Raw genomic sequence first — 72089 nt, 5'->3', positions numbered from 1 at the left:
TCCAACGATGTCCATCCCCCATTTCATGAACGGTCATGGGTATAGAACTGAATGTAAGGGTTCTGCCGGTTGGTGTACTAGTAGTGCATAGCGTTGGCACTTATCACATTTTTGTACGAAGTGTTTGGCATCTTGTTCCATGCGAGGCCAGTAATATCCTGTCCGTACCAACTTCAGCACAAAAGAATATGCGTCCGAGTGATTGCCGCATATCCCTTCGTGGACTTCTCTCATGACATAATTAGCTTCTGACGCTCCTAAGCATCGGGCAACAGGCTTTGGAAGGATATATATTTGGCCTCTCTTGAAGCTATAATGTGCAGCTTTGGCGCGTAACACCTGTGATGCTTTGGGGTCTTCGGGCAACTTCCCGTGCTCAAGATAATTGATTATTTCATTTCTCCAGTCCCAGACAAGACTAGTCGAACTTACCTCATAGAAACCATCTGTATCCAGGACTGAGCTCATTAGTTGTACTACCGTCCCGGATTTCGATCCCTTTATTTCTGTCAATGATCCTAAGTTTGCTAATGCATCCATTTCTGCGTTATCCTCCCTCGGGATATGAGTGATTGACCATTCCCGGAATCGCTCCAAAAGAGCCTGGACCTTTACCACGTATTGTTGCATACGTTCTTCTTTGGTATCAAAGATCCCGTATACCTGATTTACCACCAGCTGTGAGTCATATTTAATTTCGATAACCTCGGAATCAAGTTCCCGAGCCAATTCGATCCTATTAATCAAAGCTTTACACTCTGCTTCATTGTTAGTTAAAGGGATCGTTCTGATGACTTGCCTTAGGGTTTCTCCCGAAGGGATGATTAAGACTATTCCGAGTCCAGACCTTTTTCACCTTGGAAGCTCCGTTCGTAAATAAGGTCCGAACCCCCGATGTTGATTCTGACACCATTACTGCCTCCTTGGTTACCAGAGGCAGTAGTCCCGGACTGAAATCGGCCACGAAGTTAGCCAAGACTTGCTACTTGATTGTAGTCCTTGGTTTTTATTCTATGTCGAACTCACTCATTTCGACGACCCATTTTGCCAATCTTCCCGAGAGATCGGGTTTATGGAGGATGTTCCGCAAAGGGAAGTAGTCACCACACCTATCGGGTGACATTGGAAGTAGGGCCTCAGCTTCCGAGCGGCGACTACGAGAGCCAAGGCAGTTTTTCAAAATGTGGGTAGCGAGTTTCTGCTCCCGTTAAAATTTTGCTAACGTAAATTGCGTACCTTCGTCCTCCCGGACTAAAACCGCACGTGCCGCAACTTCTGAAATCGCGAGGTAGATGAGCAATGTTTCACCTTCTTTTCGTTTTGAAAGAAATGGAGGGCTCGATAAGTACTTCTTCAGATCCCTCAAAGCCTGCTGGCACTCCGGTGTCCATTCGAAATTACTCTTCTTTTTTAGCAGTGTGAAGAGGCGATGGCACTTTTTAGATGACCGGGAAATGAACCTGCTCAAAGCCATTAATCTTCTTGTGAGACTATAGACTTCCTTTACGTTCGATAATTGATCGGGATATCCTCTATGGCCTTGATTTTGTCGAGGTTTACCTCAATTCCCCTTTGTGAGACCAGAAATCCCAGAAACTTACCGGAATTGACCCCGAACGCGCACTTCTCGGGATTAAGTTTCATGTTATGCTTTCTCAGGATGTCGAATATTTCTTGCAAATGCTTAAGATGGTCACCTGTATTCAAAGACTTAACGAGCATATCGTTTATATAAACTTCCATAGTCTTTCTTATTTACTTTTTGAACATTTTATTTACAAGCCGTTGATAAGTGGCTCTGACGTTTTTCAACCCGAAGGGCATTACATTGTAACAATATGTACTGAAATTCGTTATAAATGAAGTTTTTTCTAATCTTCTGGGTTCATCTTGATTTGTTTGTACCCGGAATAAGCATCAAGGAAACTCATCAACTCATGTCTGGTCGTGGCATCAATCATTTGATCGATATTTGGCAGTGGGAACGAGTCTTTCGGGAACGCCTTATTAAGGTCTTTATAGTCTACACACATGCAAAATTTATTGTTCTTCATAGGAACTACTACTACATTGGCTAGCCAGTCCGGATTTCTTACCTCTCGGACCGAACCAATTTTAAGCAAGCAGGTTACCTTTTCTTTGACGAATTTATTCCTCGCCTCGACAATAAGGCATTTCTTCTTCCTTACTGGAGGTACGTTGGGATCCAAACTAAGCTTATGCATGGCTATTTCCGTCGGAAATCCTGTCATATCCTTGTGCGACCATGCAAAACAATCAGTATTAAATTTAAAGAATTCAATAAAACCAGACCTGAGCTCCGGGTGCAATCCTGTCCCCAAATGGAATTTTCTCTCTAGGAATTCCTCGAACAATGCTACTTGCTCCAGTTCCTTCGTCATAGACTTCGTTATGTCTGTCTCTTCTGTAACTTGGAAATATCTTAGCACTTAATACTGTTCTGACGACACTGCTTCCGGGCTAACTCCTTCTAGCTCGGGAGTAGGTGTCGGTTCCTGTAATTGCTATGCCGTGCATTCCTTCCCTTTGCTGCTGGAAATTGAGATTGCATTCATCTCCCTCGCTGCCGGTTGATCATCTCTTATCTTTTTGATTCCTTCGGGCGTTGGAAACTTCAGCAATTGGTGGTATATTGAGGGTACAACTTTCATCTCGTCGAACCATGGCCTTCCCAAGATGATGTTGTATCCCATGTCACCATCTACTACTTCGAAGAGAGTTGTTTTCATTACCCCTTTCAGCATTTGTGAGCAGCAAAATCTCTCCCCGGGTCGTCACGCTCGCAAGGTTGAATCCAGCGAGGAGCTTTGTTGTCGGGATAATACTTCCGATGAGATTAGCTTACTTCAATACTTTTCATTGTATGATATTGGCCGAATTTCCTGGATCCACTAGAACACGTTTAATCTTAAAATCTAAACACATTTAAAGAAATTACCAGTGCATCGTTGTGTGGTTACAGTAATCCATCTGTGTCCTCCTCCGTAAAAGTGATATTGTCTTCCCGGAGTCTTTTATTATGAGTTATTGATACTTTCATCTTCTTTGCTACCGAAAAGGTCACCCATTAATCTCATTCCCCCCAAAGATCATATTGATCGTCTTGCGTGAGGGTTCTTCTCCTGCTTTGAATTGGGGTGCGATTCATGGTTTCGATGTTGTTTGGTGCGATTTGAGGCCTTGAGCAAGTTTTATGTCGTGTTTTGGGACATGTTGGTATGATTGGACGGGGTCCCGGGGGCCTCGGGTGTGTTTCGGGTCATTCTTCCCATGTTTTTCTACTGCTGATGCTGGTTCTGGTATCCTTCATCGCGAACGCGAGAAGGAGATCGCGTTTGCGAATAAGGATTTGTGGGCTGGAGGAAATTACTCATCGCGAACGCGGAGAGGTTGACTGAGGAAACTACGCGAACGCGAAGGAGCAATCGCGAACGCGTAGAAGAAATGATGAGCTGGGCCTAAGGCTATTTGGCCTACGCGAACGTGTAGAGGGTAACGCAAACGCGGGGGGTCTGGGCAGCTGGCCTTCGCGAACGCGACCGGTATGACGCGAACGCGAAGAGGAAATTTGGGTCAGGAACTTTTGGCCTTCGCGAACGCGATCCTTTGGTCGCGAACGCGAAGAAGGGCAGACCTGGGCTGGGCAGAATGTTTTTAAGCGGGGTTTGAGTTTATTTCACCCATTTTTCACATGGCTTGGGGTGATTTTTGGAGCTTTTGAAGAGGGAATTTCATCATCAAGCATGAGGTAAGTGATTTCTACTAGTTGTGAGTTACATACAAACTCACAAGGATTTTTGGAGGTTTTGAAGAGGGAATTTCATCATCAAGCATGAGGTAAGTGATTTCTACTAGTTGTGAGTTACATACAAGGATTATACACGGATTTAGATATGAAAATTTGTAGCAATTTGAGATTTTGAAGAAAAATCTAGAATTTGGTATTTTGGATTTTAACCACAAATTTGGGCATGGAATTGAGAATAAATTATATATTTGAGTTTATAAGGTTATGGGTAATCATTATCTTCAAAAATTTTCTCAATCCGAGCACGTGAGCCTGAGGGTGATTTTATCGACTTTTCGAACGGAGTTGGAAATGGTTGCAAATCAAATTGTTATGAGTATTAGAGTATATTTTTATTGGTTTGCACATTGTTTGGCTAGTTTTTGAGCGTTGGGCATCAGTTTGATTTGTTTGAAGGGCTCGGAAGTCGGTTATGGAACTTCGGAGCGAGGTAAGTCTCCTTTCTAACCTTGTAAGAGGGAATTTACCCCATAGGTAAAATAAATCACCGTGTGCTCCTATTTGTGGGGGCTACGTACGCACGAGGTGACGAGAGTCCATGCGTAGCTACTATTATACCTAAGTTCGGGTAGTCTAGGACCCAAAAGCATGCTTTACTTGTAATATTTGAAATCTTGCTGTCAATTTAAAATGCTTAAATCATATCGAACTGTGTTAATAAATTTCTAAAAGGCTAGACATCATTGTCTTAATTTTTAAAAGAGGAATTGCCTTCCCCAAGGATAATTGCCCCTTGATGAATTCTTGATTGCTTATTTGAATGTGTTGTCTTTTGTGGAACGGGCCGAACACTTCGGTAGATTAAATAGATGCATCTATGGTTCGCGCCATTCGACCCTCTGACAGTGCACAGTTTATATATTTGTTGGATCGGACCGTACGACCTTGGCATAATTTGCGCATGCTTATATTGCTTGCCTTGAAATTTATAAATAATGATATTGCCTCTTCGGCCTGAGTTAAATTATTAAATAATGGGAGATAAATTTGGAGATTTCTTAATTATGAAAGAACTGCTTACTTACTTCAAAATGTTGAGCTTGCAACTGTTCATAAAATCCATACTTAATTATATCATTGCTAGCCCCTTCATAGCCCATAGTAAGTGTCGAAGTCGACCCCTCGTCATTACTTCTTCGGGGTTAGGCGGGATACTTACTGAGTACGCGTTGATTTACGTACTCATACTACACTTGCTGCACATTTTTGTGCATGTACACATAATTAGCGGTCTCGTGGGCGCAGAGGCGTGATTATGGTAGGGACTTAGGTGAGCTGCATTCTATACGACACACCGCAACCAGCAGAGTCTCCTTTAGAGTATTGTATTTTCTTTCCTGTCCAAGTTGTATTCCGGACAGTCATTGTATTTTGTTTTAAATTTCTAGAAAAGGCTCATGCACTTGTGACACCAGGTTCTGGGATGATTATGGGATGTTCACTATTGGAATTGGAAAATATTGTTACTTATTCTGTAAATTCATATTTTACTAGATAAATTGAAGTATATTTACGATTTTAAAAATAAATAATTATTAAAATGAGAATTTAATTAACTATTTAGTGTTGTCTTGCCTGACAGCGGTATTCGGCGCCATCACGACCTTTAACGGATTTTGGGTCGTGACAGTTAGCATTTACTTTTTCATTACTTATTTCAATTGCAATCTGATTTGTCGTTCAGTATCAAATTAAATCACGTATCCTTTAAACCATTTATAAATACAATTGTTATCCGATTTTGAGGTTAAACATCACAGAAGAAAAAGAAAATTCACTGCTCCAGTATTGATGTACTTAGCTTTGAGTATTATTAACAAAAAGAAAAAGAGTATTTCATCACTAACATTTTGGAGATGAGTCCAAAACCCACGTCCCCAGAGGCTTTTTAATTCAAGATGTATAATTTTAATGTCAATCGTCTTAGATTCCCTTGAGAGTTGATTCAGTGCTATAAAAAGCATTTTTGTTTTCCGAAGTGGTTTAAAAAATAAATTCTCCTAGATTTCAGTGGTTTAAAAGGTCATTTTATTTTAATATTAGGACAATTAAGAATATGTACGATGGAGCCAAGATCCAGGTTAGAACAGTGGGAGGAGACTCGGGATACTTTCCAATTGAGATGGGGTTGTACCATGATCGACTTAGTCCATTTTTATTTTCCCGGATGAATTGACGCGCCACATTTAAGGGGAGGTGCCATGGTGCATGTTATTTGCGGATAACATAGTATTGATTAATGAGACACATAGCAGAATTAATACTAGGCTGGAGGTTTGGAGACAGACACTGGAGTCTAAAGGTTTCAGGTTGAGCAGGACTAAAATATAATACTTGGAATGCAATTTCAGTGATGTAACTCAGGAGGCTGATGTGAAGGTGAGGCTTGATATACAAGTCATCCCCAATGGAGGAAGTTTCAAGTATTTTGGGTCTATAATCCAATTGGGAGATTGATGATAATGTAACACATCGTATTAGAGCAGGGTGGATGAAATGGAAGCTCGCATTCGATGCCTTGTGTGACAAGAAGGTGTCACTATGACTAAAAGATATGTCCTACAAGGTGGTAGCCAGACTGATTATGTTGTATAGGGCGGAGTGGTGGCCAATCAAGAAATCTCATGATCAAAAGTTGAAAGTAGCGAAAATGAGGATACTGAGATGAATGTGTGGACATACTAGGAGAGACAAGATTAGGAATTAAAATATTCGAGACAAAGTGGGAGTTACCTTCGGAGTAGATAAGATACGAGAAGCGAGACTGAGATGGTTCGGACATGTGAAGAGGAGATGCATGGATGCCCTAGTAAGGAGGTGTGAGATGTTGGCCTTGGTGGGTCCAAGGAGAGGTAAAGATAGGTATAAGAAGTATTAGAGAGAGGTAATTAGGCAGGACAATGTCATAACTTCAACTTAGCGAGGACATGACCCTTGATAGAAAGGTGTGGACGGCAAGAATTAGGGTAGAAGATTAGTAGTGAGTCAAGCGTATCTCTTTGCCATATCAGTAGTTCTAGTATTAGTCGTATTTTCTTATCCTTAGATTTTTAATACTATCTGTTGTTTGTCCTACTTCGGTTATTTTATCTTGTTGTTATTATTGCCTCTTTTTCATGGTTCACTATTGTATTTCTTTTAATCATTGCTGTGACTATATTTTGCTTGAACCGAGGTTCTATCAGAAATAACCTCCACCTTCGCAAGGTAGGGGTAAGGTTGCGTGCACACTACCCTCGCCAGAACCTAGGGGTGTCAATGGTTCGGTTCGATCAGTTATTTTATAAAATTTGTACCATACCATTTTTTCAGTTATTCTACTATGTATAACCAAAATTAGACTTTCCGAAACCGTCCCAATCATGTAGGTTTTTATTCGGTATCGGTACGATTCGGTTAATTTTCGGTTATTTTTTTAGTTTTATGTAAAAGTCACTAGTAGAAGTAGAATACAATAATCTGCATACTTTTATAGGGCTTCACAAAACTCTCTGGACATTATTATTATTGAAAGGGTGATGAATTAAGAAAACATGAAAGATGGCCAGAGTATAGATCCATCAACTATTCTATAGCAGTGTAAAAGAAACCAAGCAAAGATAAAGAAAATATAAATCACACGAGTGAAAAGATATGAACCAAGCTGGGACTCAAGAATATAGTCTATACAAGATTAAATATTCAAAAAGTAAATCTAAATCATACGAAAGGAAACCTATTCAATACATTGTAGTTTGCTACTCATAATTGTTAGAATACCTTGTGTCTTGCTAGTGAATATGTTGAAAATAATTTAATTTCAATAGGAGTAGCATAATAGGTTTGGGAATTAGGATTTTGTGTTTACTTGTTGGCTTGTAACCGTTTTCATAAGTCCACGGCCCAAGAAAAAATTTAATGCTTTATTATTTTTAAACATAATATGTAAATATATTTTTCACATCTAAATTTATTCGGTACAATTCAGTATTTTTTGGGTTTATTTTCATAAAATAAAAAACCTTCCCTAATTAGCAGTACTGTTATAGATTTATATTAAAACCTACGATTTTATTAAAAGAAACCTGAAAATCAGTTCGGTCGGTTTAGTTGGTTTTTAAATATCCATTAACACCCCTACCAGAACCCACTTGAGAGATTACACTGGATTTATTATTATTATTATTATTATTATTATTATTATTATTATTATTATTATTATTATTATTATTATTATTTAGACTAACGGGGAAAAATACAAAAGAGAAAAAAGAAAATTGTAAATTAGGTTAATTTCATACATTGTAACTAAACTTTATATAAACACATTAAATTATTTTGGCCAATTACCTTTTGTCTCATCAATGTCAATAAATTTTAATTAGTCTTTTGAATTATGTGTTAATTGCTTAGAAAATATAGCTAACAAGAAAATCAAATTTCCGATACATTAACATTATTCTTTTTGGTAGACCATTGTTAAATACTAATGCAAAATATTGTAAGGAGATTATTGTATAGGGTGAAATATAAAATGACACATGGTCGTTTAAAGGAAGGGCATGTGGAACCCAAGACATGGATGGCCGAAGATCGAACGTAGCCATTCCGCTTGTCACCGGAAAGGATAACGTTCATAAAGGTGTGTTAAATGCTCTGCGTCCGGTAGCATTTAATAGGAAATATTCTGCAGCATTAAGAGCGACGGTCCGTTACAGAGAATTTGACATTTATGTTCACCGTTACGTCTTCATCAATGACCCTCATAATTGACATTAAAGGAGGAGACGATCCTAGGACCCCTTTCCCTAGACATAGCTATAAATAGTGAGCTCAATTATTATTGTAAAGGACACTAGTTTTGTGACTAAACTTATGCTACATTCTAAACAAAGCTGAATACAATTTTACTTTCTTGCTTTTTGATCTCATCATTGCTGTTCCCGAAAATCTTGTTCCCGGAACTGTCAATCTGTTGTTTCATCTACATTTCAAGGCTAAATATTGTACATTTCTTCAATTATTGCATTATTTCAGGATCAAATTAGTTCACCTGTCTAGAAACCACGTATAAATTCAACTGTACCGTTTTACGGGTAAACAGTTTGGCGCCCACCGTGGGGCCAAGATAGCCGTGCAATTAAATTAATCCTTGCCTTTTTTACTAACGCGATTTGATTATTTTGTTTTAGAAAAAAAAGCATAAAAAAATGGCAGATAACACTGTTAACAACACGCACAATCCAGAAACCGAGGGGATCAACCTCATTTCGAGGATTCAATCAGTGATACACGCAATGAGGAAAATGACGCCACACCGGTGCATGACAGGCAGAAACCTCGACAGGTTCCATAGACAACTCTCGATGACGCCGATGAGGAGCATGTCGTGGATGCGGTGAGGATCCTGCGAGAACAACATGTAATCATTCTAGTCCATCTCACGCGACATAGTCAGGTTATGACGGAACTAAAGCATGCACTATCGGGGGTTTCAAATAATGCAAACAGACGAGATCCAATTCCTCTTGATGCTCTCGCAAACCAAATGACGCAGAGAATCGACAACAACACTCCCAGAGGCGAAGTTGGCTCCAACGGGACCGGGGGGAGCATATCCGGTCTCAACAACGAGAACGGTCCATTCAAGAATGAACTTTTCGATTTATGAGGGAAGTAAACGCCTGCATGGACTAAATCTCGGGCGCGCCACTAATATTGAAAGGCCAGGATTCGAAGAAGTATACTCAATTGCCGTACAAGCCAAGTGCGGCACTAGAACTAATCCCGAAACGGTTCAAAATGCCTGAAGTACCAAAGTATGACGGGACTTCAGATCCAGATGATCATATTACCACCTACACAATGACGGTAAAGGAAATGATTTAGCTCCTCACGAAATTGAATCTGTGTTGCTAAAGAAATTTGGGGAAACTCTCACGAGGGGAGCCCTAACGTGGTATTCATTATTACTCGAGCATTTCATAGATTCCTTTGAGATGCTCGCGGATTCTTTCATCAAGGCTCATACCGGGGGTAAGAAAAGTACAATCCCAGAAGGCTCACATATTCAGGATCGCACAGGGAGAATCCGAGTTATTATGAGAGTTCGTTACCCGATTCTGGAAAGAAAGAATGTTGCTCCCGGCTGTCCCGGATGAATGGGCAGATAAAGAATTCACTAAAGGATTGAACCTGAGAAGCTCAAATGCTTCTCGGAAGCTGAAGGAGAGCTTGCTTGAGTTTCAAGCAACAACTTGGGCAGATGCCCATAGCCAGTACGAGTCAAAGATAAGGATCGAAGATGACCAGTTTGGTTCCACGTCATCGGTCAAAGGATGGGAGAAGAGCATATAAAAATCAAAGGATGACTACGACGCGGACATACGGACTTCGAGGAGCCGGTTCTTTCCCTACGAGCAGACGAAAGGCCGTGGCAGAAACTTCCGGGAAGCAAACAAGTTCATCGCTGATAGAGGAACCGATCGTGGTCGAAACAATAGATCCTCCAGGATAAAGAGACGTCGGGGGTCTCAAAATCCTTCTTACCCCAAGTTATTGGAATATAACTTTAACGTCAGTATAGTGGAGTTGGTGTCAGCCATGAGAAATATTAAAGATGCACGATTTATTTCATATCTCATGCTTGATGAGTTTGTATGTAACTCACAACTAGTAGAAATTACTTACCTCATGCTTGATGATGAAATTCCCTCTTCAAAAACTCCAAAATTCACCCCAAGCCGTGTGAAAAATGGGTGAAATGAACTCAAACCCCGCTTAAAAACATTCTGCCCAGCCCAGGTCCGCCCTTCTTCGCGTTCGCGACCAAAGGATCGCGTTCGCGAAGGCCAAAAGTTCCTGACCCAAATTTCCTCTTCGCGTTCGCGTCATACCGGTAGCGTTCGCGAAGGCCAGCTGCCCAGACCCCCCGCGTTTGCGTTACCCTCTACACGTTCGCGTAGGCCAAATAGCCTTAAGCCCAGCTCATCATTTCTTCTACGCGTTCGCGATTGCCCCTTCGCGTTCGCGTACTTTCCTCAGTCAACCTCTCCGCGTTCGCGATGAGTAATTTCCTGCAGCCCACAAATCCTTATTCGCGAACGCGATCTCCTTCTCGCGTTCGCGATGAAGGATACCAGAACCAGTATCAGCAGTAGAAAAACATGGGAAGAATGACCCGAAACACACCCGAGGCCCCCGGGCCCCCGTCCAATCATACCAACATGTCCCAAAACATGACATAAACTTGCTCAAGGCCTCAAATCGCATCAAACAACATCGAAACCATGAATCGCACCCCAATTCAAACTTAATAAACTTTGAAACTTTAACTTCTACAATCGATGTCGAAACCTACAAATCACGTCCAATTGTCCTCAAACTTTGCACACAAGTCACATTTGACATTACGGACCTACTCCAACTTCCGAAATCTGATTCTGACCCCAATATCAAAAAGTCCACTTCCGGTCAAACTTATCAAAAACTTTCAATTTTCTAGCTTTATCCAAATGACTCCAAAATGACCTACGGACCTCCGAATCCACTTCCGGATGCGCTCCCAATACCAGAATCACCATACAGAGCTATTCCCAGACTCGGAATCCCAAACGTACATTCTTGAGTGAAGAATTGTCACCTCAGAGAATTCTTGAGTGACCGAGCTAAGAACAATTATGGCCGTAACAGAGACGACGCGGAACCTTCCAAAGCAGGAGAAGAACCCTCACGCAAGACGATCAATATGATTTTCGGGGGGAATGAGATTAATGGGTGACCTTTTCGGTAGCAAAGAAGATGAAAGTATCAATAACTCATAATAAAAGACTCCGGGAAGACAATATCACTTTTACGGAGGAGGACACAGATGGATTACTATTACCACACAACGACGCACTGGTAATTTCTTTAAATGTGTTAGATTTTAAGATTAAACGTGTTCTGGTGGATCCAGGAAATTCGGCTAATATCATACAATGAAAAGTATTGAAGTATGCTAAACTCACCGAAAGTATTATCCCGACAACAAAGCTCCTCGCTGGATTCAACCTTGCGAGCGTGATGACCCGGGGAGAGATTTTACTACTCACAAATGCTGAAAGGGGTAATGAAAACAACTCTCTTCGAAGTAGTAGATGGTGACATGGGATACAACATCATCTTGGGAAGGCCATGGTTCGACGAGATGAAAGTTGTACCCTCAATATACCACCAATTGCTGAAGTTTCCAACGCCCGAAAGAATCAAGAAGATAAGAGGTGATCAACCGGCAGCGAGGGAGATGAATGAAATCTCAATTTCCAGCAGCAAAGGGAAGGAATGCATGGCATAGAAATTACAGGAACCGACACCTACTCCCGAGCTAGAAGGAGTTAGCCCGGAAGCAGAGTCGTCAGAACAGTATTAGGTGCTAAGATATTTCCAAGTTCCAGAAGATACAGACACAACGAAGTCTACGACGAAGGAATTGGAGCAAGTTGCATTGTTCGAGGAATTCCTAGAGAGAAAATTCCATTTGGGGACAGGACTGCACCCGGAGCTCAGGTCTGGTTTTATTGAATTCTTTAAATTTAATACTGATTGTTTTGCATGGTCGCATGAGGATATGACAGGATTTTCGACGGAAATAGCCATGCATAAGCTTAGTTTGGATCCCAATGTACCTCCAGTAAGGAAGAAGAAATGCCTTATTGTCGAGGCGAGGAATAAATTCGTCAAAGAAGAGGTAACCTGCTTGCTTAAAATCGGTTCGGTCCGAGAGGTAAGAAATCCGGACTGGCTAGCCAATGTAGTAGTAGTTCCTATGAAGAACAATAAATTTTGCATGTGTGTAGACTATAAAGACCTTAATAAGGCATTCCCGAAAGACTCGTTCCCACTGCCAAATATCGATCAAATGATTGATGCCACGACCAGACATGAGTTGATGAGTTTCCTTGATGCTTATTTCGGGTACAAACAAATCAAGATGAACCCAGAAGATTAGAAAAAATCTTCATTTATAACGAATTTCAGTACATATTGTTACAATGTAATGCCCTTCGGGTTGAAAAACGTCGGAGCCACTTATCAACGGCTTGTAAATAAAATGTTCAAAAAGTAAATAAGAAAGACTATGGAAGTTTATATAAACGATATGCTCGTTAAGTCTTTGAATACAGGTGACCATCTTAAGCATTTACAAGAAATATTCGTCATCCTGAGGAAGCATAACATGAAACTTAATCCCGAGAAGTGCGCGTTCGGGGTCAATTCCGGTAAGTTTCTGGGATTTCTGGTCTCACAAAGGGGAATTGAAGTAAACCCCGACAAAATCAAGGCCATAGAGGATATCTCGATCAATCATCGAACGTAAAGGAAGTCCATAGGCTCACAAGAAGATTAACGTCTTTGAGCAGGTTCATTTCCCGGTCATCGAAAACATGTCATCGCCTCTTCACACTGCTAAAAAAGAAGAGTAATTTCGAATGGACACCGGAGTGCCAGCAGGCTCTGAGGGATCTGAAGAAGTACTTATCGAGCCCTCTATTGCTTTCAAAATGAAAAGAAGGTGAAACATTACTCATCTACCTCGCGATTTCAGAAGTTACGGTACGTGCGGTTTTAGTCTGGGAGGACGAAGGTACGCAATTTACGTTAGCAAAATTTTAACGGGAGCAGAAACGCGCTACCCACATTTTGAAAAACTGCCTTGGCTCTCGTAGTCGCCGCTGGGAAGCTGAGGCCCTACTTCCAATGTCACCCGATAGGTGTGGTGACTACTTTCCCTTTGCGGAACATCCTCCATAAACCCGAGCTCTTGGTAAGATTGGCCAAATGGGTCATCGAAATGAGTGAGTTCGACATAGAATAAAAACCAAGGACTACAATCAAGTAGCAAGTCTTGGCTAACTTCGTGGCCGATTTCAGTCCGGGGCTACTGCCTCTGGTAACCAAGGAGGCAGTAATGGTGTCAGAATCAACATCGGGGGTTCGGACCTTATTTACGAACGGAGCTTCCAAGGTAAAAAAGGTCTGGACTCGGAATAGTCTTAATCATCCCTTCGGGAGAAACCCTAAGGCAAGTCATCAGAACGATCCCTTTAACTAACAATGAAGCAGAGTGTAAAGCTTTGATTAATGGGATCGAATTGACCCGGGAACTTGATTCTGAGGTTATCGAAATTAAATATGACTCACAACTGGTGGTAAATCAGGTATACAGGATCTTTGATACCAAAGAAGAACGTATGCAACAATACGTGGTAAAGGTCCAGGCTCTTTTGGAGCGATTCCGGGAATGGTCAATCACTCATATCCCGAGGGAGGATAACGCCGAAATGGATGCATTAGCAAACTTAGGATCATTGACAGAAATAAAGGGATCGAAATCCGGGATGGTAGTACAACTAATGAGCTCAGTCCTGGATACAGATGGTTACTATGAGGTAAGTTCGACTAGTCTTGTCTGGGACTGGAGAAATGAAATAATCAATTATCTTGAGCACGGGAAGTTGCCCGAAGACCCCAAAGCATCACAGGCGTTACGCGCCAAAGCTGCACATTATAGATTCAAGAGAGGCCAAATATATATCCTTCCAAAGCCTGCTGCCCGATGCTTAGGAGCGTCAGAAGCTAATTATGTCATGAGAGAAGTCCATGAAGGGATATGCGGCAATCACTCTGGCGCATATTCTTTTGTGCTGAAGTTGGTACGGACAGGATATTACTGGCCTCGCATGGAGCAAGATGCCAAACACTTCGTACGAAAATGTGATAAGTGCCAACGCTACGCACTACTAGTACACCAACCGGCAGAACCCTTACATTCAGTTCTATCCCCATGGCCGTTCATGAAATGGGGGATGGACATCGTTGGACCACTGCCACTGGCTCCCGGAAAGGTAAGATTTCTTTTGATTTTGACTGACTATTTTTCTAAATGGGTGGAGGCAGGCCCTTATCAGAAGATCGGAGAACGCGAAGTGGTCGATTTCCTATGGGAAAATATAATTTGCAGGTTCGGAATACCAAAAGAGATAGCATGCGGCAATGGACCACATTTTATCGGTGCTAAAGTTACAAAATTCTTTGAAGATTTGAAGATAAAGAGGATCACATATTCTCCTTATCATCCAAGCGCAAACGGTCAAGCGGAGTCAACAAACAAAGTGATTATTCAAAATCTTAAGAAAAGGTTGGAAGCAGCAAAAGGCAAATGGCCCAAAGAATTGCCCGGAGTTCTATGGGCCTACCGAACAACGGTCAAATCAAGTACAAGAGAAACTTCTTTTTCCCTTGTGTACGGTGCTGAAGCCCTAATCCTGGTGGAAGTAGGTGAACCCACTTTGAGACATTTTTGGGCAGATGAAGAATCGAACAACGAAGCGATGTTAATCAACTTGGAACTGCTCGAGGAACGCAAGGACTTAGCACATGTAAGAACTGTAGCTCAAAAGCAGAGAATGAAGGGATACTATAATCAAAGAGACAACTTCTGTTATTTCAAAGTAGGATACTTGGTTCTGAGGAAAGTAACCCAAAATACCCGGGAGCTCAACGCGGCAAAGCTAGGTCCAACGTGGGAAGGTCCCTACCGGATTTCAGCTATCACTGGGAAAGGTTCAAACGAGTGGGAGAACCAGAATGGAGACAAGTTGCCTAGCAAATGGAACGTGGCACATCTCAAAAGATATTATTTCTGATGAACATTATTCAAGCGGAAAGTATGTGCTAAACTTTTTTTCCCTTCGTTCAGTTTTTGTCCCAATTGGGTTTTTCTGGCAAGGTTTTTAACGAGGCAGCAACATAAAGCATACTACGAAGACAGAAACAATAAGACCTTTGATAGCAAGAAAAACAAGCAAGCTTACACTCGGGAACGATTAGATAATCTTTGGTTCGATAGCAAATTCCCACTGGGAAGTTAAGTTTGCTACCGAACAAAGGTTACCCAACCGTTCACGAGACAAACCACTAGATGGTTGTTAGATATTCCTTCGCTCGATAGTATAAAATCCTGAGGGGAAGTAAAGTTGTGTTACTAAGTTGAGGATTATCTAGAAATTCATTAGTGGGATCTTGGAAGATACAAGACTTCCAGTGTTCTAATTCGCACTCTTCGCATTCGAACATTGGGGGTGGGGGGAGGGAGGGAGGGGGGATGATATGAGGATACAGTAACAACGACTGCCACGTCAATCGGGGATCGAAAATCCAAAAACTAAATGCATCATTGGGACCGAGTACTGCGCAACCAACCCCGTAGAGATAAGTTGTACAAGATAGTCACAAGTAATGGCAATTTTTTTTCAGCATAGCAAATGCTTATGTATTTTTTGAAAATAGAAGAAATAAAATTATTTTTATCTTGTTTCTTGTCTGAACGATGAATAAACTTTGTCATTTGAAAGTTAAACAAGTACTTCAAATGTTAGTGCCGTAATGAACAGGAGACCTCCTCTTCAAGAGCACCGTAAACATAAGAGGGCCCTCTATTATAAAAACTCTCACGTTAAAGGGTTGGTTTCGGAAGAATCTATGCCCAGAATTAAAAATGCCTTTGGGAAAAATACACCCGAAGCCACATATGAAAATAACGCAAAAAGTAAACTTGCGCAAATAATTATAGAATCTCTCACGAAAAAGGGATAAATCTCAGAACCAAAATGCTTTGAGGAAACCATATTCGAGACTACACATAGTAAAGCGCGAACAGGAAAACGTGCGCAGAACTCTCAAGCAAAAGCAAAGACTAAAGACTTACATGGATATTCAAATGAAAATAAGACACAAATGATACTTGAGCAAAAATATGTCTTTATTTACAAGAACGATAAAAGTTCAAAATGGGAAAAAGAAAAGAAAAGCTAAACTGCAGCGCCTCCGGAACCAGGAGGAAGAGAAATGTCCGTATTCCCGGGAGAAGTAGGTGGGTCCACCAATGGCTCGACGTTTTCCCCAGTTTGATCTTCAGCATCGTCACCTTCCGATCCCTCTTCAGTTTCCGAAAACTCTGAACTGGAAGAAGAAGAACCAGGAGTATCAGACTACGCCGGGAGTCCATTTTTAGCAGCTGACTCAAGCTCTCGAGCCTTAGCAATTTCGGTATCAAAGTCGATGATACCAGCTTTGGCCTCCTCTAAGGTTTTTCTCCTCATGTTGTACATGGCATAAGTTTTTTCAACAACGAGGGAATTCGGTCGGCGCTTAAGTTCTTCTTTGATTTGGGTAACCTCGGCAGAAAGGCTTTCCCAGGAGGACATAGCAGATTTGAGGCTGACGTCAAGGTCGCGAATAGTTGAACTAAAGAGCCTATTATGCTCGATAGTTTTCTTATACTTCTTTTCTAGCTGGGCGTGTTTCGCCCCCACAACAACAAGCTCTTCAATTTTGGAGTTCAAGGCTGCTTCTAAGTTAGTCACTTTTTCAGCAGTAGCAGCCCCATGCTCGGTTGCAGCAAGAACGACATCCTGGACTTCAGCCCATTTGGCCTTAGCTTCATCAAAACTAACCCTCAGCGAGCCAATTTCTTGGCTAAGGGTTACCACTTCTTGCTCGCTTTGCTGCGAACGAGCCTCCAAAACAACAGCCTCGGTAGCTTTATTTTCCAATTCCGAGAGGCGGAGAACAGTTTGGTCTCGTTCCACCAAGAGCTGATACCATTTAGAAGTAAGTTCTTCCTTCTCACGAATAAACCTTTGAAGGCCCTCAGAAGCAAGAAAGTTGGCATATAAAACAAGAAGAAGTAAAACTTAGAAAACATTCATGCAAAAGTAGAAGAATTAATGAGGGAAGAAAAGAACGTACCGTTGCGGTGTTATGCATGGCATTGTTCAACAAGCACTATCCCGAGAGTGCCTGAATCTTTTCCTAGTCTTTTTCTGAAGCCTAAGGCTTCAGATAATTAGCAAACTCTACCGGCCGGGACAACAAGTTGCATCCGGTAGAGACCAAAAGAGTAATGTTCCTCCTTCTTTGTGGATCTTCAGAAGGGGCGGCATAATTTTTTCCCAATTTCCCATGAACTGGGGACTATGGAAGATGAACACCTTCTTCATGGTCAGATGTGGCCGATGAAGGTGATGTAGCAACTGTTGGTAAAAGAGTGGATGAAGATGGAAGTGATGTAGCAGTTGCTGGTATTGGTGAAGGTAGAGATGAAGCTGATGTGGCTGAAGAGTGAGAAACAGCTGCATCAAGTGCAGTGCTGGTTGTTGGATGCTCACCAACCAAAGACGGCAAGGACCCGGTACTCAGCCCCGCAGCACCGATTACAACAATTGGGGCCCAAAAATGGGAGTTGGCATTTTCTGCCAAATCAGATTCTCCCCAAAGTACCGAGACATCGTCTTCAGTTGGTGTAACTATCTCAACAGGTCGAGCATCTTGTTGAGATGATGAGGATCGTCGCCTTCTATGCAGAGAAGCTCCCTCATCACTAGCTTATTCATCATCATCAATCATCACAGTGTCTATGACCGGCCCGGAAGGAAGACTAGCCATCATCGCCACCGAAGATGACTCGGGGGCACCCGTCTTTGCCCTCTTATTCTTTTCCTCGGTTTGGTTGCTTATCTTCCGGCCGGGGACTCCGTAAAGAAGTGTTTGCGCCCGAAACAGGCCCGAAGATACCTGTTCGAGTAAGTGCTTCCTAAAGCAGCCTCGCTGCATCAGCAGGATCAGCCAAAATATCCTCCTCTGGGACAGCAACAGATCCCGCAGGTAGACCTTATTTCATGAACAAGTCAGAAAGGTTCAACCAAGTTCTCCATATACAAAAATAATGGAAGCAAGGTAAGTTAAAATTACCATGATGTTTGGCCTTCCACCCGTATTTAAGGGCCGATTCTTTCCACAAACGAGTTTCGGGCGTCGTGACGTCCAAGATCTTCTAAACCTACCGGTCCAAATGTTCCACCACTGGTGGGATCCATCGAGTTGATGGAACATACGAAGGATGAAGAGTTGATACGGCCATAAAAACATATCTAGTAAGAAGAAATACTAAACAAAGAGCTTACGAGTGTGGTTCCAAGCGGCCGAAAAAGATGAAGCCGTTTTCGGAATGATGTCATTAGTGGCGACTGCAACAAACCGTTCCATCCACCCACGGTCGTTGTCATCATCCATGCTAGAAAGCAAAGCATGGTGGCCACGCTTGTAGAGGTTTATCATTCCCCCGCAGAAGATTTTGGGAGAATAGAGATTCATCATATGAGCTAAGGTTAGCCCATCTCCGGTTTCCTCGCACAAGCGTCGAAGACAGGCGACCGTCCTCCACACTGAAGGACTTACCTGTGCCAAACACACTTGGTAGCGAAGGCAAAACTCCGCAATCACGGAATCAAGCTCTCCACTCAAAGAAAAATCACCCAAAGTAAAGGGATACGTGTAAAAGTATGCAAAACCTTTCTTGGAAAGGGTCACTCGCTCCGATAGATCAGGAGCAATGATATCCAACTCATGGCAGCGACAGTCTTCCTTCACAGCAAGAATACTGGAAGGACGAATGGAAGAAGGGTACCTACTAACAGCCCATGTACGAGGGGTTAGCAGTAGGGAATTTTTCTTCAAGATCCTTTTTGGTACTGAGTTCTTTTGAGATGATAGAACCTACCGTTGGAGGAACAGAGTCCTCGATTCTGTTCTTGTTCTTTGTAGAACCAGCACGCTTGGAGAAAGAAGCCATTGAAAAAGAAGAAGGAAAAGGTTTTGTGTTTGAAGAGAATTAGAGAAAGGATGGAAAACAAAGATGCAAATCAGAAGCTCGAGAAATTATGAAACAGAAAGGAAAAGAATGTTCCGTATAAGTAAAATTTTGGCGGCTAAATTCATGGCCATGATTACCTCGATAATCGGCAAAACCTGTGCTGAATCATGGGATGACGCGTGTTCGGGGCTTTAAATGTGGAGAGACGTGCGTCTAATCAACTGTCAGGAACTTTCTGAGGGAGTTATAGTAATTTTCGCCAAAAAAGTGTTTCTACCAACTTTCCGGTAACACAAAGTTATGTCACCGAAAAGCAGGGGGACTATCTGTATAGGGTAAAATATGATATGACACGTGGTCGTCTAAAGGAAGGACACGTGGAACCCAAGACAGGGATGGCCGAAGACTGAACGCAGCCATTCCGCTTGTCACTGGAAAAGATAACGTTCATAAAGGTGTATTAAATGCTCTGCGCCCGATAGCATTTAATAGGGAATATTTTACAACATTAAGAACGATTGTCTGTTACAGAGAATTTGGCATTTATGTTCATTGTTACGTCTTCAGCAATGACCCTTATAATTGACATTAAAGGAGGAGACGGTCCTAGGACCTCCTTCCCTAGACATAGCTATAAATAGTGAGCTTAGTTATCATTGTAAATGACACAAATTTTCTAGCTAAACTTATACTATATTCTATACAAAGCTGAATACAATTTTACTTTCTTATTTTTTGATCTCATCATTGTTGTTCCCGAAAAATTTCCGGAACTGTCAATCTGCTGTTTCATCTACATTTCAAGGCTAAGTATTGTACATTTCTTCAATTATTGTATTATTTCAAAATCAAATTAGTTCACTTATCTAGAAACCACGTATAAATTCAACTGTACCGTTTTACGGGTACATAATTATATGACCCTAGGGGTCGTTTGGTTGGAAAGATGTTATCCCGGGATTAATTATTCCGGGATTAGTTATTCCGAAATTAGTTATTTCATCTTTCCATGCGGATAAAAAAAATACTACGATCCCGAAATTAATTATATCATAATTTTCTTCCAACTAAATATGAAATAAACTCTTATTAAATTTAGTTCCAAAATTAATTATTTTTTGTACCTGGTACCAAACGAGCCATTGGAGCACAAATAGGGTGGTCGTTCCATTGTTATCAAAATCATTGAAAGGCAGGGGCAGAATCACAGAAGCAAGTGGATATGGGTCCTAATGTGGTACAGACTTTTCTACCATCCACGTCTTCCATCATTCTTTCAACTCTTCGAATAACATGAGTTTACTCAATTTTTTCACCTCATGCCATGGCTAGCCGTCAGAGCCTAATCAATTTATTCTCTATATAGGATGAAGGGAATAAAAATAAAAGGGGATAAGTAGTTTAATTTGACCCTTTTTAGTTTACACCAGTTGTTTAGTATTTGTATTGGGGCATTGAGTAATTTAAATAAGTACCGTGTAAGACTCTTTTATTCTCAAACTCGAACTCGATATCTTCGATTATAACTGAAGAAATTTTATCCATCAGATATAATTATGGGTGCTTATTTAATTTAATTAACAATGCGAAGTGACGGAAGTGGAATTAACCACACATGAAAAGCAATCAAATGGTATTTTCTTTTCCCTTATGAAAAATGAAGAGAAAAGAAAAATAAAATTCTAAAAAAAAATTCCCTAGAAAAAGCGAACACTTATTAAGCTACACGTATAGCGTTTTTATGGATGCGATCACGAATTACTTCTTAGTTCTTACTACCAAACAAAGCATAGTGGAATAGACAATTTGCATTACTATCCACAAATTCAGTCTCAGTCTCATTCCATGGTGGAGAAGTGATAGGCTCCACAATAAGCATAATTAATTATCCTCCTTTAATTTTAAAAAAAGTTGTCCCCCTTTATTATAACACCAATTCTTGCTTTTTCTTCATTTTATATATTTTGAGGTAAACTTAAAATTATTTAGTATATATAGAGTCTATAAGCCATGGAAAAAATTAGTCTAGAATTAATGCATGCTGTCATTATTATCCCAGCTTACTATTAATAACTTGACTGCTCTTGGTTAATTTATTAGTTTATACATTTGCAAACAAATAAAACTAATTTTGGTAAATCTGCTTATTAGGATTCAATATTTATAAATATGGGGGTTCAAGATTAGGGTTTAGGGTTCAAGAGAAGAAAACCATTGCATTCCCTTGTCTTCTTATTATGATGGTGACATAGAAGGGGTTCGATTATCACCCGTTCATGTCGTGAAAATAATTTTACATTAGATATGGTTTGGACCTTCAACTAATTCGAGCGAGAGTTTAGAGCATTGAGCTCACATTTATTCTAGTTAATTTGAATTGATAAAACTTTGTCTAATTGTATAAACGTTAAAAGAATAAATTTGCTAGTAGTAGTTAAAAATGACAAATAAGTATCTAATTCTTGTAAATAGAGAAGAAGTCCGTCACTTTCACAATAATGTTCCTGGCTACCAGCAGGACCACAAGTCAATTTCCAGTTGTTGCTATTTTGATGTCTAAAAAAAAAAAAGTGCAGATAATTATTATAAACAAATTTATTAAATATGTATAAATATTTAATTACTATCGACGGTAAATTCAGAATCGTGAACTCCAAATTATGGCTTCACTCCTCGCTACCAACTCTTCTTAATCATTAATGGGTTGCTTTACTATGTTCAATGCTTTATTCTGTTCAATTTTTGCGTGCTAATCATTGCAAGCAATGAATTTAAAAGCCCTATTATAATAGTTTAAATATTGGGAAGTATAGTAAAAGTCTGATGATAGAAACCTTGTACTTTATTAATGCTGGTTTTATGTTTCTATCAGAGTGGGTAGTTTGTGTTACTTTCCATTAAAAAGAGACATCTAAAATTCAAGAAAATTATAAATGACGACAAAGTTCTATGACCATATTTTCATCAAATAATAGTTCCAAATTAAGAAAATATACTAACAAGTTGAAAATAAAGATCTCCAACTTCCCCTATCTTTTGTGTGTATATATATATATAAAGTTCACTTTATTTGAATCTTGGGAAACAAGAGTTTTTTTTGGTAAGAGGAAGTAAATTGTAATTCTTAGTATCAGAATAGCGATAAAAGTATTTTAAGATGTTTGTTACTGTGCAAAAGGTAACAATTATTTTGGGGAAGGGCTGCAAGTTTGTACTAAAGTTTTTTAATAAATAAAAATGCATAGCTTAGTTCTCTCATGGTACGAAGTTTAAGAGATAAAATAAGACTTTTAAAAATTCTGATTGTAAATATGCCAAAACATTTATGTAACTATAAATTTTTGAAATTTATACTCTTAAATATACTATAAATTTGTGTGACTAGAAAACATTCTCATTAAAAAAATATAGAAACGTGTCATCCCTTTTAACAACTAACAATGAAACAGTATTAAACCAAGTGAGATGGATAGAATAATTGACAAGATCTGATAGGATACGCTTTTCATTAATCGGCTTTACACGAATTGAATCTGAATTAATTGAGTCAGTAAATATCGGATACAGGATAGTTATGCTAAGCAAAATTGAGAAGATCAGAAGCATATCAAAGTTTCTAACCTTGATTGTCATTTTCTTTATCTAAAACAATCCTTAGTTAATTAGTACGGATTAATATTTTAATTTTAATATGGAAATGCCAAACACATCAATAGTTTTATCAAATGAAATTTTCCTTTCTGACAAAATAAACTAAGCTAATTTCCTTACACATGTCAAGATGTTATAGATTCCCTTTAACTTTTCTCTCTGTTCTGATTCCCCTGTCACTAAAACCAAACTGTCAAGCATATATTCAACATTCAACAATAAATTTAGGATTCTAATCACTTTAAATTATTGAGTATTAAATTAATAATCTATATATATTCGATAGATTTTTTAAGACACATACAGAATTCGAACTAAAGTTAATAGTTTCGGCCAAACCCGCTACGACACTCTAGCTCCACCTCTTACAACAAGGGCACTTATGTAAGCCACTGTAGCAAAAACTAGTACAGTTTCTCATGATTCATGAATTCCATTTTCAATATAGGAGAAATGTCCCCAATCTTGATATGGACAGTTTGGTAAATTTGGTACATGTAGTTGTGTAGCAGCAATTCAGTTCACTGTCTTCACTTCTGTTTCAAGTTCCTTACCTGCAAAGTGTACAACTGTATACAAAGAGAGAGAAAACAAAGCACCCCTTTTACTGAAACATGTAATAATAGGCTAGTAGCTATATAGACTATAGCTTCTTACTATAACTGTATCTTCCTCAAAGTTTGTTCTTAGGATTCACTTTTGCAGTAAACTAAGAAGCAACTACTTTCTGCATCGTGGTTCTTGTCTTATTGACTTTGAGAAAGAATGACTTCTATTTAGATTAGTTTCTTAGTAAAAGATAAAGCAAAAAGTAAGGGCGTAGCCGCTGCACTAAGTTGGGCCTTAGCGCATCCGTTTTCTTGCTCGTTGGCGTTCCCTACCCATAGTAAAGCAGCTTTTCGAGAGCTGGATTCGTGAAAATAGAGGATCTCCACTTGACTTATAGCAGCGTAAAAAAAAACTAGTCAAAGGGGAAACAGGGGAAATGGCTTATTCCACATCAAACTAAACCAGCCTAAGTGACAGTAAAAATATTGACTATTTATAGCATTCTTGGGTTTTGGGTATTTTTGATTTGGTTTTACTGTTCATTTGTGCATATGGGATTTTGCTAAAAACGGTTTGGTTGATTGACTGAAGAACTAAAGTCTGTTGAAAGTATGTCTTTGAAGAGCAGAGGAGTAGCAGAAAGAACTTCAAGAAGTGTAGTTTCACAAAAATGGAGTCTTTTACTTTGTCTTGGTAGTTTTTGTGCTGGAATGCTCTTTACAACCAGGTAAAATTATTCACTTCTTAATAAAGATTACATTTTTTATTGTGATATTTACTTATGTGAATTAGATTGAAGGAACTTTGGCTTAATTGGTAAGTTGCTGCCATGCGACCAGGAGGTCACGGGTCGAGGCATGGAAACAGTCTCTTGCAAAAATGTAGGGTAAGACTGAGTACAATAGAACCTTATGGCAGGGGCGGATTTAGCACTGTATTTACGGGTTCAATTGAAACCCATAACTTTTGACGCGGAACATAAATTTGTGTATAATAAGCTCAATGTTAAGAACCTTAAATGTTGAACGCATAGAATTTAAATCCCAAATCCGTCTCTGCCTTGTGGTCTGGCCCTTTTTCGGACCCTGCGCATAGCGGAAGCTTAGTGTACCGGACTTCCCTTTGAATTAAATTATTTCTGTATGCTCACTTTTTCAATTGAGTATGGGATCGTTTGTGTTAGGCCTATGCAGCTTCAGATACTTTAAATAATCTTGTTTGATGTCTTAACTTTAGGTTCTGGTCAATTGTATTTTACTATTTGGTAATTTCAAGTCTTCCGTTTGATTTGTTTCTTTTCTTTTAGGTTAGTAGATTTCTACAGAGATTCAGGTTGAACAACCTTTTGAATTTTGTAACTTTACATTTTTCAGTTTGGTCCTTATAATATTGATGACAAGTTATAGTTTTTATTCTTTTTACCTTTTCATTACATGAAAGCTTAAAAGCGATGTTATTCTTCTCCATTTTTGGCTTTCCTCAATTCCCCTGTTCTTGTACCGTACACTTGGTTTCCGGACTAACTTGCATGGACCTCAACTGTTTCTCGAGTACCTCCTAACTCCTACCAGCACAGATATCGGGTAACTCTAAATTTATGCAGATATAACAAATCACTTAATATATCTTTATCTTTAATAGGATCAAAATCCCATGACTTTTAACTCATTGACCGTTAGGCCACATTTTTGGATGCTTGTAGTTAACCATACATTCTAACTTATTTCTGTTGGTGCTACTGGGTGTGACTAATTTTGGATATCAGTTATTTCGGAGTGTTACTGGGGTCACGGGTTCGAGCCGTGGAAACAACATCTTGCAAAAAAGCAGGGTAAGACTGCGTACAATAGACCCTTGTGGTCCGGTCCTTCCCGGACCCCGCGCATAGCGCGAACTTGGTGCACCGGGCTGCTCTTTTAGTTATTTCTGGAAACAGCCTCTCTGCCTTATTAAAGGTAGGGGTAAAATCTGTCTAACCCTCCCCAGACTCTACTTGTGGGATTACATTTGGGTCTGTCGCAGTTATTTCGGAGTGATGATTTGACAATAGTGCAAGCATTCGTTGTTGCAGAATGTGGATCATTCCTGAAATAAAAGGTGGTATTACAAGAACAACTACAGTTGAAGCTGAAAAATTGAAGTTAGTTTCAGAAGGATGCATTACCAAATTTGTGAGTATTACTAATTCTAAGTATACTTAGAAAATATGATCTCCAACTTGAAGCTAAATTTCTTGTTTATTTCCCCAGCCAAACTTCTTAAAATTTGATCTCACTTTGTTAAGTTGCAGCAAAAACTAGTATCTAAAGATATTTTTGGGAAAGTTTCTAAGACACATCATGCTATTCAGTGAGTTTTTCTGTTCTATTTATTTCTTATTTTGAATAACTTGTGACAGAAACTTTACATTAGATATGATAAAGATAGTCTGCTGATCAATAACTGCATATCTTATACAGAACATTAGACAAAACCATTTCAAATTTGGAGATGGAGTTGGCTGCAGCTAAGGCAGCACAGGAGTCAATTCTTAGCGGCGCTCCAATATCAGAAGAGATAAAAAAGAGCGATTCGACAAGAAAAAGAAAATATTTTATGGTGATAGGAATAAATACTGCATTTAGTAGCAGAAAAAGAAGGGATTCAGTTCGCGCTACATGGATGCCACAAGGTTTTTAAAACCGCGCCTATACCTTATTATTCCCTCCTGGTTTCTTTAACTCGTCTCGTGCTAGCATTTGCTTAATATGATATTTGACATTTTTGATTTAACATGGTGAAACAGGTGAAAAAAGAGGGAAGCTAGAAGAAGAGAAAGGAATAATCATTCGCTTCGTCATTGGTCATGGGTGGGAGATTTTTCTTCTGCTAAACATTGAATGATATATTTGAGCGCTTGTCTAGTTCATGTAACTAGATATTTTAATCACTTTAATCAAACTCTGTTGGTATGTATAAACTTGTATGCATAGGTATTCTAATTCTGCCTCAATATATTCATACATCAACAGATCAACTCTTGTTTGTTATCATGTTAAGATTTATAGCAGCATAAACTTTTAACATTCTGTCTAAAAAGCTATTAACTCATTGCACAGTGCCACAGTAGGGGGAATACTAGACAGAGCTATTGAAGCTGAGGACAAAAAACATGGTGATTTCTTGAGGCTGGTAATATGTTGTCTCTGATTTACTGCAATAATTCACTTTATGTATTCATACGTAAAAGACGATACATCAGTTTTGCTACCTTTTAAACAGGATCATATTGAGGGTTATCTTGAATTGTCAGCCAAAACAAAGACTTATTTTGCCACTGCTGTTAACTTATGGGATGCAGAGTATTACATCAAAGTTGATGATGATGTTCATGTCAATATAGGTAACCAAATATTTTTCGTAATTATTTTTAATGTTATATTGAGATTTCAAGACTTGTTACAGCATATGCAACTGTCTCTCAATGTTACATGACTAGTTTTATATTTGTTGCAGCTACATTAGGGGAAACATTAGCAAGGCATCGTAAGAAACCACGTATATATATCGGGTGCATGAAATCTGGTCCTGTCCTCTCGCGAAAGTAAGGGCATTTAATATTTTCAGTCTGTAAATTGTATCTTGAAATTTCAATTTGTTGACATTATATTGTTTTGAATTACAGAGGTGTAAGATACCATGAACCAGAATATTGGAAATTCGGAGATAAGTATTTTCGTCATGCTACTGGACAAATATATGCCATTTCAAAAGACTTGGCCAGTTACATATCAGTAAACCAGTTAAGTATCTTTTTCTCCTAATATATTTAATCCATTTATAGTAGTTTTTTCCCCCACTTACCTATGTATAATTTTCTTGATATTTAAAGGCATGTACTTCATAAGTATACCAATGAGGATGTCTCACTGGGAGCTTGGTTTATTGGACTTGATGTGCAGCATATCGATGATCGCAGATTGTGTTGTGGAACTCCACCTGGTAAATCATTTTTGTAGTAATAGTCTAAGATTTGCTATCAGTTTTAACTTATTTCCACCCTTCAAATCTTGGTTATGAAATATTGGAAGTTTGAAGTAATGCCTAAAGATGGAAAATGAAGGTTCTTAACAAGCTGCTTCAGTTACATGATCTGAATATTTTTCCTCAGACATGGTCCCCTAAAATCAAATATTAGTGCCTCTAATATTTCTGGTGCATTATGTGTGAACTGCAAAAAAAAAAAAAAAAAAAAAAAATTCTCTTACATGTGGTGTGATTGTCGAATGTATGACCAAGCGAATCCAGGATCCAGAGGTGAATTCAGGATCTAGAGTTAGTCGGTTTAGAATGAGCGTGAATGTGTCCTAAACCTACCTATAGACCAAGCTAGTTAATGCTGTAAAAAATGTAGTTAGTTTAGTCTGTCGTTACAAGATTTGATACAAAATGAAACTATTTGCTGATGCAGATTGTGAATGGAAGGCACAAGCAGGCAATATCTGTGTTGCATCATTTGACTGGACGTGCAGTGGGATATGCAGGTCTGTTGACAGGATAAAAGAGGTCCATCGCCATTGTGGCGAGGGAGAGAATGCACTATGGAAAGCTGCATTCTGAGGACATGCATTTCTTTCAAATTCAGGGCGGCGAAATAGGTCTATCGATATGTCAATATCCCCCCATTCATTTGCTCCGGAATACAGATTATAGATGCAAATAACTCAGAGGCGAATCCAAGATATAGAGTTAGTGGGTTCAAAATAAGTGTGATCTTATTAAATGTATACATTTTATGCTATTTTTTGTTTGCATGTGTATACATAGTTCAAGTTGAAAGTATAGTGGGTTCAGTTGAACCCATAGAACCCGCTCTAAATTTGCAAGATGTGCATAACGAGAGATGTGCGTTGTGTGGCGGGAGAGACAAAGATTAAAAATAGATGGCCTAGCCTTAGCTGTGGGGACTTCTTCATTTTTGTAGAGAATAATGGCTGTCAAAGCAGTTGCGAGAAGAAATGCTGATGAGTAGGCCATAATGTAAGTCATAGTTTACTGGATTGTAAAATCTTAATAAGTGTTCAAATCATATTTTTTCTGGCCTTGTTTCTGGCATTGCACCAACTTGTTCTGGCCTTTTGTACTGCATAATGTAGTGTTGATTTCACATGGCATATATCATCCAACAATGCAACTGGAATGAATTGTTAGGGTGCTCCAAAAATTCATTTTATCAGTTTAAGTTAACTCATAATGCATGTAATGGCGAGGCCTAGTGGTCGATAAAGTAGTTGGGAACCATGACGTCTCGGGTTCAAATCCCAGCCTAGGCAAAAACACTAGGTGATTTCTTCCTATATGTCCAAGTCTTTGGTGAACAGAGTTATCCAGTAGTTATGCTGGTGGGTGATAGCAGGTAACCTGTGAAATTAGTCAAGGTGCTGGTGAGATATAGCAGGTAACCTATGGAATTAGTCAAGGTGTTGGTGGGAGTTAGCAGGTAACCCGTGGAATAAGTCAAAGTGCTGGTGGGAGATAGCAAGTAACTCATAGAATTGGTCAAGGTGCGCACAAGCTGATCCGGACACGAGGTTATCCCAAAAAAAGAACAAACAGCTAAACTCATACTAATAGAATAGTGTTTATGGTTTCCAAAGGTATCATCTCTCAGCTTGGACAGCTCTGATATAGTAAAATTGCTTTGCTAATATTGGTAGTCATTCCTATGACATCTTTTTCTAAGCTTTCACTGTCTATCTCTGTTGCCAAAGCGGATAAATATCAGGGGTGGATGTAGCATATACTCCGCGGGTTCAACTGAACCCATAACTTTCGACGCGGAGTAAGAATTTATACGTAAAACATTATTAAAATTACAAAAATAGTAGAGATAGACCCATAACTTTAAAAATATAATAGGTTCAATGCTAAATTTTTTAAAAGTTGAACCCATAGAGTTTAAATCTTGGATCCGCCTCTGATTATTAAATATGATTAGTGAAACAAGAAATTAGTGAATGACAATGCTGGTACTTCACTCAAAGTATGTAGGTAAGTGATCCATTTAGAAATAAGCAAGTATTAAGTGACATCTCAACTAATGCTTGATAGCAATATTCACGGCATGTTATTAAAGGGCAACCCGATACACAAAAGCATCTCGCATTTGGGGAATGATCGTACCCCAAGGGAGTGTGATGTAGGCATTCTATCCTAATGCAAGTATCGGTGGCTGATTTCACGACTCGAACCCGTAACCTATAGATCACACGGAGACAACTTGACCGTTGCTCTAAGGCTCCTATTCTTTCACTACATGTTATATATGTTACATTTGTCAAAATGAAAACATGGTGATTAAGTCTTTAACTAAAGCATATATCTATATTATTATAAAAGTGAGAATCCTAAAGTAAAAAGTTAAATTATCATAATACCCTTTTAAATAATTAATCTAAATATCTTAATAAATAATTAAATGGTGTTATCTATTTATAATTGGAAAAATCACCTGTTGGAACAGTTTTAGGAGAATGTTCCACCGTTTGGAACAATAACCACCGTTTCAAGAACCGAACTTCAAAAGCCACCTTTTGGAATGTTAAATGAAACGTAGACAGACACCAAAGTAGGGATCTTCCAGAGATAATTAATATTCTTTTCATCATCTAATAAATTTTCTACCTTTCGTTGTTGAATTATTGTAGTCTTACTCTGAGAATATCTTGTCTTCAAATATTTTACTTCGATTCTCTCTTTTTGGACACAAACAGCTTCCCAGGAGTACGTCCTTGCTGAAATGCATACGTGCTGGAAATTAGCTTATGTATTTTCTGAGAAAAATAACCTAGATCCAATGCGCAGAATACTGTGCTAAACCAAGGGAAAACAAATATGATGAAGAAATTTTGGTGAGGTTACTACTACTACTACTACCGTAGAATATTGAAGATGAGATACGATGAATCTTTTTCTTCTTTTTTCATGGGGGAAAAAAAGAGAGTTATTAATTTGTCTGTCAACATGTTTTCATAATGTAGTTATTAATTTGTCTGTTTGCATGTTTTTATATTTCTTAAGGCGTGAAGTTTATGGTGAAGAATGACGAGTGCTATACTTTTTATGCTGCATAATATTTGTTAGATTGCTATGTCAAAAACTAGATTCGATCAAACTCTAAGAAGGTCAGAACATTATTTATTTAAATTTTTAGTTTAGTATAGTTTGAAATTATTTTTATCAAAGGAAGACAAATTGAATAACTTTTTTTTTTATAAAAAATAAATTAACTTCTAACATATAGATTATATTTTATTAATGTTTCAAAAGGAAGAATCTAAGCATTAACTTAGTTGATATTGAATAAAGATAAAGAAAAAATAACTTTTCTTGTCGAGATTGATAAGAAAAGGTAAAATTGAAGGAGTTTAATTGCTCTTGAAATACATTTGAGGATGATGATAACCTTGCAAAGATACGAAGGAAAAAAAAAGAGAAAAAATTAAAGTACAATAACTAAAAATATTAAAGTCGAAAAAGATTAGTGATTTTTTTTCTACAATGAAATAAAGTATGAGCTAATTTAATTTTTAATGTTGTGTTTGACGAAAACGTATTGTCGATGGTGTTTCAATCTAAATACCAACTTTAGTACTCCATTTTTCTTAATATATAACATTCAAAATTTAATATACATATGTTTTCATCATTTTGATCCATAATTCTTCTTTTCTAAGTTATCTTATTTATATGTATAGACAATTATTCGATTGAAAAGGATGTCAATGCAATTCACGCTATAGATAACGCCGTCTATTATATGTTCATCTAAATGATTTATTATTTTCATAAATTTAAATATCTATTATTGATGTTAATAACTCTATAATATGAAGCAGGTTAATTATTGTTCAATCTAAACAAAAGGCCAATCAAGGTACGAACACTAATACTTTTTACTCGATGTCTTGGTCATGAGACATCAATTGGAACAGATAAAAGGAACATACAATAGGATATACAAGGAAGTATTAAGTCAGAAACATTTTATTACATGTTAGTAAGGCGTAATATTTAGATAAGTAAAAGAAAAATATTTTCTCTATCCCAACTTACATGGCGGTGTTTGAATTTTAAGAGTCAAAAGATTTTTTCTTTGACCATAATTTTTATATATGCCTTTAAAAGTTTTAAATTGATACTAATTATTATATCTTATAGTACTTTTTACGCAATTGCTTAATATATATATTTGTTTCAAATAACTTAATGATTCTATGTTTTAGTTCAATGTCAAAATTAGCTTATTTGATAATCTAAATACACAAGCCAATTGGGACGGAAGGAGTAACATGTATCTAATCAAAGTTTGATCGTTCATTTTTGTAGATTCAAACGATATCTAATTATTTTGACCTCAACAAATAAGTCGTCTAATGACGATCCACGTTAGTCATTCAAAGAGTTTATAATTTATTTTTCAACCATAATTGTTTAGTCAAAACTGTTTATTATATGATTCGGCATACACGTGCAACGCAGCGTGTCGAGAGACTAGTATATATATAAAAGGTTTGCTTCATTTGAAACCTTTTGAAGAGCTTGAGAAGGATAAAGCTCTTTCTCTTTTCACCATATTTTTGGAGGGGTTTCTTGCCTTTGCATAGTCAACAGCATTCTAAAAAAGTTACAACAATAACAGACCCAGTATAATCCTACAAGTAGGATTTGGAGAGGTAGTATTGTACGCGGTCTTTATCTCTACCTTGTGAAGGTAGAGAAGTTATTTTCAATAGACCGTCGACTCAGGAAAAGTAAAGTTAGCATAATCGAAAAGAAATACTGCAGGGAAAAGCAGAGGCAGATTCAGGATTCGAAGGTTGCGGGTGCCACCATGTTATGCATACAGTATACATGTTAGTAGCTACAAAGACAAATTAGAAATAATGGGTCAAGTCGGTTAGTTTTTGGTTAATTTGAATAGGCCTTTCATTCCCAAAGCAAATAAGTTCGATTTTAGTTCAAATTTTTAACGCTTAATTTAAACACATTCTAAATAAAATTACAAAACAAAAATAACATTCATGAAAAGGCGCCTCCACTATAAATATTTGATTAAAGAGTACCTTAACTACACTATATATTCTTTGTTTGACTATATTAATTTACTTGTATTGTTTTTTGTTTATTTTTCCATCTTAATTGTTGAGTTATATGACAATTATTTTCAAAGAAAAACCTTCAACATTCAACATATGCTATTCGACTCAAAACGACTATCAATCAAGTCATTTAATTTTTTTTCAAAACCCAATAGAAGATATTGCTCAAATTATATTCCAATATATAAATTAATATCGTTTCATTAAAAAAAAAGAAATTATGTGCTAATTAAAATCAATTCAAATTACCTATAGAAAATAAAAGTATAATGATAGAAATAAAATGAGGACCGTAAGTTAAAAAAATGAAGAAGAGAGACTTAGCAAGTAATAAAAAGAGGAAAAAAACCGAAAAAGAAGGAAAAGAGGTGAGGCCATATGGCTCAACTGAAAATAAAGAAAATCTTAATAAGTAGAAAAAAAAAATAAAAAAATCAAAGGAGCTCGAACTTGCATTCATGAGGCCAAGGAAAGCTTTCCCTGGCTGAACCAATGGCACTATATATAGTAAGAATTTTAGCGAAGCGAGCGGGTAGAGTGGTACACCTACCTCATAAGATAGATCCGCCCACTGGGAAAAAGAATTATGAAATGTTTGATGGACAAATTATCCTGCACATGAAGAAAATACAAAATTCCAGCAGTTGGATTTTGAGAAGTCAGGGACCGCATTAGGTGTATGGTTTAGTGTAAACACCAGCGAACAACTAAGTTTATAGTGATGAATAGCATATCTAAATATTACCAAAAATCAACTACTCAACAAACTTATTGAATGGCACCTTGGAGAATCACTGGTCACTCCATAGTACTTCAATATTTTGAAATTAATTAGAAACTCCTTAATAGTAAAGCTAAACATCTCCTCTAAATCTGTCTGTGAAAACAATGAAGTCCTTAGAAGCTAAATTTAGAAAAACTTGAAAATTAAAAAAGAAAAAAATTAAACAGAGTGTCAAGAATAGCTACAAGACAAAGAGCAGCTTATAATTCTTTAGGTTATCCCAGTTTCAGACGTCACATTTGTAGTTGGATTTTAAACTTAGCTATCAAACAGAAGGCTGAATTGAAGAAAATCCGCAAATACGTAATATTCTTGTCCTTATATTTACATGATTTTAGTGTTTTAGACTTCAGATACTTTGTAATCTAAACTAAAGAGTGCATACAATATACTAAAGCACAAAGGTCATAAACATTCTTATACAAGGGTGTCATTTGACATCGCTTCATCAAAGAAATTCACGAATGTATATGGGCAGTCGGTGCATGATGTTTGGCATATTTCGATATGTGTTGATGTTACTTTACCAATATTTTAACTGCTTCTTGATGTTATTTGATCTTTAAAATACCCAACATGGTTTAATTATTGGTTTTATGACTAATTGAGTTGTGTGTGGTGAATTAGGGTGTTTGGAGTGGAAAAAATATGAAGAAAATGTGCTCTAGGTAGAGGAAGAGAGATTGGATGCGTCGCATCCAATCTAGAAAAAGATCAGATTTCGTGTACCCTTAGCAGTGAAGTCGGCTCATAGCATCCGCCTAAGCATCCGCACCTGGGCAAAGCATAAATGGAGGAACAAAGGGTGGATGCGTCGCATCCACCCTCGCATGCAAAACTGAGAAATAGAGGGCGAGGTGGATGCGTCGCATCCACCCTCGCAGACAAAGCTGAAATGGAGGACGAGGTGGATGCGTCGCATCCACCTTAGCATCAATCACTGAAGCCGATTTGGACTAGGAATAGGAGAGCTTTGGCCCACGACTTTTGTACGCAATATATAAGCCAAAAACGTCTCCTTTAGGTCAGCTAACATATTGGAGAGGGGGGAGAAGCCACAACAAAGTTCTAAACCCACAGAATTCGTCTTGAGTTCCTATTCTCTCTTTCTTTTATTGATTCTTATGTACTCTTGTGAATTTTTGATGATTGCCTGAATATGAGTGGCTAAGAACCCTATTGTTTTAGGGTCATGGGTATACATGAATGTTGATGTTTGAAGTGTAAATTGACGAAATTGATTTTATCATATTGGATTGTTTATTTAATTCTTTTTTCAATTATTTTGCTGAGTAGCTAACAGTGAAATACTATCTACGAATCTAGAGTTGAACTCGAAAGTGGGAACTCTAGATTGCATATAGAATTAAATAGAGCAAGTTCTTAAACTCGGGCATAGGGGAAAGGATTCGCAATTGGGATAGACATATATTTAATTCCCTTGCTCGGTTGCAATACAGGAATTGTACATGCGTTCTTGTTAAGTTTAATTCCATAGACATATATGTATTAAGTTAGCTTGAATAGGCTAGTAAGGGCTCGACAGACTCTTATGAGTAATATTAACCATGTGAACCAACAATCCAGATAAATTAATTAGTTATTTTAAGCTAAGAATGCAACATGATTGTTAAATAACCCGTGACCCTAGAATATTATCTCCCATTGATTGTTATTTAAAACTATTTAAGTGCTGTGTTGATTTCTGGTATTCCATTACTTGATAGTCTTTAGGTAGTAAATTAGACAATTATCTATTTTATAAGGAATCGATTGAATTGATAAGCTATTTGAGTTTGAATTAGTCAAAAGTTAATCATAAGTCCTCGTGGGAACGATACTCTATTCACTACTCTATTACTTGACGACCACGTATACTTGCGTGAGTGTGTTTGGTCCCAACACAGGGTTCCGGCGCCGTTGCCGGGGACCTAGAAATTAGCTACTTGACCGAGTTAAGCTGTTATTACTTATTTGTTCAAGTTTTAATTTTCAGTTTGCCTTGTTTGTATTCACAGGCTCTTCTCTTGAATGCGGAGGAGTAGAAGTGCAAATAACCTACTTCCTTTTGATCCCGAAATTGAACGAACACTTCATAGAGTAAGAAAGGAAGTCGAAGCTAGAACGAGAATAGAAAGAGAGTTGGACATCGTAGTTCAACCACAACCAATAGAGATGGCAGGTAATGAAGAGCGTCCGGTGATTGAACCCGCAAGGCCCAATCTTGCGAATATGACTCAGGCTATTGTGAAGCCTGATATCACTGGGCATTTTGAACTCAAACAGTACATGGTACAACTGATTCAGTTCACATGACAATATGTGGGTCTATCTCATGAGGACCCGCATAGGCACATTCAGATTTTCTTGGAAATTACGGACACTTACAATTATCCGAACGTTTCCAAGGACTATGTCAGGCTGACACTATTTCCCTTTTCACTGTTGGGGGAAGCTAAGGAATGGTTGCAAAAGGAGCCCGCAAACTCAATCCACACTTGGGATGATTTAGCAAGGAAATTTCTAATCAAGTTTTTCCCTACTAAGAAGACAAAATCGCTGAGAAGCCAAATTCTTGGGTTCCAACAACGGGATGGCGAGACACTTCGTCAAGCTTGGGAAAGATACAAGAAGCTACTCAGAGACTGCCCGCATCATTGTCAGACTGATGAGGTATTTGGTCATACTTTTGTTGATGGGTTAGATGAAGCATCAAAGATGAATCTTGCCTCAGCTTGTGGGGGTAGTTGCATGGCCAGGCAAGGAGATGGGGATGCAAGAAGAGCAATTAAACAGAAGTCAGTCGGGTTGATTGAGCTTGATGACTTCTCAGCCATGAGAGCAGATATTGCAAAGCTGGCAAATCAGATGAACCGAATGACAACACAACAAATGCAACATGTACAACAGATGTCTATTTATTGTGAAATATGTGGTGACAGTCATATGAGTGACATGTGCCCCACGAATCCTGAATCTATATAATATGTGGGGCAACAAAACATAGGCCCTATGAATCAACATGCACAATATGGGAACACTTACAATCCAAATTGGAGGAATCATCCTAACTTCTCATGGGGCGGAAATCAACAGAATCAGAATCAGTATAGGCCTCAAGGAAATTTTAATCAGCCTCAGAAGCCACCCCAACAAATAGAAGAGAGTACGAATGACTTGCTGAAAAAGTTGTTGCTAGACAATCAACAGCTCATGACCGATTTCAGAAATCTTGAGAGGCAAATGGGGCAGTTAGCAGCAAATCAAAATACTAGACCTGCAGGCTCTCTTCCCAGTGATACAGAGAAGAACCCTCAAGTTAATGCAGTTACACTTAGAAACGGGAGGGAACTCGAGGAAGTGCCAAATAAGAGAAAGGAAAAACCTATACCTGAGGGGGAGCTGACACCTAAGGCAATACACGAGTCAAAGGAAAATAATGCAAGTTCAGAGCGAATGAAGTCTATAAGGCCACCACCACCTTTCCCCCAGAAATTGCAGAAAAAGAATGACGATCGCATGTTCAACAAATTTCTCTCTATGTTGAGTCAGGTTCAATTAAATATTCCATTAGTAGATGTACTTCGTGAAATTCTAAAGTATGCTAGGTACATTAAAGATATAGTGGCTCACAAGAGGAAATTGACTGAGTTCGAGATAGTTGCGCTTACTGAGGAGTGCACATCAAGGGTCCAAAACAAGCTTCCCCAAAAGCTTAAGGATCCTGGCAGCTTCACCATTCCAGTTCGAATCGGTAATATTGATGTGGGTCATGCTCTTTGTGATTTGGGTGCAAGCATAAATCTGATGCCCTTGTCGTTGTTTAAGCAATTGGGTCTGGGAGCTCCGAGACCAACCACAGTGATGTTGCAATTAGCTGATAGGTCCATAGCCTACCCCGAAGGAGTGATTGAAGATGTGCTTTTGTAAATTGGGAAATTTATCTTCCCAGCTGACTTTATTATTCTAGATTTTGAGGCTGATGAGCAAGTTCCAATCATATTGGGATGACCTCTCTTGGCTACTGGTGATGCAATAATTAAAGTGAGAGAAGGGAAAATGAGTATGAGGGTGGACAACGAGGAAGCAGTCTTCAATGTCTACAAAGCAATCCAACCTCCCCGCCACTATGAGGAGCTCTCTATGATATCTGTTGTGGAGGTTGATGCGCAACTTCTCGACACAAGTGTATATCTAGAGGAATCTCTAGAAAAAGCAATCATGTTGTTTGATAGCTTGATGATTGATGATGAGGTTGAAAAAATGATGCATATCCTAGATGCATCATGTGCTTACATGCAAGGAATACACCCGTTTGAGTCCCTGAATAGGCCAAGTGGCCCCCCTCCAAAGCCGTCAATTGAAGAAGCTCCAAAATTGGAGCTTAAACCCCTACCCCCTCACCTTCAATATGATTATTTGGGTAGTTCTGACACTTTACCTGTTATTGTTTCTTCTCACTTGTCAAAATTGCAGGAAGAAAAGCTATTAAGGGTGCTACGTGAGCACAAGCGAGCAATTGGGTGGACAATGTCTGACGTTAAAGGCATTAGTCCAGCTTTTTGCATGCACAAAATCCTCATGGAGGACGGACACAAGCCAAGTGTAGAGCACCAACGCCGACTAAATCCAATCATGAAAGAAGTGGTAAGAAAAGAAGTGATTAAGTGGCTTGATGCAGGTATTGTATTTCCAATCTCTGATAGTAAATGGGTAAGCCCCGTTCAATGTGTGCCAAAGAAAGGGGGGATGATTGTAGTAGTTAATGAAAATAATGACTTAATTCCTACAAGAACTGTCACTGGATGGAGAATTTGCATAGATTATAGAAAATTGAACAATGCCACCCGGAAAGACCACTTTCCCTTCCCTTTATTGACCAAATGCTTGATAGGTTAACTGGCCAGGAATACTACTGTTTCCTGGACGGTTATTCAGGATATAATCAGATTGCTATAGCCTAGAGGACAAAGAGAAAACTACATTTACATGTCCTTATGGCACGTATGCGTTCAAGAGAATGCCCTTCGGTCTTTGTAATGCACCTATGACTTTTCAAAGGTGTATGATGGCTATTTTTACTGACATGGTTGAAAGATTTGTAGAAGTATTCATGGATGATTTTTCTGTGTTTGGATGTTCTTTTGATAATTGTTTGATGAACCTTGATAAAGTGCTTGCTAGGTGTGAAGAGACGAACTTGGTGTTAAACTGGGAAAAGTGCCATTTTATGGTACGTGAAGGTATAGTTTTGGGGCACAAGGTGTCAAAAGATGGTCTACAGGTGGATAAAGAAAAGGTGGAGACGATTGAGAAATTGCCCCCACCGACATCCGTCAAAGGCATTCGCAGTTTCTTGGGTCATGCAGGTTTTTATCGCCGTTTCATTAAAGATTTTTCGAAAATTTCTTCTCCTTTGTGCAGGCTTATAGAGAAAGATGTCACCTTCAAGTTTGATAATGCATGTCTGAAAGCATTTGAGGAGCTGAAGGGAAGATTGGTGGCTGCACCAATTATCATTGGCCCAGATTGGGCACAACCATTTGAGTTGATGTGCGATGCAAGTGACATAGCAATCGGAGCGGTTTTGGGGCAAATGAGGGATAAAATCTTTCACTCCATTTATTATGCGAGCAAAACTATGAATCCAGCTCAGATGAATTATACACTTACTGAAAAGGAGTTGCTTGCAGTGGTGTGGGTGTTTGACAATTTCAGATCCTATCTAGTGGGAACCAAAGTTATCGTCTACACAGATCATTCAGCTATCAGATTCTTGTTTGAAAAGAAAGACGCCAAGTCGAGGCTGATTCGTTGGGTCCTCCTCTTGCAAGAATTTGACTTAGAGATCCGAAATCGAAAAGGGACAGAAAATCAAGTGGTTGATCATTTTTCCAGATTAGAAAGTCGGAACCATGTAGCTGAAGGAGGGTCAATCAAAGAAACATTTCCTGATGAGCAATTATTAGCAGTCACCTCAGGTGAAGCCCCATGGTATGCAGATTATGTGAATTTTATTGCAAGTGGGGTGACACCACTAGAATTGACACCTGACAATAGAAGAAGATTCTTACATGATGCAAGGCTCTACATGTGGGATGAGCCATTCTTATATAGGCAGTGCGCAGATCAGTTGGTGAGAAGGTGTGTTCCTAAGGAAGAGATGAACGCTATACTGCATGACTGCCATGCTTCGCCATATAGAAGTCATCACGGCGGGGATAGAACCGCCCAAAAAGTGCTACAATCAGGTTTCTATTGGGCAAAATTGTTTAAGGATGCACATGCCTTTGTTAAAAATTGTGATAGATGCCAAAGAACTGGAACTATCACGAGGAAACACGAGATGCCCTTGCAAAATATTCTGGCAGTAGAGCTTTTTGATGTTTGGGGGATTGATTTCATGGGACCATTCCTATATTCTAATGGGCACAGGTACATCTTGGTGGCGGTCGACTATGTTTCTAAGTGGGTAGAGGCCATTGCTCTTCCTACTAATGACGCAAAGGTAGTGGTAAGCTTTGTAAAGAAGCACATCTTCACACGTTTTGGGACTCCAAGAGTGTTGATAAGCGACGGGGGAACTCACTTTTGTAACAAATTGCTGAACAATATTCTTTCAAAATATGGAGTTAAGCACAAGGTTTCCACTGCCTATCATCCCCAAATGAGTGGTCAAGTAGAAGTTTCCAACAGAGAGGTAAAGCAGATTTTGGAAAAAATAGTAAGTGGGAATAGAAAGGACTGGGCTGGGAAGCTAGATGACGTATTATGGGTGTATCGCACTGCATACAAGACCCCCATAGGTACTTCTCTGTACAGGTTGGTTTATGGGAAGGCATGCCATTTGCCCGTCGAGCTTGAACACAAAGCATATTGGGCGATTAAAAAGCTAAATATGGAGATGGACTTGGCCGGTGAGAAGAGATTGCTACAACTCAACGAGCTTGATGAGTTTCGATTGCATGCGTATGAAAATGCCAAATTGTATAAAGAAAAGACCAAAAGGTGTCATGATAAGCACATCCAACATCGTGAGTTTGAGCCAGGTCAAGAAGTTCTCTTGTTTAATTCAAGGCTAAAGCTTTTTCCAGGAAAGCTTAAATCTCGATGGTCGGGTCCGTTTGAAGTGGTTAGTGTGAAACCTCATGGTGCGGTAGAATTGCGTGATACAGGTTCCAATGCGACATTCTTGGTAAATGGCCAGAGAGTAAAACACTATTGGGGTGGTGACATTGCACGTCACAAGACCTCGATGGATTTAGTGGAGGCATGAAGAACGTGTTACGTCGTGCCGCGACGTTAAATCTGGCGCTTCTTGGGAGGCCACCCAAGTTAGTTAGTTCATTGTTTTGTAGGAATTAGATCTTGTATGTATATAAAATAAAAAAATAAAAAAAATCGGCTTTTAGATATGGGAAAGCAGAGGGGATGCGTCGCATCCCCCTCAGCATGAAAACATTGATGGACTAATTGCTCAAGGCAGTGAAGTCTGCCCATCGCGTCCACAGCAGCGTCCAAAAAAATAATTCAGAGAAGTCACTTAGGACGCGTCGCGTCCAAAAAAGGGGATACAGGTATGGGAAAAGGAGGCGGATGCGTCGCATCCCCCTCAGCATGAAAATAATTGACGGACCAATTGCTCAAGGCAGTGAAGTCTGTCTATCGCGTCTGTGTCACGTCCAACCAATTTTTGGAGAAAGCAGAGGGGATGCGTCGCGTCCAAGCTCGCACGCACAGGTAAGTGCTATATTTTAACACATCTTAGGCCAAAAACAAAATTTAAACATAAAAACAAACACGACACCCTAACATAAAAAAGCTCGTCTTCCTCGTTCTTTCTTTAATCCCAATTGCGACGCATCCAAACGCGATAGGTACACATCATCTTCTTCGTCTTTCTTTTTTCTTCTCTCCTAATTCTCCTCTCTTCCCTCTCTCAATGGTAGCAACAAGTTAGGTTTTGCCTATTTCAAATATCACGCATGTGATTAAGAGAGGCACTGAAAAAGCCTGAGGTTTAGGGCTGTCGTTATTGTTAGTTGTAATAGTTGCGAGATGATAAACTATAATTCCCTTCATCTCATTAATTTTGGGAGGGTAGTCGCATTACCTAACTGATAGAATGAACTAGGCACAACTTTTGCATACCACATGTTCGACGAATTGACCATGAGGTAAATTTAGGCACCGGTGAAGTCTGAGTAACCGAGCAACATTGGTATATGCTTGTGAATAAGTGTGAGGTCGTTTGTGTTGATTGTGTACAGCAATGTTTTGAGCCTATGATATATTGTCTAAATGAATTGAACATCCGGCACATTCTAGACATCTTGAATTATAAAGTGCTACTCGATTTACATTGTGTGAGCGCTATGCGTAATGATATGTCGTGAGAATAAGTGTGGGGTCGAGTGAGGTGCTATGTGAAATTGAACGTGGTTAGTGAGCGTCACTCGGATAAACCTCATGTTGGGCATAATGATATCTATATAGCGCAATGCTTATTTGTAAAATTTGAAGAGAGTTATCACATCCCTGCTGAAAGCCATGAACTATAGTTTCATGAAGTATTGAATGGCATGACTCTGTGAATAATTGGAAGTGCAAGCTATTGCAACTGCTTTAGAGCTGAACTTCACTGTTTTATACACTAATTGTTGATTTATTTGCATTGCAGGTACTTAGGTTCGTAAAATGGCAGCAACGAGCAAATCGTCCAAGCAACAAGACAAAGATAATAACAAGAAACCGCCCAAAAAGCCTACCGGAAAGGCAGCAGGTGCCCCAAATCCACAGAAAAAAAGGAAGCGGACGGAGAAGGAAAAAGAACTGCAGCCTAGGCAGTTAAGTGATGATTCAGATCAAGAAGAAGAGGAACCGTTAGTCAGGAGGACAGTGTAGAAGGGTATTACAAAAAACATCATTAAATCCACCAAGCAAAGGGATAGAGATAAGAGAGCCGGTGATATACCAGAGAAAAGCCTCCAAAAAAGAGTGATCCGACTGATAAGGGAAAGGAGAAGATTACTGCAGAATCTGAGTCCGAATCCGATTCGGATAATGACCTATTACATGTCGATGAGGGTGAACCCATAGACCGAGTTGCTTGGGAGAAGAACTTTGTTAATGAGAAGGCATTCCGAGCCTATAATAAGATACTGGGTTCAAAGAAGTACATTCCAGAAAAGCTGATCAACATCGGAACACTTAAGAAAAAGTACCCAGAGTTTCTAAAATCAATTCGCGAGGTGCAACAATGGGGACCCATCTTGAAGGGTCACGGCAAAGCTAACCTCACTATTATTAGAGAGCTTTACGCCAATTGGCATCACGCCAGGGGCAACATTATGAGCGTAAGAGGGGTAGATATTAATATGTCAGCTGAAGCTCTGAATAATTTCTTAGGGGTGCCACACACACTAAAAGATAGGTTTGACTCCATATGCAAAACACCAGATTATGCACACATTAAGTCTGTTATTTGCCCTCAGGAAGGATGCAGATTGGAAGCATGGGAGTATGGAGTACCATTCTATAGCCAAGGAATTCATGAGTGCGTTAGCACGTGTGGCTCTAAATTTCATATGCAACTGCCTGATGTCATGCCAACACAAAACTGATATCCCTCGTCACCGCGCACTAGTATTGTATGCTTTATTGGAGGGGATACCGCTCAACTTAGGAGCCATCATGCATGATCAAATGCAGCGCACCAGGATGAATTACAAGTGGAGGCTATTCTTTGCAAATACCCTATCGGCTTTCTTGACAGAGATGGGAGTACTATGGGACAAGGAGAATGATGACATTGAGGCTAAAGCTCCAGGACCATACGATGTCACTCATGTTCTAGAGCCGAACAAGGGAAGGTCTTCTAAGCTCACCATTCAACAATTATTTGAGCAGATGCAAGAAGATATGCAAGAGAACAGGGTTGAGTTGATAGCGACTCGTGTCGAGTTGAGTGCCACCAGGGATGAGTTGAGTCAGACTCATGCGGATCTAAGCCGAGTCCAGGCTGAGCAGGCAACGATGATGAGGGAGATATCATTACTCCTCAGAGCTCTGGTTCAACGTGCAGATATAGACATCTCACAGCTGATTGCATCGTCCATTGCCGGACCATCCACTCTTGTTCCTCCTATAGTCCCTGAGGATCCACACAACAGGCCTACTGAGGTCGTTGTACCACCTGCTACAGAATCAGCTCCAGTTGGTGATGATAGGACAATGACAGCTCTCCCTATGCGTGAGGATGATGTTACAAGGCCGGAGGGGGTCCTGATGAATGCCATGGATGCAGATGCTCTTCCACAGACTGCGGATGAGACTTCCACCTTGACTTGAGGGAGTTTCTTCTCACCCTACTTTACATTCTTTGTGTGCATTGGGGACAACGCACAGTTCTAAGTGTGGGGTGGGGATTATTCATATTTTTTGTATGGATGAATGTACTAAACTGTTACAATTTGACTGTTGGGAGGCTGTAACATTCATTGGATTAATGGCATGTAATAGCAGTAAATTCATCTATATGGAGTAACTCTCAGTTGATTCTTGAAAGTATTAAGTTGATTTTTAAAAAAAAATTGAGTAGTAGCCTTGAGTAATTAGATTTTTTTTTTGTAGGTAGTAATAATCTCCTGTGGTTTTTTCTTTGTGCATCGGTTCTTTTTCATGGGATGTATTTTGAACCGGGTAGTAAATTTTTTCTTTTAGAATAGATTAGAGTTAGAAAATAAATGAAGGAAGAAATATGAGATTCCTAGGGGGCTCTTGACTTGTTTGATAGTAGCATATTCAGGCTTTGGCATATGTAGTGCCTTTCCTATGTTTTGAAATTGATCATGAAGCCTTTATATATTGGACAGCATGTTTGTGACACCTATGTCTCATTTACATGACTTATGTTCACTTTGCGCTTAATGCTTAATATCTCGTTGCTCCGTGAATACTTGCATTGTTTGAGAGTCGGAATGAGGTCGTCCTTAGTGAGTCGTGTGCCATATGTGGTGCGATTTTTGTGTAGTCCATGTTTGTACTTGTGTCTAGAACTTGCCCGGTATGTGAGTTGAAGCAAAATTTTAGGTGATGCTTGGTTTGAAAAATGATTTTAGGCTTTCTTTGATCTTTTTGAGCTTATTGCTTATCATAAATAAAATTTATTCCTAGTTAACCATTTTGAGCCTATTGACTTTTATTTGGTACCCACATTACAAGCCTATACCCTTTTTATTCTTAATTGACATTGTTTTGATCCTTTTACCTCTTAAAGCACTTTAATTGTTAGATGAGCGCTAAAAGAAGTAAGAAAGGACTAAGTGTGGGGTGACTTTTGAGTGGAACCAATGAAAGAAACAAGGGTGCACTTATTTTGTAAAATAATACACCACTAGCGGAAATTGAAAGGAAAAAAAAAGAATTTTTTTTTTTGGAATAAATATAGATGAATAAATTGTTGTTTTATTCTTGCTAGTGTGTATGAATTAAAGTAGTGCTTAAAGAAAGAGGAAATATTATTGGGGGTGATATTATTTGTGAGATTGAAGTGGTGTTGAAGAATTTGCACTTAAGTTATTTAGTGATGTGTTAAAGTGCTTAGGAGGTTGAGTCACTATTCCAAAAATATATCCTACCCGTCCCTTAGCCCACATTACAACCATGAAAAAGTCCTAATTGATTTTAGATCGAGCGAGCTTACATTAGTAGAGATTTACATTAAGGGCAAGCCTATGGTACCAATTTCATGCATGTGACTTCTTTGTGAGAGTGAGCGATTTTCTTTGATATATGTGAGTCATTAAAATATATTTGATCATGAAATCTGAATGTGTGGATTGAACTAGCTCACTTGTTCTTGTTGTGAGGGAACATGATTTCACAAGGGATAGGTAACGTTATTAGACTTCTCTATGATGTTGGGTGTTCAAGCCATGAGTGCATAGTGACATTGAGTCGGTTTTTGAGGTTAGGGTTGTTGTGAGCATGTTGTCTTTGTTCGAATATGTTTAAAGAAGGGCATAAGTAAAGGGAAGTGTATGTGATGCATAGTCTAGAGCCTAATTGTTGCAAATAACCATGGTCATAGGTGCAGTGTGCTTTGAATGATAAGAGCTTAATTTTGTTTCGTCTACTATAGGATGGTTTGTTCGAGGACGAACAAAGGTTTAAGTGTGGGGTAGTGATGTTTGGCATATTTCGATATTTGTTGATGTTATTTTACCCATGTTTTAACCGCTTCTTGATGTTATTTGATCTTTAAAATGCCCAACATGGTTTAATTATTGGTTTTATGACTAATTGAGTTGTGTGTGGTGAATTAGGGTGTTTGGAGTGGAAAAAATATGAAGAAAAGGTGCTCTAGGTAGAGGAAGAGAGATTGGATGCGTCTCATCCAATCTAGAAAAAGATCAGATTTCGTGCACCCTTAGCAGTGAAGTCGGCACATAGCATCCGCCTAAGCATCCGCACCTGGGCAAAGCATAAATGGAGGAACAAAGGGTGGATGCGTCGCATCCACCCTCGCATGCAAAACTGAGAAATAGAGGGCGAGGTGGATGCGTCACATCCACCCTCGCAGGCAAAGCTGAAATAGAGGACGAGGTGGATGCGTCACATCCACCTTAGCATCAATCATTGAAGTCGATTTGGACTAGGAATAGGAGAGCTTTGGCCCACGACTTTTGTACGTAATATATAAGCCAAAAACGCCTCCTTTAGGTCAGCTAACATATTGGAGAGGGGGGAGAAGCCACAACAAAGTTCTAAAACCACAGAATTCGTCTTGAGTTCTTATTCTCTCTTTCTTTTATTGATTCTTATGCACTCTTGTGAATTTTTTATGATTGCCTGAATATGAGTGGCTAAGAACCCTATTGTTCTAGGGTCATGGGTATACATGAATGTTGATGTTTGAAGTGTAAATTGACGAAATTGATTTTATCATATTGGGTTGTTTATTTAATTCTGTTTTCAATTATTTTGCTAAGTAGCTAACAGTGAAATACTATCTACGAATCTAGAGTTGAACTCGAAAGTGGGAACTCTAGATTGCATATAGAATTAAATAGAGCAAGTTCTTAAACCCGGGCATAGGGGAAAGGATTCGCAATTGGGATAGACATATACCTAATTGCCTTGCTCGGTTGCAATACAGGAATTGTACATGCGTTCTTGTTAAGTTTAATTCCATAGACATATAGGTATTAAGTTAGCTTGAATAGGCTAGTAAGGGCTCGACAGACTCTTATGAGTAATATAAACCCTGTGAACCAACAATCCAGATAAATCAATTAGTTATTTTAAGCCAAGAATGCAACATGATTGTTAAATAACCCGTGATCCTGGAATATTATCTCCCATTGATTGTTATTTAAAACTATTTAAGTGTTGTGTTGATTTCTGGTATTCCATTACTTGATAGTCTTTAGGTAGTAAATTAGACAATTATCTATTTTATAAGGAATCGATTGAATTGATAAGTTATTTGAGTTTGAATTAGTCAAAAGTTAATCATAAGTCCTCGTGGGAACGATACTATATTCACTACTCTATTACTTGACGACCACGTATACTTGCGTGAGTGTGTTTGGTCCCAACAGTGCACAAGACATTTTGCATTCACGCAGGGTCCGGAGAAGGGTCGCACCCCAAGGGGTGTGACGTAGACAGCCTAAGCTAATGCAAGCATTAGTGGCTGTTTCCACGGCGCGAACCCGTGACCTATAGGTCACACAGACACAATTTTACCGTTAATCCAAGGCTTCCCTTCTAATTCACGTATATATATATATATATATATATATATAAATAATCTTTGATAAAAACAATACATATATCTTAAGATAATACAAAGTAGACATTAATTTGGAACTAAAATTAAACCTTAGAACCTCTACAATCCCAAACTGGAACTAACATACAAGTTGAATTGTGATAATAGACCGATATTGCTAGGTGCTAACTTGTGCAAAATCTTGCGTATGCCACTACATAGTATAAAGTTCAGGTGATAAGGAGGTCAAAGGATGATTGTATTGAATCTGATAACAAGCCTTAAATACATAAATTACAATAAACTAGAGCTAAAGTAAAGTTAACTATCTGCTACAGAAGCTCCTGTATAATAAGATCTAATATCTACTCCTAAAGATGCTCCAAATTATGAGAAAACGTATTCAAACTGTACCAATAAGTAATAAGAGATAAAGAAGATAATATCCTATGACTCAGTCAAGATAAACCATAAGATAAGAGTTAATACATAGAAGTACAAGCAGCAAAGAGCTAGTCTGTTTGTGCTTTTTTTATTTTTTATTTTCGTTTCGTCTTTGGACCATAATTTGGCTGCACTTGCATGCTTTTAGATTTGGTACTTTGGTTTGGGCAAAATAAGACAAAAATTGCTTATAAAAACCCAATGCATATTGGAATGTGATAAATTAAGGGAAGAAAAGATAAACAACTAGCTTGGAAGCTACTCATTGTCTCACTGACAAGCTTAGGCCAAATGAGAGAGGCAGCTTTGCTCTTTAACTATCAAACCAACATTTGGTTTCCAATGACTATAATAGTTGTGATCGTGCAGAAACTAGATGATTTCTTTCTCATATGTCTAAATTTAGATAGTCAAAATTAATCAATACATGTCTCGATGACGATGAGAGATAGCATATAAGTGCAGTGGTGTAATAGTTGATGTGTGCACAGCTGGCCCGAACATTATCGTTACCAGAATCCTTCAAAATAATTGGTCAACCTTTAACCTCTTAATAAGGAATAATATAATTAGAACAAGAACCAACGAAAAAAATCATTATTAAATCTAAAATAGGAAGCCAAAAAATTTCAGACAGACAGAGAGAGGACACAAATGAGAAAACAAAATAGTTGAAGCAACAAGATCATCTTATTTTACCAGTAGAAAAGATTACTGCAATTGGCAACTTTGTAGTAGTACTCCTTCACTAGCTACTTGATGGTGATGGAGAATTAAATACATATACATATATGGACTTTAAATTAAGATTTTGCTACACGTGATATTGGCACGGCTCAATCAAAAAGTAGAGTCAAAATTTCTCGAATACTGCTTTCTTATTGAACCGCACCAATATCTCGTGTATTCATCCGACTACAACTTCAACAATATCCATCCTTGATTTTGACTTTGATTTTCCTTTTCCATCATATTTACAAAAGCAAAATAATTCTACGGGTGGAATGAATCAAGTTGAGGAAAACAATTCAAAGGATTGAGGAAATGTTGAAGAATGGAAGACTAGGTGTTTGAGCTAAGGAATTAACTTAAAATAAGGGAAAATAACAGGTAGAAGAAGACAATATGTTTGTTGCATTAAAGAAGTAAGCATTAAATTAGCCAACTACTCACCAAGAAAGGAAGTTGAGAATATTAAAGAAGTGAAGGAAATGTGAAAGAAAGACTGAAAAAGGGAGATAAATCTGAAGCTATTAAATACTTTTGCATTAAATGGGCATTGAGTAGGGCAGGGGATGTTTGGTTCTGTTCAATTCTTGCATTTATATCACCCTTCTTTGTCTTTTTAATTGCTTAAATAAAATTTTATAATATCAAATCACCTGAGAGATAATTATAAGTAATTATTCATAAATGGAATTAGTAACCTAGAAAATATGTTAGGTTACTTGCTTCAACAAAATAAAATAGACTAATAATATAAAAGTTCTTTACACTATAAGCGTATATAAATTAAATGAGAAGAAGAACAAAAAACAAAATTCAGAATTGTGTTAATCTAGTATGTACTAGTAGTTTTGATGAATGTGTACTATGTTGTAGTGGGGAATTCTTGTCCTAGCAGGACTAAACAAGAATCCTCTTTCTTGCCGAGGTAGAAGTAAGTTGCCTAACTTTGCACACTTCCATTTACTTGTTGAAAATGGCAACATTTCAATCTGATTATCAATTTAGATTGGATAAATACTTGCATTTGCGACCAATTTATTTAACACTTTCTAACACCGAACGAGTCTAGTTTTCCAGTTTTACTTTGATTGGTCTAAGGGGAATACAAACGAGTTCAAGGAGTGGTTTTTTTTTTCTTTTTCTTTTTCTGTCACTTAAATTGTTTAACCTAAAAATTGTTGTTAACAGCTTAAGCAATTAAATTGTATGATAGGTCACAAGCAACCGATTCGATCCTAAAGATATATATTTTTATTAATACAATGTGATAGAAAAATTAAAAATGAATTCAATGACATATAATTTATAAAAATAAAACAGAGAAAAAATAATTCTTATTGAATGATATGTGATAGGATGATGAACCACATATAATTTAATAAAAATAAAGCAGAGAAAAAATAATTCTTATTGGATGATCTTTGATAGGATGAGAGCCGAACTATAGCAAGTCCGGGAGCAAGTTGTTATGAATTACAATGTGTAGTATTATAGAGAACTAAGAAAATTAAATGATTATAATTGTGATAAAGTGTACCTATTTATAGGACTAGTTTATTTCATAACTGCTGAGTTACTCCTATAACTGCTGGGTTAATTCCGTAATTGATGAGTTAATTTCGAAAATGATAGTTAATTCCGTAATGGATGATTTGCTTATTTTCTTGTCGGAGTTAAAGACTTTCCGAGTACTCGATGGTTACCTCCGGAATAACACCACTTGATTCCTATTCAACAACTCGTGATGTATTTCCTTAGCTGACCTTTCGGTTTGACCTGAAGCTGATTAGGCTATATTTGCCATATGTTATCTATCGAGTGTGCCACATATTAGGTCCATTTTTTACCGATACATAATTAACAATAAGAGAATAGTAAGAAAAAATAAAATAAAATGGGTGACCAGGAAAATTTTAGAATTTGTACTCGTGACACTATTATTGGAATGAGGGCGAAGTACACAGAGCAGCCCTTTTAAGTTTGTTATTTAAAATATATCTATAATTTATCAATTCATCCAAATTTTAGGATTAAGTATTCTAAATTTTTGAGCTACTAATTTGAAATTCAGGACTTAGAGTCTAGAATTTCGAACTGCTAATTTAAAATTTAGGAGTAAGTGTCATGAATATCTGAACTACTAATTTAAAGTTCAGAACATAAAATTCTAATTTTTGGACACAAATATTCGAACTTTAGGACACGTTGTCTTGAAGTTTGAACCTTGAGGTTTAAACTTCAGGAAGTCGTGTCTTGAAGTTTGAACGAACTGACTAATTTTTAAATTTATTATAAACTATAAATATATATATATATATATATTAAACACCATACTTAAAAGTGGCTATATTATATCATTTTCACTCGGAATTGTGACCTTTTGGCCATCTCAGTCACAACTTAGAAGTGTTCAATTGACTAACATAATCTATAGTTCTCCAAGATTTTGCTGTCAAGGAGTATTTATAAGCCTCCTTAACGACTTCTTTAACCCCACTTCTTTACGCTTCAGAAGACCAAAAAAGACACAAAAATGTTGGCTACAACGTGAAGCAAACTGAAAATAATGAAGTTTTATCCTTTCGATTTTTTTTCTTTTTCTCTCCAAATTAATATTTTACCCTTTAAGTAATGGTATTTTTAACAAATTGATTACCCTATTTCATCCTCCACTGGTGATGCTGACCAATGACTAATAACTACACCGATATAGAAGAATCTTTAACTTAAATACATAGTTTAGACAAATTAATACGAATATTTTAAAGATTGACCAAAATATTATATAAATGTGGGTCAAAGTAAGGCTTTATATTATTCAAAATTTCAAATGAAAAAATAATAGAAGTAGAAGTGTGACTATATGTCGCGTCTGTAAATCACGACAAAAATAAAGTTAGACTGATTTTCTCAAAGCTGACTAATTTAGCTATATGTCATACTCTGAGTAATTGAGTCCGGAAATAAAGTGTGGTTCTTTTGGACTCAAAGAACCAAAATAGGTGGAAACAAATTGGGCATCATAGTATGTATAGCGCAGTTATTCACCGCGCTATACCTTAACGGCACGTTTGTCCGTTAAGGTATAGCGCGGTAAATAACCACGCTATACATAAAAGTTGGGCCCACCAATAATTCCTCTGGACGTAACTGACACACCAATAATTCATAGGGATATAACCCGCATATTTAAGACGTTATACATCAAATAATTGTACCCCCAAGCTGGGTTTTTTCCTTATTTAAAGAGTTTCAGGATTTGTAAAAATCCATTCAGGATCCTTAAAATCTTTTGAAATATTTGTTCGTTAAGTTATTTTGCATTTTTTCATAATGTCTGAAGAGCGAAAAATTAGGGTTTCATTATATTTGGGGAGGGGGGAGGGAGGGAGGGATGGGTGAGGTTGTGGTGGAGAATAACTCAGTACGCTATAGTTGTTCTCCACAGTGTCATATTAAGTTGTCACTTACAATGGAGTACGATATATTGGTATCGTTGGTATGTAAAAAACAATGAGTGTGAGCAAACGTTCAGTGAATATTAAAGTAACCGAAAGATATCCGTATTCTGTTACTCCGCAAGGGGTTGCTTGTTATGCTGAGTTTAACATCGAAGACGATGAAACTTTGAGAGATTTTTTGAGGACTCTGGATGAGCACCAGAAATATCTTGTGATAAAAATGCTGGAAATGTACGTCAATGCTGAGACGCTCGCAATAATGAGGTCCCGCAAAGTAGGGATATCCCTAAATCATCGAGTGGTTATTTTGGAGCAGTTTTAGCCGAACAGATTCCGGGTGAAAGAGTTTGGTCTAATCTAAACTTATCTCCACGGGCGAATGAGGAGTGAGGGAATAATTTCTCCCCAAGTTTACATAATCCGCAAGCCGAGTGGTAAACTTTAATTTTTCTCTGTGTTACGATGTTTATTTTTATGTACTGAATTTGTATTAACAGTCATATGTTCCCCAGGGGGTACCGGCCAAATATGAATTTTACAAGTTATGAAACAATGGCCAGTTGGAATATGCCTAGTTTTGGTGTGTTGGATTATGGTGGTCCATCCGGGAGTCATCAGCAGCAGGATAATGTGCATCATGGGATATCAACACACTATGATTTGTAAGTGAAGTAATAAAGTTTATATGTAAAGTTTGGATCAATTTGAGAAACTCATTACTTTATTGGTTGTGCAGTGAAAACGAGCAACTTGAAGGTCCTGTCCTTACTCAATTGCCCAAAGACGACATATTTAATCGGGATCTGGCAGATGCGCAAAGTGAGGAAGAGAATAGTGATTATGACAACAATGCTGATGAGTTTGGAGATGACACACCCTTCCCTGATGAGGGTGATGATGATGAGGACGATAATGATGAACCTGATTTGACGAGGGAGCATGCTCCACCTCCCGTTAGACCAAGAGTGTACGAGTCCCACATGTCATTTCATTCAAGGGAGATTACCTACCTTGATCATTTGCCAAGTATGCCGGATGTGGCTATCCTCACAAGAGATCTTGACGAAATTCGGATAATAATGTGGGATGAATCTAGAGCAACGGTGTTGTCAAAAGGCATGCTTTTTGCTAATAAAGCGCGCCTAAGCAGGGCGGTACGAATGTACAACATAAAAGAGTGTTGTGAGATCGTGGTTCATGAGTTATCTCCGGATGTATACAAGGTTATTTTTCGTAGATGGTTTACGGGTTGTAATTAGATGTTACGTGCGAGGAAGTTGAAAACAAATATGTGGGTTGTGGGTAAATACATTGGCACCCACAATTGTGAAATGGATACATTCAGTGGGAATCATTTTAACTTGTATGTTGACTTGATTTCTCTTGTCTTGATTCCACACATTGAAGCGTCCATAAAGGTACAAGATCAAAGAGTGTATATCACATGTCCACCAGGTATATGGGCGTACCATTACCAAAAGAAAGGTATTTCTCGGGCGCAAACGTGCGTTTAAATTTTTTTATGGTAACTGGGATAAGTCCTTTGTATCTTTATCCAGGTGCATGGCCGCATTGCAATACTTTAACCCCGAGACTATTGTTGAATGGAAGCTTGAGCGGAGTCCGGGAATAGCAGAACACATATTCAGACATGTGTTATGGGCATTTAAACCAGTCATTGATGGTTTTGTGCATTGTCGGCCGGTAATATCCATAGACGACACTCATATCTATGGAAAGTATGATATTAAATTGTTGATCGTCATTGTAGTAGATGCTAATGGAAGTATATTTCCCCTAGCATTTGCTATTTGTGCCAATGAAATCCAAGAGACATGGACATTATTTTTGAACCACTTGAAGGAGCACATTGTCAGACGATGTTCAGGTATTTGTCTAATATCTTATCGTCATAGCGGTATTTTAAGTTCTGTACAGAATTTGCGTGCATGGCAGGAACCGTATGCCTACCACCGTTACTGTGTGAGGCACCCGAAGGCCAACTTCTAGAGGGTTTATCCGAACAAGGACTTGCATGATTTAATGTGGATGGCTGCAACAGATTACCAAGAGTGTAAATTCAGGAGGCGAATGGAATTGACGAGGCAGGAAGACCAAATAGCCTATACTTGGTTGATGCGACATGAGCTTGACAAGTGGACTTTGCATGCGGATGGTGGCCGAAGATGGGGAATTATGACTACAAATATGTCAGAGTCTTTCGACGGGTTATTGAAGTCTGCACGTGGATTTTATGTCACTGCCATGGTGCAGATGTCATTCATGTAGATGGCGGAGAGGTTTGTTGAAAGGTCTAGAGGTGCATCCTTATTGATGGAAAGGGGTGTTTAAGTCATGTCCATATCTTTAAATATATTGCAACATCTTTAAATATATTGCAATATCTTTAATATTAAAATTTATTCGATATTTTTACTATATTGTTAATTAGGTTGATACATTTTCTATATTATAATTTTATATGTTAGTTTATTATTTTATATGTTACTTTATTATTTTATATGTTAATTTACTATTTTATATATTTGTTTATTATTTAATATGCTAGTTTATTATTTTATATGTTAGTTTATTACTTTATATGTTTGTTTGTTACTCAGCTATTTTTTACTATAATAAAATTAAATAATTAACTATACAAGATTTAATTATTAAATATTCATATAACAATACTTAGTTTGAAAATTTTTAATATTTTCTAATGTTATTTTCTTACGTTTGTTGACTAGAATTCGAGAGAGTTTGTGTTTGAACTATCAACTTTTTTCAGATATTTTTGGGTTTAACAGATAATTAAATGTTTAATTTCAATAACTACAAAGATACTACGCTAAAGGGCACTACATTTTACTACGCTAAAAGGCACTACATTACAAATCCGAGCACTACATTAAACTTACGGGCACAACATACCACTACAGGGAACTAAAGTCACATATTCATATATATACAACAATAACATCTAAATAAGATTAATTATTCCTAAAATAATAATTTATCTATTTTACTAATATTTTAGCAAATAACTAATCTAAACCGGATAAAAATAATAAATTAATTTAATCACAAAACAATCACGAAAAAATATATAACAAAGTAAAAATTAACTAATTAATATTTCTTTTAACAACTAATAACAATTTCTCTATTTTATTAATTTTTTTTATCACACTAATAATATAATCCGAATAAAAAATAACAAATTAATTAAATCACAAAACAATCACAAAATAACATAGAACAAAGTAAAAATAACTAATAGGCATTTTTTATACATGAGTTTTAACAAAATATAAGTTGGAATACCTCGATTTTAATTTTTTGGAAAGTTAAAAATTTGGTGATTAGGAGTTGAAACGAGTAATCCACTATGAGATAACGCCTTAGATATGATGTGTGACCGAGAATCTACACTTTTTGTGGGACCGGTGGGCTCCAATCGAATTTTTTTTCGTTAAAAATGGGAGGGGGGGCGATGGTCTTTTGGGTTTTTTAATGGGGAGAGGGGTCTGTTTTTGGTGGTGGGAAAGGAGAAGGGCCCGTTTATTTATGTATAGCACCCTTATTTACTGCGCTATACTATAGCACGGTAGATAAGGGCGTTATACCTTCCCGCACATTTAAGTTCAAATAAAGCGCGGTCTCATATAACGATCCCCAATTTTTTTCACACATTATAGTTCTTTAAGTCCAAAAGAACCACACTTTGGTTTCGGCTGCTGAGTAATTACACTAAATAAGACTAACAGATTTAACCAATCATACATCAATAAAAGCACTAAATACAGTAAGGGGTTGTTTGGTTGGGAAACGAGTTATCCCATGATTAATTATTTCGGAATTAATTATCCCGAGATTGTTATCCCACCCTCCCATAAGAATAAAACTAGCACTACAATTCCGAGATAACTAATCGTGGGATTAGTTATACCATGATTTTATCTCAGCCAAACGTGAGATAAACTCATCTCAAATTTAATTTCAGAATTAATTATCTCTTATCTCTCGTACCAAACGAGCTAAGTATACACTTTACTTTACAACGAACAAGAATATCTGGTAAGAGATCACTTGCAAAATTAAAGTAAGTAAATACTTTTGGGATTGTTTGACCAAAAAAATATAATCTCCGATTAAACTATTAAATTTACGTAGTACGAGATTAAATCTAACTAAGATAATAACTCTAGGTATTAAGTACAAAAACGTATAGTAGATGGGACAAATTTCGTATATGGTTGGTGACAATAAATGTAAAATACTTTTAAAGCAAGAACATTAAGGGTGTTATAACTAACAATAAATGTCAATAAATGACATTTAAGTAAATAAAGAGAATGATTCACCCAATAATTGATGGGTGAAACGAATTTTTTGCCTGACAATGACGAATGACAGATAGATCCAAGATTCGCATGAGCAATCCTCGGATCTAATGGAAAGGTGGGGAATAATATATCAACAAGAATATTTGTAAAAAGGTAATCTTTATGTTTTTTCCAGGGAGAGGGTCTTCTTCTCAAAAGTGTTCTTATCAGAATCAATATTACATGCCCTTATCAGTGTCTCTTCTTTCTATATGTATGGGGCCATTTTACTAGGAATCCCTAATAGTACAAATGTAGGGAATATATATTCCCTTTTAGTACCCTATTCTGGCAAATTAGCCGTTACAAGTCTTATCATCGGTAATCAATCCCAATCTCGACCCTTGTTGACGCCTTAACTACGATCTATGTTGATGTCTTGACCACGGTTAATGTCGGAACCTCAGCCATTGACCTCGCTATGTCTCGGACGACCTTGATGAGCGGACTCTGTTCGTCGTAGTTGACAAAAATTGGGCGAGCGAGTAGGGTGACGGCGCTTTAGGCGAGGTGGCAACATGACTTTTCGTAAGCTGCAAACTTTGGGGATGCACTGTTTCAGAATGACGTCATGAAATCATACGTCACTGTGACGCGCTTTCTCGATGCCTTGCGTCGTTTCTCGCGCCTCTGTCATTTCGATACCTGCGCTGGGTAATGATGGACTGATTTCTTGGTTTTGATGCCTGCATCCTTATAAATAGGGATGTGTGGGCAACGTTTTAGCATTTACGAAGCTTCTAATATTCAGTATACTTTGTATCTTTTTCTCCCTCCATTGTTCGAAGCTCCTTAGCAATTTTAGTGATTCTTACTATTTTCAACCCTTCTGTGCTTAAAACCTCCTTTCTCATGATTATGGTTAACGCACTTTCTGGTTCTCGCATGGTGGCTGGTCCCACCCCTTTGGCGGTGCGTATGACTCCTCACGGCGACGATGTTTCTGTTTCCCTTGAAGATGAGAGGTTTCCTACAGTAGAGGAAATAATTCCTCGCAGTGAGAATATATCTGATTTTTCGAAATTGCCTGAACAATTCTGAGGCCTCAGAGTCGATAATGAACGAGGTCGACCTTGCTGAGTTTAGGGCAAGGTTCAATATCCCGGCTCACATCAATCTGATTCTGGCGGGGTGCGATGTGGTACAAATACATCGCCCGAGATATCACGCGTATTACGCATACCCGTTCTATGTAGGTTATTCCTTTCCTCTTCTCCCATTGGCAGAGGAGTTTTGCCGTTACTACGGCGTCTTCCCGGCTCAACATTCCCCCTACGTCTATAAGCTTATCCATATGTTGATGAAATATGTAGAGTTGGCTGGCCGTGGGATCACTCTCCGCCACCTGTTGCATCTTTTCGCCCACAGTTTCTATAGGGGGGACGATGTTGCATCTTCGCCACCAAGGAAGTAAATATTTGTTGGTGAAGATGGACGATAAGTCAAAGCGTCAGTTCTGGCTCTACTATTTCTTCGTCAAGACTAAGGACGTAGTAGCCAACGCGAGCGGGTTTCCTAAGGCTTAGAATTACGCCCGTAAGTATTTTCTTTTAGCATTTGTTTTATCCGTTTTAGACGTGATCTGACATTCCGTCATTTCTTTGTGCAGCCGAGACTTTACCCATTCCTTTGGTTGGGGACATCCACGACTGGGTCAGCCAAGTTTTAGCTCACACAGTGGGGATTCGTGAATGGCCGGCCTCTATCAAGAAATTTGGGCCCGTGCCTTCCGTGACCAGTGAGTTCGTCTATATGAGTCCGGGAAGTATAGTCGGCCTCACTCTTAGGGTAAGCATTTTGATTGATTTTGATTTTTCTTTTAGCTCAGTTTTTTTCTTATTCCTCATTTTCCGTTTTTCTATCAGATCGTGATTTTGGAGATTGAGAGTGTCCGGCGGGAGAAGAGGTGTAAGGTCATTTTTCAGAAGATAGAGCAAAGGTATCGCAAATACCGTGATAAACACGGAGAGCTTTGCATGCGGCTTGGTTGGAGCAGTAATTTCCGGGCTCTCCGAGACGAGTTGAAGGAGAAGGATGACGAGTTGCTGAGGGTCGTCAGAAAATGCAGCGTCCTCGAGGAGGCGTTGAGGGACAAAGAATAAGAACTTGAGGTCATCAAGGGGGTTGAGGCCCAATGCGCCTATCTTTAGTCTCAGGTGGTTTCACTACATGCTGAGCTCGAGGAGTGCCAACTCAAAGCGGACACTCTGAGTGGTGAGGTTGCTAAGAAGGCGGTGAGCTTAGAGAAGGCATAGTCGGCTCAGTTGTCGGCTGTGAGAAGAGCTGAGGTTGTCACAATTGCAATCCGCTTTCTACGTTCTAAGAGGGAGAGTTCCCTGGAGACGGCCAAGCTCAGAGAGGAGAGGCTTGATGAGCGGGTAGGGGAGCTGGAAAAAGAGGCTTCGAACCTTAGTTATCGAGTTGTTGCTCTCGAGGCCGAGAAGGCGCAGTTGTTAGCTCAGCCATCCTCTTCCCAGACTTATGTTTTTCCTGATGTTCTGCGGGATTCGTACGAGGATTAGATTCATGTTGAGGCCCAGCTGGACACATTCAGGGATCTGATGGGGGTGGGGGTCGTTTTAGAAGCCGACCTCGAGGATGCTCATGCTAAGGCGCATGAGGCTCGGTTTGCTTATAGATATGATCTCACTACACCAGAAGCTGGCGACGAGGAGGATAATACAGGCGTGGATCGGATTGAATAGGATGCCTGGTATGAGGATGAATATCCCACTGACGATGGTGACATCGAGGAGGTGGGTGGAGACGGTGTGGGAAACAAATCTAGTGGTGATTAGTTCTTCTTCTTTTTTGTTTACCCGCAGATTGGTGTATACTTTTTGTAGGCGTGGATTCGAGCCTTTGTAAAGAACAAATATTTTAAGTGTGAAGTGTTTTGCTATTCGTACATGATTCCTTTTCTTTGTTCGCGTTTGTGCATTTTTCTAATTTTGTTGCTTGATTGCCTTTGTCGTAACCAATTTGTTTTAGTAGGCTGAACGTGATTGAAAGTAGCCTTCATTTAGGCGAATACTCTTGCTTCCACCTATTTAGAGAAATAATCACTTAAAACCAAGAGAAATTGTTCGTTACCTCGTACGGTCGGGAGGGGGCTCACAATATCCATTCCCCATTTAATGAACGACCAAGTGGAAGTTACAGAGTGTAGGTGTTCGCATGCTTGGTAGATCATTGGGGCGTACTTCTGGCATTGCTCACATTTTTTTCACAAAGTCTACGGCTTCCTTTTTCATGGTGGGCCAGTAGTATCCTGCTCGTATGAGGTACCTAACCAAATATCGATTGCCGGAGTGAGCTCCACAGTGGCTGTCGTGCATTTCTACAAGGACGCGCCGCGTCTGGTTTGGGCCCAAGCATTTCGCTAGCGGGCTGCCATATGTCCTTTTGTACAGGTCGTTGTGAACGATGATGTACCTGGCCACTTGCATTCGTAGCTTTTTGGCCTCTTTTTTATCATTGGGGAGCATGTCATCCTACAAATATGTAATAATACAGTTGTGCCAGTCCCACGTTAGGTTTATGATTTTTACCTCGATTTGGTCTATCTACAAGTTGAGGAGGTGGACCACATTTTGGTCTCCGGTTGTGATGTTTTTGGTGGCTGTTGCTAATTTGGCGAGGTCGTCTGCCTCGATATTCTGCCCTCGGGGGATCTGGTCAAACTGACATTCGTCGAACTTGGGTAGTAATTTGTAGATTTCAGTCTGGTATTTTGTAACCTTTGCTCCTTGATTTGGAATGTCCCTATGACTTGGTTGACCATGAGATGAGAATCACAGCGCAGCCTTAGCCGCTTCGCCTCGTATTTGAGTGTTAGTATTAGTCCTACAATTACGGCCTCATACTCGGCCTCATTGTTAGTCATGTCCGGGCACCTTATGGACTGGCGAATCACTTCATCTGTTGGTACTTCGAGTACGAGTCCCAGCCCGGACCTCGACGTGTTAGATGCATAGTCGGTGTATAGGACCCAAAGGTCGTGTATTTGGGAAGAAATGTAGACAGCTTCCTTTTCGACTTTGGGCAGTATATGCGCAGTCGATATGTAATATCGTGCTCGCTTAGTTTGATGGCCCATTTGGCCAATCTGCCCGAAAGTTCGGGTTTGTGTAAAATGCTTCTTAAGGGGAAAGTCATGACGATCGAGATGGGGTGGCATTGGAAATACGATCTAAGCTTCCGTGAACCTACGACCAAGGCCAGAGCCAGTTTTTCAAGGTAGGAGTACCTCGTCTCGGCGTCGACTAGTGTCTTGCTAATGTAATAGATGGGAGATTGTGTACCTTTATTTTCTTGGACTAAGACTGCGCTCAAAGCTACTTCGGACATGGCGATATAGATGAGAAGAGATTATCCTGGTTTCGATTTTTAGAGCAACGGTGGAGAGGACAGGTACACCTTTAACTCCTTTAGTGCTTGGACGCACTAAGAGGTCCATTGGAGGTCGTTCTCCTTTTTGAGTACGCCGACGAACTTGTGGCACCTATCAGAGGATCGCGAGATGAACCTTGACATAGCGACGATATGGCCGGTTAGCTTCTGAACTTGCTTTATGGTGGTCAAGTGCTCTGGTATACCCTCGATGGCCTTAATTTGGTCAGGATTGACCTCAATAACCTGATGCGACATTAGCAAACCGAAGAATTTTCTTGAGGCCACGCCGAATGCACACTTTTCGGGGTTCAATTTCATGTCGTATTGCCTGAGTATGCCGGAGGATTCTCTTAAATGGTCGATGTGATATTTTTTCTTTTTGGACTTGACCAGCATGTCGTCGATGTATACCTCCATTGTTTTTTCGAGTTGTTCTTTGAACATCTTCGTCACTAGCCTTTGGTAAGTTGCCCTCGCATTTTTCAATCCTAAAGGCATGACCCTGTAGAAGTAAGTCCCCTAGTGGGTGATGAAGGTGTTCTTTTCCTGGTCCTCTTCCTCCATAAAGATCTGGTTGTAGCTCGAGTAGGCATCAGAGAAACTCAGCAACTTATGCCCAGCTGTCGCATCGATGAGTTGGTCGATATAAGGTAGTGGAAACGAGTCCTTGGGGCAGGCTTTATTCAGGTAGGTGAAATCTACGTACATCCGCCACTTGCTGTTTTTCTTTTTCACCATGACCATGTTGGCGACCCATTGGGGGTACTTCGACTCTCTAACTAAGCCATTTTCCAATAATTTTTCCATTTCTTTGCACATTGCGTCATTGATTGCGAAATTGAACTTACATCAAACCTGCCTTACTGGGGGTAGAGTGGATTGACATTCAATCTGTGTGTGGCGATCTCCTTTGGGATACCTGGCATATTTGCATGGCTAAAAGAAAACAAGTCTGCGTTAGCAATTAGAAATTTGCAAAACTTACCCGATTCTTGGAGTTTGCAGCCGATGTAAGCTTTCTTGCTGTGGTCGTTGACGTCTAGATGAACGAGGTCGAGGTCCTCTATGGTCGATCCTGCGGCCTCGGCCACATCGGGGTATCTGATGGCGTCCTCTATGTCGCCTTCTACCGACCTCGACCATGTTGATTACTATGTTTCCTTCTCTTTGTCTCTCATTTGTTGGGTGGTCGTGCAGTCTAGGGCGATGGGGTAGCACTCTTGGGATGTGCGTTGTTCCCCGCTTATGTTGAATATGCCCCATAGAGTTGGGAATTTGATGACTTGGTGCAAGTTGGAGGGTATGGCCCTCATGGTGTGTATCTATGGTCGCCCTATTATGGCATTGTATGTCGTTTCCTGGTCTATGATGTGAATTGTGGTCTCCAGAGTGACGCCAACCACCACGACGGGGAGTGTGATCTCGCCAAATGTTCGTTTAACTGCATTGTTAAATCTTGTTAGTGTGATGCAGCATGGTACTATCTTGTCCTCGAGTTTCATTTGTGTGAGTACTCAGGGGTGGATAATACACATACGGCTCATGTCGTCTACCATAATCCGTCTTACATCAGTATCCAAAATTTGTAAAGTAATAATAAGAGTGTCATATTGAGGGGATGTCAAACTGTTGGTATCTGACTTATCAAAGATGATACTTTCTTTGAGTTTATCATACCGTTCGTGGGTGATCAACCGTTTGAGATTGTGGGTCGTAGTGAACTTCACGATGGTGATGGAAGCCTCGTCTCCCCCACCAATGATCATGTAGATGGTGCGGGCTGGCGAGGGCGGCTTCGGCAGCCCTTGATGTTGTTCGCGTCCCCTGGCAAAGTTGGTTCTTCCCTGATCGCTCAGTAATTCTTTGAGGTGTCCCTGTCGCAGCATGTTTATGACCTCCTGTCTTAGGGCGATGCAATCTTTGATTTTGTGTCCTCGCTCTTGATGGAACTCGCAGAGGGCGTCTGATTTTCTGGTATTCGGGTCTGACCTCATTTTTGCAGCCACTTTACCTTTGGTCCGAGCTTCTCCAAGTCGTAGACGATCTCTGTAGGTAACACGCAAAAATTGTGAGCGGATAATAAATGGGCATACCTCTTTCATTCTGGTGGGTCCCTGTTCTTGATTGGGGTGGGCCTTCTTCATGGCGAGGTGAGGATACAGCGGTAGTTCTGGCCGGATCTCTTCTGATATCACTTCTCCGATCTTTTCTGGATTCTGCTTGTACTGAGGTCAGTCGATGAGTCGGCTCATTGAGGTCGTCTTCGTCTGCTCGTACTTCGGCACATTATGCATTATGTATTTCATCCCAAATTGTTGGGGGGTATTTCATAAGCCGGCTTAATAATTTTCTCGTCGCTATTGAACCATTTCTATTCAGCCTGTTTTGAAAAGTGGCTACCACCATTCCTTCTGATACATTGGGCAAAATCATTCTCACTCGGGGACTATTTGATAGCAAAGATATCATTCACTCTTGCCTCGGCCTTCTTGGCCCCTACATGGGCCGTCACGAACTTATCGGCCATTTTCTCAAAGGCTTTGATGGAACGAGTTAGTAGTTGCGAGTACTAGGTTAGTGCCCTTCCCTGAGAGTTTCGCCGAATTTCTTTAGCAGAATGGAGGATACTTGTTCTTTGGCAAGGTCATTGCCTTTAACTGCGGTGACGTAGTGAGTCACATGATCCTTGGGGTCGGTCATGCCGTCCTATATTTTCAGGTAAGGTGGCATTTTGAAAGTCTTCAGTATGGAATGTGGGGCAGCACTATCACTGTACAGATGCTCGACGAACCGACCGGCATCTCTCTTCGGCAATAACTTAGGAGCGCCCGGTATTTTATTGACCCTTTCTTGGTGCTCTCTCATTTGGTCCCGAAGTGCTTTATTCTCATTTTCCATTTCCTCCATCCTTTTCAGAATGGTTTTGAGAGCGCCATCGCCTGCATTGTTAACAACATTATGAGTGATACTTGTCGTCGCGGGTGGGGGGGAGGTTGATCATGTTGCTCGTTCACTGGTGGTGCAGCACAGGTTCTCGCATTTTCTTCGGTTGCGTCCTGAACGAGTTTATGGAGGACGTTGGTCAGTGTATCAGTCAGCCAGGCCTCAAGGATTTTCTTTATCGCTGGCGGTGTCTCCTCTCCCACGGATGTGGAGGCTATCTTGCCAAGGGATTTTATGATGCTGTAGTGGGGAGGGGGTGATCCGCCTCGCCTAGGGCAGGCATTAGGCATTGTGTCCTCGTCCACTACTTCAGAGCTTTCGTGGATGATGTCCATGAGGTTGGTTGGAAGGTCACTCATTATTCTCGTTCTTTCTTCTATGTTACCTGCCATGTTAGATCTGTGCATGCAGAAAGAAAAAAGGTTCTTCTTTTCATTTTTTTTTTCGTCAGCAACCAATGCCGGTAGTAGATCTAGAAGAAACTAAAAGACTTAGTTAGAAGATCTCAACAGACGGCGCCAAATTGTTTGACCAAAAAATATAATCTCCAGTTAAACTATTAAATTTATGTAGTACGAGGTTAAACCTAACTAAGGATAATAACTATAGGTATTAAGCACAAAAACATATAGTAGATGGGACAAATTTTGTATATGGTTTGTGACAATAAATATAAAATACTCTTAAAGCAAGAACATTAAGGGTGATATAACTAACAATAAATGTCAATAAGTGGCATTTAAGTAAATAAAGAGAATGATTCACCCAATAATGGATGGGTGAAACGAATATTTTGCCTGACAATGACGAATGACAGATAGATCCAAGTTTCGCATAAATAATCCCCGGATCTGATGAAAAGGTGGGGAATAATATATCAACAAGAATATTTGTAAAAAGAAAATCTTTGTATTTTTATCAGGGAGAGGGTTTTCTTCTCAAAAGTGTTCTTATCAGAATCAATATTACATGCCCCTATCATTGTCTCTTCTTTCTATATGTATGGGGCCATTTTCCTAGGAATCCCTAATAGTATAAATGTAGGGAATATTCACTAGAATATCCCTTTTTAGTACCGTATTCTGGCACATTAGCTTTTACAAGTCTTATCACCGGAAGTCAATCCTAACCTCGACCCTTGTTGACGTCTTAACTACGATCTCCGTCTATGTCTTGACCACGGCTCATGTCAGAACCTCGGCCATTGACCTCGCTGACGTCTTGGGCGAGCTCGACCGATAACTTTCTTTTTCTTTTCTTATTAATAATGTTAGATCAATATGAATTACCAGGAAGAGTAGGTTAAATGTTGACCATATCGATCGAAGTGGTCCTTCATTCCTTCTTGTGGTGGATTTCTAGGATTTTAAGTTGCTTTGGCTTGAAACATTTCTATTTCAGAATTAGCTAAATGTTCATCAATCGATTTACTAAATGAACTTATGATAAATTGTTCCTTAGAAAGAAATAGTGTGCCTATTCTTGTCCCAAAGTAAATTGCTCATTTCAAGGAAACACAAATATAGACGAATTTAGGATTTAAATTTAATGAGTTTAGCTTTTAATATTTTAGCATTGAATTTATTGTACTTTTAAAATTTTGAGTTCAAAATTTAAAATTTATTAATCTTAAAAATTCTTACATAGATATGTATACTATGTATAAAAAAATAGGAAAAATAACATTGTATAGTCGTTCTCAAAATAATAGCCGAAAAAATGAATAATTTTTGTATATATATATATATATATTGTATGTTATATAGTTTCATACACTTTTTTTGCTACCAAATATAACTAATTTTTTACGCGGGTTAAAAGTGAATAGAATCCATATATAGCATGAGAGCAAACATGCTACTAACTACTACACTCAACTTAATTTAAGACAAAAAAGGTAATCAACATTTCTTTCACTTGTATTTCAAATTTAGTTTAACTTTCTTCTAACATGAAATGCTCGGTTTTCATTTACGTTGTAGGTGTAACATACCTGCTATATTACTGCCTCAGTGCCTATTTATTCTGAAATCTCTCCTAAACATGCACACACACCAAAAAAAAAAAACATATACAGACAGAGAAAATATTCATGGCAGACGGCGGTGCGGCCGCGGAGACGGTGGCGGTGGAGAACAGAGAGTGGTACATTGCTGGTTATGCACCAAATGGGCTTCCGAATTCTAATCATCTTAAGTTACGCACTGTAAATTTTTCTCTAACAGATAACTCAATCCCAGATGGAAATGTTGCAATCATAATTCTCTATATTTCGATTGATCCGTATTTACGCACTCAATTTAGTGGCCTTGGTGATGGACTCTCTCTTCCTCAAGTTCCAATTAACCAGGTTTAGTGATTGCTTAAAAGTGGTCTTACATAAATATTTATTACATTGTTAATACCTTAGTATTTATTATATGTACGTGAACTCAAGTTTAAAGAGTCTTATAATGCTATGATTATTGGGTGCACCTTTACAAATGAAATCAGATTTCAAATCTCATGTCTATCTTGTAGTTCTTTCATTTCTTTTTCTGGAATTGAGCTCAGAGGATCAAATCACATGTTTGTCTTATTATTTTTTCCTTTCTTTTTCTAGAATTGGGTAAATTCGTGGGGTTCGTGTTTTGTGCTCCTCTTGCGTTTTAATTAAATATTTTTTTTCTTTCTTTGTTTAGTTTATTCTTTAAAATTCCTTAAGTTTGACACATTGAAATTCATGTTTTCCTTCTGTCATCATCGTTAAATTTTGTATAATTAAATCGGATGTCAAAACTAAAATTAGCAGAAGTGGAGGTTGTATCATATGGTCGATGGTATGAACCTAAAAGTTGAATCCGTCAAGTATAATCTTAGGTTCACCTTTTCATAATAGTATTCCCATCTTACCAAAATCCATACATCTTTGCATACATACATATATATATATATATATATATATATATTGAATTTCTCTATTCTCGCGAGCACAAAATTTAGCAAAAACTATTTTAAGGGTTGTTGCGTACGTGCCCCTTAAGATATATATTTAATTGCCTTAATCATAAACGTTTCTTGAAAAAATACTACACTAATTGAAACAATAAGGGTAGATTTGAAAAATAATGACTTAGTAATAAATTAATGACTACTTATTATATTTGGCATTCAACCAACTACTACCGTTTAACGTTCTGAAATAACTGTGTTCTGAATTCCTTTTTGCATTTATTTATTACTCCTCTAATACTAATAGGCTGAAACTAATTAGAATAGAATAATTGCAGGTGATAAGAGCAAACGCAATAGGGAAGGTGATTCGTTCCCAAAATACCAATTTTTCAGAGGGAGATATAGTAACTACTTATATGTTTCCTGTCGCTGAATTTTGTGTTATGCCAATTAATTGGCTTCAGAAAATTAATCCAACCATTGGGATTACGTTGCCGGATTATCTTAGTTGCTTGGGTAAATACCTCACCTTGTTATCCTATAATTCATCTCTCCTTTTTCAAATTTACGCCTTTATGTCTTCTCGTTGCTACTATTCTCCATCTTTATGTCTTTTCGCTTTTACTATTCTTCAGTTTTATGTAATCAAATTATACAAAGCTACTGAATCAAAGCTCATTCCAGAGTCATCATCTTCATTTTCGTGATATCACATATCTACTAAAGCCAAAGTTTTTATTTCAAATAATTAATTAATTTGTTTATAATTACCATGTTATATATTTAGGAGTGCCTGGTTTAACTGCATGGGTTGGCATCGAAAAGATAGGCAAAGTTAAAGAAGGATCAAATGTGTACATATCGGCTGCAGCTGGGGGAGTTGGAATTATTGCCGGTCAACTTGCCAAATTAAAAGGTTGCCGAGTTGTTGGAAGTGTAGGTTCAGACGAAAAGGTATATATTAGTATGAGTTTATTTAATTAGTCATTTGCAATGTAATTTTTTTTTTAAAATCATCAGGTCATCTAAAATTTATCTACTATTATGCCTCTTTAAAATATAAGATTTGTAATCTTGAAATAAAACAAGTTAATTACCAACTACAAAAGGTAAAGGCAGTGTGGTAGACCTATGTATGGTAAAGGAGATTTCAATTGAATTTCCTTTGCTAGAAAATTTTACGTTGTTGAATCCTCTTTAGATGAAAAAAAGATTAATATAATGTTTTCTAATTTAAGTTAATGACGTATAACTTAAACTCATATATTGCTGGTGTTTTAACCACAGGTTATATTTATTCTTTTCTTTTTGGTAATTTGCAACTTATATTAAATATGGTAAATTTCCTTCGTAGGTGAAGCTGCTGAAAGAAGAAAGTGGGTATGATGATGCATTTAATTACCGTGTAGAGACAGATTATGAAGCTGCATTAAATAAGTAATTTCTTTTTTTTTTTGAAGCCGAAATTACCGTGTATTTTGTAAATTTTTCTCTATTGGCTTTTTTAAATAAAAAAAATAGTAGTGCATAAAAAAAAAACTTTTTGCACTTTCCTTTTGATTACTCTGTATTTTCACAAATTATTAATTATTCCAATTTTCAGGTATTTTCCAGATGGGATTGATTTCTATTTTGACAACGTTGGTGGTAAAATGCTTGAGGCTGTTCTTAATCATGTTAACCAAGGAGCTCGTATTTCACTTTGTGGGATGATATCCGAGTACAATAAGGTACCTTAAACTTTTTCTTTTCAAATTATAAAAGACAAATATTTTTTTTTTAAACTTATATACACTTACAGTATAATAAATAACGTTTTGAAGGTTTGGACAGAGAGAAGAGGAGTTCGGAACCTATTGAATGTTGTGGGTAAAGAAGTTACAATGCAAGGGTTTATGGTTGGTTCCTACGTTAATTATTTTGAAGATTTCAGAAAGGAGATGGAAGTTTACTTGAAAGAGGGCAAAGTAAAATCCAAGCACAAAATCTACGATGGAATTGAGAGATTTTTGGAAAGTTTAACATCTCTATTTTCAAGTTCTAATGTTGGGAAAGTAATTATTCAGGTGACTCCATAAACTACGTACCCCTTTCATATATACCCAGAGGCGGACCCAAGATTTTAACGCAACGGGGGCACTAATATTTTATTCAACTAGTAGTTTCTAAAGGCTTTTAGTGTTCAGGATGTCAAGTTATTTAAATTATTCATTTTCAAGGTATACGTATATACATATACAAAATTTCTGCCGAAATTTACAGGATCCGATGACTCCTCAATGTTATACATAGGTCCGCTTCTGTATGTACCGCCTTCTTTCCATGGAATAAACAAGCAAAAATACTATATAAAACACTATTTTTGTCTTTTTATGAAAATGTATCTAAAGGATTTATAAGAAATGGTGATCATTGGAGATGATAAAATAAATTAATTTCCATTTGGTAGAAAGCAGATTGATGATCTTATATATGTTCGATCTTTCATCTTAGTAGAATGTTTTGAATGATGCATACAAATCCAAAAACTGAGCTCTGGTTTTGTTTATTTTCCAAAATTTGCCTAGTAGTATAGCAATAACCTGTGTCAATATAGGCAAATCTTTTTCTCGAAAAGGGAAATTATAAAGTAGGAAAGTTGTGCTACATTTGGACAATATTGAAACGGATAAAATTGATGTTCTGTGTTCTGCTCTCTAATTTCTTTTGGGCCAATTTGAGCTACGTTTTTGCAGCCCAAATTGGTCCAAACTTATAGATGGTTTAACTTGGGGAAAACTATGCTAACTAGTAACAACCAATAAAAACTAAAATATTTACTCGTATTTACCCATCTTAAACTTTGTTACTATAATTTATACACATTTAAACTAAAAGCATTACTCGACTACCCATATATGTTTTCCCTTATCCCTTACACATTTATTTAATTGGATATCCAAAGAATCTTTCTCAAACTAATCTTTCATTAGTTTGTGGCCTAGCTGCTATAAGATTTGAGCACTTTCTTTGAAGGTCTTTGTTCTTATTTTATTTTTTTCCTAGATCTAGTTTTAATAAAATTGCTTGTTGAGATTGAGAGCTGGAAAGAATATATAATTTACGAAATTTTGTAATTTTCATTGTTGGTTGAAATAAAGGAGCAAAACTAGTGAATGAAACCAGATTATGGAGAAAACATAAATAAAAATAAAAAATTGGGGAAGAAATAAATGAAATTAGAAAAAAAAAAAAAAGGAAAGAACATGAGTAAACGGGTATTGGTGGGCAAATAGATATCATTATAAATGGGAGAAAATGAATATTGGCGAGTAAATAATTTGGATTCTATAGATAGTTGTGTATTCTTCTTGGATTTATGCCTAAAATTAATCCGCCAAAATCTGAGTGAGTTGAACCATTATATTTTCATGCCCTGGCCAATTTGGTTACCAGGCCAAGTAGGATCCACTTTTTTAATTTTCCTTACTTACAACGGAGATCAACTAAGAAAGCAAATGGCTTTAATTATATGAAAGTAGAAAAAGTATTGTGACAGGCCGTCTTGTTTCCTAGTGTAAACTTTATATCAATGATTTTCTAAATTTAGCAAAGTCACCATAACACATTTTGCGAGTATTAGGCAAAAGTGTTGGAATTTGGACTTATGATAGCCCGAAAGGATAGTGACGTGGCTCAAGTGGTGGATAAATAAAATGACTAATATTAAATACTATGTGTGTGGATAAAGGATAGTGACGTGGCTCAAGTGGTAGATAAATAAAATGGCTAATATTAAATACTATGCGTGTGGATAAGTGAAACTCAATAACAATTGGCTTGTGATGGTTCTTTATATAGAGGTCAACCCCCATTTTCCTAGCTATTAGAAAACCCTAGCGTATTCTGCCTCTTGAATACGTGGTAACGGTAGACATCTCATCAGTCAAGTTGTCCGAACTATGAGAGCGTGTAGCTAGTAGATCGTGGAAGTTGGTCTCAGACTTAATCGATATTTGTTGTCGCCACTAAATCCATGGAATTTAAGGGTACGCTTTCTTAGACTCTAACTCAAGATTATGATTTTATATCTATAAGATTGTGTTTTAATCTCTACTATGGCTGTAAATTAATAATATAACAGTTGGTATCAGAGCCACCATAGTTTCGAGATTAAGATCAAGATGTAATTTCAAGTTTTAAAACGAAAAGAACTATCGTAAAATTTTAGACGACAACAGTTCGGCGCTATTTCTCGCCAAAATTGTTTCATCAGTATTTAGCGACTGTTTTTGGTTGAATATGCTGGAAGCTGTGATTGACTTTTTCAAATAAAATATAATAATAAATTTTAGTAAAACCTTAATATATTTTTTTTGGCGGCGGCATCGGTAAAGGTTTTCCTACGTTTACGATTTTGTTAGGTTTTAAAGGGATGGACTTGATTACATTAGTTATGATATTAACGTATGTGGCTCACAAATCTATATGGTTATTTTCTTAGTCAAAATTTCGATGTTACAGTGACTATGGCAAACATAAATAAGTAAAGTGACTACTCATAATTGATTGAGTACCTTGGTTGCTGCGTCACTATTGGATTTGTGTCCTTATTTATATTTATCAATTTTTTATTCATTAGTTGATCAAAAACCTTGATTGTATTTGATAATTACAAATTTATTTATGCCTTTTAGCTTACTGCAAAAGTAGTACTTAAGTTATTGCTGGAAACTTTTATTGATAATTTTAGTCGGAGAATGGAATTAATAACTATATAGAAAGGTTTAAATTATATGGGTATTATTTTATCACATGTATTAATGTGTATAACTAAGAAATTGTGATTAATAAATAGTGTCATCAAAGTGGTCTATTTATTTAGAGTCACCGAAAAGTTCTTAATATTATATACATGTGAGATCATTTAATACATGGATTGAGAGTTATGATTAATAGATAGTTTCCACCAAAGTGGTCTACTTATTTGAGTCATTGTAATATTCTCAATGTACCATGTCTAAATTATCCTTGATAGAGTGTACGCTAGTGTTGGAGGTTTATCTTTTGATACTAGTGACGTTAAATTAATTATGAGATAAGATATTATATTTCAACCCAAAGGATGAAACTTAATATCTTGGATATATATATATATATATATATATATATATAATAAAAAAATAAGAATAATTTGTTGTAAGAGGAGGTTTTGTGTCTCTTACCTAAAGGAAGGACACAATGTATATCATGTACTCTTGGATAATAAGGGGAGGAGGTTTTGTATCTCTTGCCTAAAAGTGAGAATGCAATGAATGCCTTGGACTCCTTGATTTTTTAAAAGGGGAGACAGTTGCATCTTTTACCAAAGGAGGGGTGTAATGGATATCTTTGACTCTTTTGATTTATATAT

General features: G+C 38.1%; 3 protein-coding genes across 5 annotated transcripts; all 3 read left to right on the top strand.

Annotated features, from left to right (window-relative positions):
• Positions 1-12416: 12416 nt before the first annotated feature.
• Positions 12417-15495, top strand: LOC138893620 (uncharacterized). The gene is made up of 3 exons (XM_070178264.1): positions 12417-12536; positions 14008-14238; positions 14896-15495. The coding sequence occupies exons 1-3, from the start codon at positions 12417-12419 to the stop codon at positions 15493-15495; spliced, it is 951 nt and encodes a 316-aa protein (XP_070034365.1).
• Positions 15496-23471: 7976 nt separating this feature from the next.
• On the top strand, positions 23472-28805 carry LOC104115797 (probable beta-1,3-galactosyltransferase 2). 3 transcript variants are annotated; one of them, XM_009626502.4, is made up of 11 exons: positions 23472-24429; positions 25774-25873; positions 25993-26051; positions 26162-26373; positions 26488-26551; positions 26801-26873; positions 26964-27084; positions 27198-27285; positions 27367-27483; positions 27574-27683; positions 28153-28805. In XM_009626502.4, exons 1-11 carry the CDS (start codon positions 24314-24316, stop codon positions 28299-28301), a joined length of 1209 nt encoding a protein of 402 aa, XP_009624797.1. In that variant the 5' UTR covers positions 23472-24313; the 3' UTR covers positions 28302-28805. The 3 variants fall into 3 exon arrangements, with proteins under 3 accessions (XP_009624797.1, XP_009624796.1, XP_070033258.1); XM_009626501.4 differs by having other exon boundaries at positions 25987-26051; XM_070177157.1 differs by having other exon boundaries at positions 25774-25889; positions 26000-26051.
• Positions 28806-65836: 37031 nt separating this feature from the next.
• LOC104096790 (2-alkenal reductase (NADP(+)-dependent)-like) lies at positions 65837-69076 on the top strand. Its single transcript, XM_009603209.4, has 6 exons — positions 65837-66113; positions 67033-67213; positions 67485-67651; positions 68052-68134; positions 68301-68427; positions 68521-69076. The coding sequence occupies exons 1-6, from the start codon at positions 65856-65858 to the stop codon at positions 68773-68775; spliced, it is 1071 nt and encodes a 356-aa protein (XP_009601504.1). The 5' UTR covers positions 65837-65855; the 3' UTR covers positions 68776-69076.
• The last annotated feature ends 3013 nt before the right edge of the window (positions 69077-72089 follow it).

The sequence above is a fragment of the Nicotiana tomentosiformis genome, chromosome 6 (genome assembly GCF_000390325.3).
Source record: "Nicotiana tomentosiformis chromosome 6, ASM39032v3, whole genome shotgun sequence".
In the NCBI taxonomy this organism is placed as follows: Eukaryota; Viridiplantae; Streptophyta; class Magnoliopsida; order Solanales; family Solanaceae; genus Nicotiana; species Nicotiana tomentosiformis.
This window is presented reverse-complemented; position numbering and strand designations above follow the sequence as displayed.

Coding starts and splice junctions, on each gene's coding strand:
- LOC138893620 (XM_070178264.1), top strand. CDS start 12,417: ATGACAGGATTTTCGACGGAAATAGCCATGCATAAGCTTAGTTTGGAT. Junction 12,537..14,007: donor ATAAATTCGTCAAAGAAGAG/GTAACCTGCTTG, acceptor GTGGTAAATCAG/GTATACAGGATCTTTGATAC. Junction 14,239..14,895: donor ATACAGATGGTTACTATGAG/GTAAGTTCGACT, acceptor GAAGATTTGAAG/ATAAAGAGGATCACATATTC.
- LOC104115797 (XM_070177157.1), top strand. CDS start 24,314: ATGTCTTTGAAGAGCAGAGGAGTAGCAGAAAGAACTTCAAGAAGTGTA. Junction 26,874..26,963: donor ATGGTGATTTCTTGAGGCTG/GTAATATGTTGT, acceptor CCTTTTAAACAG/GATCATATTGAGGGTTATCT. Junction 27,085..27,197: donor TGATGTTCATGTCAATATAG/GTAACCAAATAT, acceptor TATTTGTTGCAG/CTACATTAGGGGAAACATTA.
- LOC104096790 (XM_009603209.4), top strand. CDS start 65,856: ATGGCAGACGGCGGTGCGGCCGCGGAGACGGTGGCGGTGGAGAACAGA. Junction 67,652..68,051: donor GTGTAGGTTCAGACGAAAAG/GTATATATTAGT, acceptor TTTCCTTCGTAG/GTGAAGCTGCTGAAAGAAGA. Junction 68,428..68,520: donor TGATATCCGAGTACAATAAG/GTACCTTAAACT, acceptor AACGTTTTGAAG/GTTTGGACAGAGAGAAGAGG.